Source organism: Prenolepis imparis, unplaced genomic scaffold (genome assembly GCF_030444845.1).
Source record: "Prenolepis imparis isolate NDT839.2.m4 unplaced genomic scaffold, iyPreImpa1.0 SCAF_2, whole genome shotgun sequence".
Classification (NCBI taxonomy): domain Eukaryota; kingdom Metazoa; phylum Arthropoda; class Insecta; order Hymenoptera; family Formicidae; genus Prenolepis; species Prenolepis imparis.
In genome coordinates this window covers 5,048,834-5,120,922 of record NW_028141160.1, presented here as the reverse complement: position 1 = coordinate 5,120,922, position 72,089 = coordinate 5,048,834, and the positions used below count along the sequence as shown (strand labels likewise).

Below are 72,089 nucleotides of genomic sequence, written 5' to 3'. Positions count from 1 at the left end.
TATGAAATGTTATTAGAGCAACAACGTAATTGTGCTGTATTGGAGTGTGCTACACGGGATCAGCATGAAAACCCAGAGTGGCACAACGTACGGCGAAATCTTCTCACTGCTTCAAACTTTGGAAAAGTTTGTAGCAGAAGAGAAACAACTTCGTGCCAAAATCTTGTGAAAGCAATTCTTTATCCTCCTCGATTGACGGGCGCGGCTGTTGAGTGGGGTAAAGAAAAAGAGATGATGGCACGAGAGCAATTGCAGGTGGAATTAGGGATAGAAATTAATAATTGTGGTATATTTATAGATGAAACTATCCTATATCTTGCCGCGACGCCTGACGGCATTGTCGGAGACGATACTATCGTTGAGATTAAATGTCCTTATGCGGCGCGGCATGTGTCTCCTATCACTGCAATGCTCAATAAGATTTCACATATTTATAGAATATTTGATAAAACGGATGACACTCGAATGAATCAAAGACACGCGTACTACTTCCAAGTGCAGGGACAACTCCACATAACGCAAAGAAAGTATTGCATTTTTGCTGTGTGGACACCCTTTGGATTGAAGTACACGATTGTCGAGCGTGATGATAGATTTTGGGAAACAAAAATGTCAGCACTGCTTAAACGATTCTACGAGGACTGCTTGGTTGCTGAAATAATAGATAGTAGAGTAGCAAGAAATATGCCTATTCGGGAACCGCAGTATGTCATCGAAGCACAAGCGGCTCGGAAAAATGACATAAAAGTGGAAAGTGTTATCGAAAGCACTACTACCACTGTTGCTATTCCAGAAATAGAGCAAGATGACGATTGCATTATAACTGATTACTCGAATGAAAAACGAGATGTAACTGAGGATGACATAAAAAGACTAAGAAAAATGTTAGATGATGTGATACCTTCTCTTTCATTAGTAAAGAATAATGTTTTGCCCATAGATAGTAAATTAAATGATGAATCGTTAGATTTATTTTTACGCATTGTAAGAGAGACTTCTTGCTTTGAAACACAAAGTGTGTTATATTTAGAATACCCGCACATAAGTGAAGCTAGTCGTAGCAATAAAAGCTTACAAATTATTGGCGGAAATTGCACAGATCATTGGCGATGCATTTATTTTGATGGCACCAAACTTCACGTGTACGACAGCATACCTGGTACTACGTACGATAAATTGCATGCTAAAGAAAAAGAATATATTCGCCTTCGTTATCCCAAGATAAACGAATATGATATAATTTTCGAAGAAGTGCAAACACAACCGGATTGCACCTCTTGTGGAATTTATGCTGCGGCTTTCGCTACAACTGTAGCCTTGAAAGGAAATCCTTGTAATGAAAAATATTCCAATGACGTAAAATGCATGAGACGTCATTTAATTAAAATTCTAGAAAGCAACAAATTATTGCCTTTTCCGAATTAATATTTTTCATTATTTAACCCATCTTTGTAAGCTTTTATTGCTGCCATTATGCAAAAATAAACAATGATAAAATAAGATGGTAGAAGTTATCTGCAATCGTCATTGTATAGAACATATAGTAACATAAAAATCTCGGAGAGACGATAAAAGAATATTGGTTGCGTTCTCACGGGAATGGGCGTTGGAGGGGCCCATTCTATATTTTATATATGTAATATTAAATTTATTTATGACAATTAAATTTTATGTTATACTTTTGTTTTGAAAATAGTGCATTGCAAATTAGATCGCAATTTGAACTGAGGTGATTGCGTCGCAAAGTGTTAATATCAGATAGGTTTTGTTTTGCAATGTACTATTTTCAAAAATATTTAGTAATAGGTAGATGAAAATTAAACAAATTACAAGCTACAAGTATAGAAACACATAATAAACAAAGTTGCATGTAAAATAACAAGAAATATTTTATACAGTATACTTCCCATAATATGGTTGAGGTCACTTTGCGACGCAATCATTTAACTTAGTTTAAATTGCGATCCACTCGAATTATTTATTCGTGTTGTTTATTAAATATGTACAGAAACAATAGCAATTACATTAATTTAAATTTTTATTAACTTCAAATTATAGAAAAGATATTAGATATTTAAATGTATGTTTATATGTACATTGCTTGCTATTGTTTACTGTATATTGTATACATATTATTATATATCTTTATCCCATGAGATGAGTAATCGTACTGCATTTAAAACTTTAAAATAGAAAAGATCTCAAAAATAATACAATCAAATATATAATTAATAGAAGTTTGATTGCATTGGAAAAAATTGCATATATCATACTTTTACATTTCTTATTATTTATATTATATTTTTATATTTATATTACATATTTTTTTCAATATTTTGTACTAAATATTTATATATAACGATTTTCGGGATAAGAATATGTAACAATATGTTGTAGCGCTTCTATTGTTGTGTTTCCGATAAGCGCAAAAAGTTATGATTTTATTATAAGTAATTGATATTTTAATATTATATAATTGACATTGTTTTCCTTGCAGATTTTATAATGAATAATTTATTTTATTATAATTATATTGATATTAATCTATGTATGCAGCATAGAGTTGCTTGTTGTTGCAGATAGATTTGGAGACGTCTGAAGGACGGATCACTTTCAATGAAGAGGTGTGGATACCATTGAATCAACGTCAATCATTATATTGCAGCAGGTAACGTATGCACAGTGGGGGTTTTAGTGAGTAAGAATCTCACACTACCCCGGAAAACCGGGGTGCCTTTTGAAGGTTTCCCCCACGTAAAAAAAAAAAATAAAAAAAACAACGCTACTGCCATGTTAAAAGCTCTAGCTTCAATCAATTAATAATCCAATATAATAATCAACAATTATTTTTATATTATAGTATATAGTATATTTAAATATATAAAAATATTAAAAAATATTTTTTTTAATTGAGAAAAAGAATATTTTAAATATTAAAAAAATATTTTAAATATTCTTTTTAAAATAATCTTAAACAAATTTTTTAAAATATTTTTATATATTCAAATACTTATTATTATATAAAAATAATTGTTGATTATATATATTCATTGGAATATTTTATTGATTGAAGCTTGAGCTTTATGGCACAAACTGAACATCTTGTACATTGTCTGCATATAATATTTAACTTATTTATAAAATATATAATATATAAGTTTATATATATACACACAAACACAGATATGACAAGCTTCTTGATTTTTTTTTCGATTATTGATGTTATATTGTATAATCTCTCTCTTATCTCTTTCTCTCTGCTACATAAATACTATTATAACGTGTAAGAACTTACGAGTAACGTATGATGGCTCAATGCAAGAATATTCAATCTCGTAGAAAACTTGAGTTCAAATATATCAATATCAATTTTTTTGGTAATATATTGGAATATAGAAAAATCATAGAAATATATTTTTTAAGGCGATAAACTTAAAAATTTTTATATTGAAAATATTTTAATCATTTTACAACTACACACACTATATATATTAAATGCAAAATAATTCCGTAAATAAATTAATGTCAAGTAATAAATCAAGTAATAAATCAATTGCAGCTACACACACACACACACACACACACACACACACACACACACACACAAATAGCTGGTATGTTGATTTTTATTATTAATTTTTTAAATTTATTTTCTGAATTATTTTGCATTTATATAGTGTGTGTAGTAAAATAATTAAAATATTTTCAAAAAATGTTTAAATTAATCGCCGAAATATATTTTTTTTATAATTTTTCTATATTGCAATATATTATTAAAAAATTGATATTGATTTGAACTCTAGTTTACTGGGTGATACACTGAACATCCTTGCATTGAGCCATCATACATTACTCGACATAAGTTTTTTCACGTTATAAGTATTTATGGAGCAAATTATACAATAACATCAATAATCGAAAAGAAATGAAGAATAATCAACATATTCGTCAATCTATGATTGCTACAAGCTAATGATAATTTATATTCGTTCTCTTATTCTTGTCTCTCTATCGCGCTGACTATACATAAAGTATCGATAAAAAAGTATAAGCAATAAATTGTCAAGTCTAAAGTACCCGTGTCTAACATATATTGTATACTAATTCACTCTCAATTATGCTACTGTTATTATTTATCATTAGACAATTATAAAACATACATATAATTTTTAGTGATATATATATATATATATATATATTTATATATAATATACGCACATATGTGCATAAGCATATATAAAATTTACAAAACGTGGGTGCTTATTAGCCTTGCTACGTTACTGCCTTCTGCTACGGAAGGCCAGAAAGCATTTTCAGGCCGTATCTCGCGTGTAGCATGAGCACGTGATCAGCACGGTAGAGGAACAAGGATAACGTGATTATCGATCCTTGTCTCTCTACCGTGCGTCCGCGTGAGCAATGCAATGGTGTGTGTACGTGTACATACATACACCACTACATAGAACCTGGGAGTTCGTTTCTCAGCGTTGGCAACACTGAAATCGGAGTTTCGCGTTGTCACCGCGTGAGGTCTCCAACATCAATTCGGAGTTTGCCTGGGTCGCCTGCCGACCCTTAAGCCTTGTGTCCACGATACTAGAACTCGGACCGAGTTCTAGTATCATGGACACAAGGCTTTAGACTATTGTACTTTATTTCATGTGCATTTAGATGACGGGAAAATTGACACCTGTAAAATTATATAATGACCCTAATATAATCAATATAATTAATTTAAAATCTTGATCCTTCGAATTATTCATTATATATTTTGATTTTTAATCTTTGTAATCTTGTATATAATAATTATAGACAAATATAAATAAATTACAAATTCAAAAGGAGGCTATATGGAGCCACGCGTAGGGTGTAGGTACGCAAATATTAAAAACAAACTTGTTGGAAAAACAAATTTATTGAATCTAAACGTTTCGGTCCTTTCTTTGGACCTTCTTCAGTAAATTTAATACAATAAATAATAATGGGGAATCTACATACTACCGCACGTAGCGCAAAAGCCGTGAGCCCCCCCTATCGATATCCCATTAGATAGACAAAGTGACATAATATGTCATGAGGTACGCACACAAAGTGGACTCTAATGACGAGTATAGTGAGGAATTTCCGAAAGGGGGCTCACTCTTACTCACACACTCATCCATCGCACGTTCACACGACCGTACGCGGACGCGCCCGACGCACGAGTGAAGAAGATATTCGTTCTGATGCTATTTATAAGGCGCCCTACCACGGTTCCTAGCCTGTTATCGAAGTCAATGTCAAACAATGTGTGGAATTTATTTCTCCTTCTCTCTCTCTCCCTCTCCCTCTCCACTCTCTCTCTCTCCCTTTCCCCCCCTCCGTCTCTCTCCCTCTATCACTGTCCCCCCTTCCTCTCGCTTCCCCCCCCCCTTTCTCTATCTCCCTCTCTCAAACATACGATGTATGGAGATTAATGTTACAAATGATTTATGGCTCTCTAAAGGAATTCGATAACAACTAAACGGAGACCGTCTTTCAAGAAATTTGAGGCATATTTGTCACAACAGATATATATGCTTGACTTAGACACTCTGTGTCATCTTGTCGGTTTAGGCCATTTATCTGGCGCCTGATAAACAGCATCTCTGAAACAAGTCTCTTCCTTAGAAACGGTTCCTCATCCAAGATCTCAACGTTATCCCAAATACAAATATAAATATATTATCTATATATATATAAATATATTAGTTTATAAATATATTATTTTATATTTATATTTGTTTTATAACTTACAAATATTTATATTTGTCCATAATTATTTTATTTGAAAGAAATTTTAGAAATTTAAACATAACAGATAATTCCTAAACATTAAGATTTAAAACTAACTGTTAATTTATAAAATTAATCATATTAAGATCATAATTCTGCAATAGATGGCATCAATTTTTCCGCCGCCTAAATACGTGTGAAGTAAAGCAACATTGTCTACTCGCCAAGTAATAATGGTGGGGGTATGAAGTCGCGGCGTACGTGTGAGCCTACTTGCCGTGCTGCTCGTTTCAAATCTGGCATGACTTGCGGAAACGTTTATTTGAATTTCATCGTTCATTTGGTCATTCAAGGTGTCATTGTAGACAAGTTGAACAGCATCAATTTCGTTTTGGGAGTTCTCAGCTAACAGTAACACCTGCAATATGGAAATCTATAATATATATCTAATAGTAACGTATGTAAAGTTTTGCTCTATTTTTATGAACATTCTTTATACATATACATAGAGAGGAAAGAAATATGTGACTTTTAAAAGTGACTTTTTTGAAAAGAAAACTTTTTGAAAAGTTTCTTCATAACGCCCAAGCATACTAGATGCATATATTCAAAGGGAACTTGTGAAACCATACTTATGGGTAACATTGACAATGGACTTTTGCCATCTTTGTGATGATCTTCATCTATACACCTTAGATATTCTTCGTTTGTTCGAAGAGAATGATTAATACCACTAAATGTATATCTGCCTTCACATCGTAAACCAGAAACTTTGCACTTCGAACAAGGATTTCCAGATGTATGACCTCTATGATTAAAAACAAAAGCACGAGCTGGTGCATCGGCTATAAAACATCTTAAATGTATTGGTACCTTATTGCCAGCAAAATCTATACCACCGTTGCTTATTATATTGTTAACATCAGTAGCAAATTTTTCAAAAAATAAATTAGGATCATGCGGTTTCGCAACACCACTATATATTCCAATTATTATTGGCCTTGTATATTTAACATTTGCAAGTCTACATTGGATTGGCCAGATGTGATGACTTCCTACTCTATCTAAACTACATCCATCAGTATTAAAATCGATTTCTAGTTCATGTGGTACTATTACTGAAGGAAGACGTGATAACGTTTTTAATAATTTCTGCCTCAAGAGAGAAATGAATATATTTTCCTGGATCTACTTTGGATATGACAACAGGTGTACGTGGAGTTTTTAAGAGAGTTCTAACATCTTTTGGCAACGAAGAGAAGCATGTGTGTGTTCGAAGAAGAGATAAAATGTTATTACATTGTACATGTGTAAAATTATTATTAACAAAACACGCAGCCAAACGATCTTGAAATGTTTCGTCAATACTACTGAGAAATAAGGAAGTGGAATTTTCACTGTCATTACTAATAGACAATATATAATTATCGATATTATCAGTATACGTAATATTAGAGATATTGTTAGCAACATCGTCCGTAAAAGAAACTTCGTCTGTTCGAAAGGAATCGTTAACGTGAATAGAAGAAGCAGCATTATCCGGCTGTTCAGGCGTAACAGAATCTTGTGCAAGATTTAAATGCAAAGTATCTCTAATTTCTAAGGCAATTCGTCTTCGTTGCCTTGCAGATAACCGGTCAAAAAAAACATTTACGCGAAACAGAATATTTAACTGGTTTCATACTCATCTCGAAAGTCTTCCAAAAATCTGTACAAGATTATATCCTCTGCGATAACCAGAAGAACTCGGAAGCTCGTCTCAAAAGTTTCTTTCATAAAATCTTCTTGAATTGTATCCTCTGCGATAACCTTATGGCACTCACGGTGGTTGAATTAGGAAGAAGTCGTGATAACAGTTGGAGGTTATAGGACAAAGATTCGCGCATGCCTAGTAGCGCGCATTAAATGCGTGCGCAGCCGCACGTGGCACGTGATTATGCCATGCATGGCAAGGTTTGTTCTGTTATTTGCGTAACTTTTGTGTCTCGTCGTGCCAGAGCAAACCTTGCCCTGTTTTTGCCACAAATTTGCTATCACGCCGTGCACGACAAGACTTGCTCTGTTATTTACACGAATATTGCGTCTCGTCGTACCCCAGAACAAACTTTGCTCTATTTTTTTCGTAAATTGTCTGTCACACCGTGCATAGCACGATTTACTCCATTTTTGTCGCAAAATTGTTATCATACCGTATATAGCAAAATTTGCTATTATTGACGTAAATTTGTGTTTCATCATGATAACATTATTTGCTCTCATCTGTGAGTAAAATTTACGACAAGACTTTCTCCATTATTTGTAGCATTATGTGACAAAAAGTTTTGCCGTAAACTTACTCTAAATATTTAAATAAGACGAAGCAAGACAAATGTTTGCAAGAAAATTGTTGTTAAAATTGATAAAAACTTTGTCGCAAAGCTATATATATATATATATATATATATATATATAGTTTTAAAAATTTCTTATTTTTAAAGAAATAATTGTAATAAAATAATATTTAAATTTATAAATATTGTAAAAGATTTTATTTTTTTATTTTCTATTTTGTATTATATAATGTACGACGTACATATTGTTGCTCAACGGAAACCGCGAGAAGGTGGTGGTTTCTTCCGTCAAAAAATTTAAAATATAATATATTGGGAAATGTCAACATTATTTAAAAAAAAAAAAAAAAATTAAATGATAAAATAATAAAATAATAAAAATAAATGAAAAATGAATAAAATAAATAGAAAAATAAATAAAAAATAAATTAAATAAATAAAAATATATATAAAAAATTAATAAAATAAATGAAAATAATAAATCAATTAATTAGTTAACAAAAACTCAATTGCTTCCCAATATATTTGAACATATAAATATGTTTCGCGCGCGCGCGCGTGTGTGTGTGTATATATACGGGTGTCCCATTTTAATTTATTACCCCTCGTAACTTTGCAGGAAGCGATCGTAGAGAAAAATGTTTCATACAAAAGTTTTTTGACTTGGAGGGGGACATAAGATGGTGTCATTAGTTTGACCTTGGATAGTTGTTTGAAGGTCATATGAAGGTCACCTTCAATTTCTTAAATGGAATCCCCTATTTTTCATTGCATATTATTGTAGCTTACCTCGAAAGCTTTCCAAAACCCTATATATGAGTTATTTTTTATTAAGTACTTTGAGACTTAAAGTTTACAGTATTTTAACATGAAATATAAAATATCTTGTGAAACATTCACTTTTCCGTAATCTTATTGTAATACTTTTATGTACAGAATATTAAGACCAATTAATTGGTGTAAAGAAAACACATGATCTCTACGATCGCTTCCTGCAAAGTTACGAAAGGTGATAGATTAAAATGGGACACCCGTATATGTATGTATACAATTATATGCAAATATATACATATATGCATATAATTGTACACACACATATACACACACACACACACACACGGAACATATTTATATGTTTAAATATATTGGGAAGCAATTGAGCTTTTGTTAACTAATTAATTGATTTTTTATTACTTTTTTCTATTTTATTAATTTTTTATATAAGTTTTTATTTATTTAATTTAATTTTTTATTTATTTTTCTATTTATTTTATTCATTTTTCATTTATTTTTATTATTTTATTATTTTATTATTTTATTTTTTTTTAAATAATGTTGACATTTCCCAATATATTATATTTTAAATTTTTTGACGGAAGAAACCACCACCTTCTCGCGGTTTCCGTTGAGCAACAATATGTACGTCGTACATTATATAATACAAAATAGAAAATAAAAAAATTAAATCTTTAACAATATTTATAAATTTAAATATTATTTTATTACAATTATTTCTTTAAAGATAAGAAATCTTTTTTAATAAAAAGGTGTATATATGGGCCAAGAATGGATTTAAAAAATTTTAAATATACTTATAATTATTAATTATAATCATTATTAATTAATAATTGTTTTTAATTAAAATTTTAAATTGTGAGTGAATTATTTATATTATATATATATTTAAAATATATTTTTTCTCTTATTAATATTTTATAATATTAAATATATTTCTTATATTTTATATATTTTTTTTTTCACATATTGCATCGCATTCGACTAGCCATCGCCAATATTCCAAATTCGCTCGAAATTCCTAACTCTAATAGAGAGCAAAATATATATATCTGTCCTCTTCTATGTTCGAAGCCGCCACCCGCTGAGCGTCTAATTATACGTGCGAGTGTGTTCTCATTCTTTCAGTGCGCTTTGCGCTTCCAGATTACTTCCTCTCCATCCCTCTACTGGCAGCAAAGTGGTTGTCGCGTCAGCAAATATGCAGCACTGCCTTGCGGTCGTTGACCTACTTGGGCCTAAGCACGTTCGTTCGGGTCGAACAGACGGATAGTCTGCCGTCGTTCGAAATAAATTTAGTTGCGTCCTTCCTTTCGACTCTTCCTTCCGTGAGTCTGGGGACGTAACAATATTATCATTATATTATAATTATCACATTATATTAGAATTATCATTATATTATAATCTATCTAATCACGTAGTAATCATGTTTTAATATTAGTGAAACAAATATAATTTCTAATAACAATACATGTATTAAAATAAAATGTATTATGAAATGAACTAATGTAAAAGCATTATTTTTACAATATTTCTTAATCAATATTATATCGACAAATTACTGCTATATGCTATGACTTTGCTCCATGCATAAATAATTATAGAAATAATTACGATCACAATTTATATACATATATATTGTTGCGCCCCCTCGGATCTGCATCCTCATCCTCGGGATCACCCCGTATACGTTTCCGGGAGATCGTCGTCAAGGGGGTTGTTGATAAACAACCTCGGACTTTCGTTTGTTTTCCGGCACCATCTGGAGTCTTGGTCTGTCATACCGTTTTGACGTTACGAGACCTCAGATAACTTTCCCAATATTAATTGTACTTCTTCTATTTGTATCTCAAAGGGTCGTCACTCCATTAAACACCAATCTGTTCACAACCGTGTCTTGATTTATTTCGCGCGCGAGTGAGAGTGCTTGTGTGAGTGAGATATCTCGGGAGGATTGTAAGAGGCGTCCGGAGGACGCAACATTTTGGGGGCTCGTCCGGGATAAACCGAGAAGACCAACGAGGTTAATTTCAACAACGAAATGACAACGCAGCAAAACCCGAGAACAACGCGATCTCGAGTGGCTGTTGACGAGACTTCTTCCGAGACGGATACGCTGCAAACCGCGCTACGAGAACTTCGAGAAATGCGTGCAGAGCGAGAGCAACAACAGGCTCACTTCGAAGCTCTTCTTCGAGAGAAGGATGACCAGCTGCGTCGACTCGAACAGAGAATTTCTTCGCAGCGAAACCAACAGCTAAGTCCTTCTAGTAATAGAGCTTGCGGAGACACGCAAAACGATCCTAGAGCTTGCGCGAGTACCGCGAGTGCCGTGATTATCGCGGGTGATCCGAATTACGATTTCCGCGCGAAAACGGGCTTTAAATTAAAGCCCGATGTATACGACGGAAAAGTTCCGCTGCGGGAGTTCCTCTCTCAATTTATTTTGATAGCGATCGCAAATAACTGGGACGATAAAACGAAAACGATTACTCTCACCGCGAATTTAAGGGGAAAGGCGCGAACCGTATTAGAAAATGTCGAGAATTTTGAAGAAATAACCTTCGCGGAATTAAGATCAAAATTAGAGTTGCTTTTTGGGTAAGGGAATTTGACACAAAATTATTATTCTCTCTTCACAAGTAGGAAACAAAGATTCGGGGAAGATTTCGCTTCATATGGGGCCGAACTCGAAAGATTATCGCGACTCGCCTATCCTGAATGTCCTTTCGCGGTCCGCGATAAAATTGCTTGCGCTCAATTTGTTTCTGCTTTATTAGACGGTTTTGTAAAAAGAACTCTTCAATTGGAGGGGATAACCTCCTTAAATTTGGCTATTGAAAGAGCAAAGACTATTAAAATTATTCAAGGAGAAAATTACGATCGGAAAAGAGAAAATTTCGGAAATAACGGGAGGTTTAATAAGAATTTTGAACGGCAAAATTATCAAAAGGCGGAGAGGAACGACGCGCGAACTTACGCGGAGAAAAAGAAGGACGAATTCTCGAAAAATTCGAAAGAGATAGCGAATAATTTTTCCTCTAAACAGAAGGAATGTTGGTCTTGCGGAAAGACCGGACATCTTCGTTTTCAGTGTCTTGACGAAAAGGGAAACTCGAATTAGTCGAACTTTTCGGGGAAAGTTCGACTTTCACAGATAATACCCCGACTCTTGACTTTGTAGAATGTAGTATTAAGAGAATCCAACAGAAAAATTATTTCTCGTATTATGGAAAATTAAATGGAAAAAGTTGTTTATTTAAGATAGATACGGGCTCCGACGTTTCGATATTAAATAGTGAATTGGTAGAAGAGAATCTTGAAAAAATTCGAGCTAAAAATATTAATTTGAAATATCCGACGGGAGAGAAAATTTCAATCGAATTTTTGGTAAAAGTAAAGATCGAAATTGGAAATTATTCTGTTGAAATTCCTTTATTTGTTGCAGAAATAAATGATCAATGTATACTTGGAATTGATTTTCTTAAGATAATTAATTTAGACAATGTTTTTAATGAAGCTTTTAATGAATCTACGTTTGAAAAAGATTTTCAATGTTCACGAATGGAAAATTTTTCAAAGAAAATCCCGTCTATTTTAAATGAACTTTTTGAAAGGAGCTCTATTCATTTACAAGAAATTCAAAAAGAAACTCTTATTTACTTTTTACACGAATTTCAAGATTTATTCTCTTGTGATATTGTTGCTGGGAATTGTGTTATTGAACATGTCATAAATGTCAAAGACTCTCTCCCCATTAAACAGGCACCCCGTAGGATTCCTTTACAGATGAGGGAGGAAGTTGATAAAATTATGGAGGAGATGAAAACCGAAGGAATTATCGAGGAATCACAAAGTCCTTGGGTTTCTCCAGCAGTGATGGTTAAAAAGAAAGATGGAACTCTCAGATTTTGTATCGATTATCGAAAACTCAACAATATCACGGTAAAAGATTCCTATCCCCTCCCTCGAATCGACGATATTTTGAATAAATTATCAGGTAACTCTTGGTTTTCTACGCTTGATTTGAAAAGTGGGTATTGGCAGTTGAAAATCCGTCCTTCAGACAAAGAGAAAACAGCTTTTTCAATTGGTAAAGGACTTTGGCAGTTTACTGTAATGCCTTTTGGATTATGTAACGCCCCTGCAACATTTGAGCGACTAATGGAAAAAGTCTTACACGGGATAATTTCAAAAAAATGTTTAGTTTATTTAGACGATATTATCATTTTTGGAAAAGATTTTTTCGAAATGTTTGAGAATCTTAAAGAAGTATTTTTACGATTATGAAAAGCAAATCTTAAAATTAATACAAAAAAATGTTTACTTTTACAAAGAAACGTTAAATATTTGGGATACGTAATTTCTGAACAGGGTGTTATCACTGATCCTGAGAAAATAACTGCTGTAAAAGATTGGCCAGTACCTCATACTAAAAAGCAATTGCATAGTTTCCTGGGGTTTTGCTCGTATTATAGAAAATTTGTTAAAGATTTTTCTTCAATAGCTAAACCTCTTTTTGCGTTGACAGAGAATCAAATCAAATTTGTTTGGAGTAACGAATGTGATAATGCTTTTAGAAACTTAAAATTAATGTTATCTTCATCCCCAGTGTTATCTTTCCCAAAGGGGGAAGGTCGATTTATTTTAGACACCGATGCTTCAAATATCGGAATCGGTGCAGTTTTATCGCAAATACAAAATGAGAAAGAAATGGTTATTGCATATTTTAGTCGTGTTCTTAGTAAAACTGAACGGAATTATTGTGTAACTCGCCGCGAATTATTAGCGATTATTGACGCTATTAACTTTTCTCGCCATTATCTTCTGGGCCGAAATTTTTTAATTAGAACTGATCATATTTCTTTAAAATGGTTGATGTCCTTTAAAGATTTAGAGGGGCAACTAGCTCGTTGGTTGGAGAGACTTCAAGAATATGATTTCGAAGTACAACATCGGAAAGGAGAATCTCACAAAAACGCCGATGGATTATCCAGACGACTGTGTGAGACTTATGGTTGCGAATATTGTGCCAAAGTAGAGGAAAAAAATTCAATCGAGAACGGAAAAATAGTTGCCCGAATTATACTCCAAAGAGAAAATCTTGAGGAATGGCGTAGAGACCAAGAAGAAGATCCTGGTGTTGCTATTATTATTCGAGGAAAAAGGGAAGGAACACATATATTTGTACATGTCTAATAATACTCACCGAGTGCAAAATCGTGTTTTCTATTTTCTCTTAGAGTTACGATAGTTTCGAGACAAATCATAAAATTTGGTCTATCGTTCACCGCATTCCAGCAAGTTAGCATCAAATTGTATAATTCCTCTGGACAGTGACAGGGTTTCGATAATTTGTTTCCCGCACACACATGTTCTATTATTTTATTATCATCTATGATTTTAGGATAGGGCCGTTGACCCAATTATGTAATTTCCCACATTAATACCCCGAATGCCCAAACATCGCTTTGTGATGTAAATATTCCTTCCTTCAAAGATTCCGTTGCCATCCAACGAACAGGAACCGGCTCTCTTCTATCGTAAAACACAATTTTAAGGCAATTAAGGCTTCTGCCGAAAAAAAACTTCGTTTATTTTTGCAAGAAACATGCAGATAAAATTAAAAGTTAACTCTCTTTTTCTATACACATATACAAAAAAAGTTTTATATTATATTTTTGTTCATTTATACATCTATTTTTGTATACATTCTAATCATATCTGAATGATGTATAATATCACTACAATGCAAAAATAAAAAATAATTATCTTTTTAAAATTGTATTGCATTTACCATGCAGTAATAATCGTTGATGTAAATATCTCTAGCTGGTCCGAAGTCGCTGATTTTCACAATACGGTTTTGGCGATTTCTCGCAGATATCAAGCAATTTCGACACGCGAGATCTCTATGTACAAAGTATGTACTGTTCTTCTAAATAGCGACAACCTCGAGCAACATCTTCGCACATAGCGAGCAAATCTTGCAAACGCAAGGCGTGCGGATCTTTCGGTTGCAATGTTCGACTCTCTCTCAAATATTTCAATAAACCATCCATTAATTCCAATATGAGCAATGGTAAATTCTCGTCAAAACAAATACCCAATAATTTTAGCACATGTTTGTGATTGAAGTCTCTCATTAGCTTGGCCTCCTCCAAGAATTCCTCTTGCGCTTGCGAGGAAACAGTTTTTCGTAGCATCTTAATGGCGACAGGCATTGTTTCCAAGTCAACTAAATTTTTGACAGTTCCTTGATATACCTTTGATATATTTGATAATTAACAATTATTGTATTTTATATAAAAAATAAGAAATTAGATTTATCTTTCCGAAATTGCCGCTGCCTAAAAGCTTTTCTAGAGAAATTACTTTTCTTTCGATTATGATCTGTGCAAATTCGTTCAGATCTATTGACGGTTATGGGTCGTACACAGAATTGGATTCAGAATTCACAGAAGGTGTTTCGCTTGCGGTTGTTAATCGGTCCATATCGATTATTGAAAGGAGATTCCTTTGTTCATTTTCTTCGCGTTGTTGGTATGCTGTTAAATGATGTAGACTGCGATTAGATTATTCTCACTTCTCAATTGTAGGTTGATAATACTAATTAATTATTCAATAGGAGAGCGTTTCGATATCAAGGAAATAAAGCAAGCAGGATTTAATATAATACGTTAACTTTAATACTGAATGGTCAGAAATATATGTACAGAATAAGCTCGAGCTTTTAGGTCAAGGAGAACTCGCGTAAATATATAAACAGGTGCTATTGTGTCGGCTGATCCTTCACGACTCTGCGACGCGACGGTTCGATATCGACTTGTTGTCGTCGCGAAACTAAATTGATCAATCATGCGCAAACAATCTCGCGCATCGCAGTCAGGACACACGTGGCGCATTAATATAAAATATAATTGCCTACAGTTCGGCCAGCTTGACATGGCCGTCTCGGCCATGAGTACAATAAATGCGCAAAACAACAAAAGAAAATAAAATATAAATCGGTAGTCAACTTCTCGTAAAATGAGTATATCCGCTAATCAAAGACAATAATAAATAGAGAAAATATAAACACATTTCAAAATCTAATCGTTAATATTTTTATGTGATCTGCGCTTACGGTTTCCATGTACGGTAGCTGAGTTATCTGAAAACCTTCGATATCAAAGACAATATAGCAGTCATTACCAAGACGACCTTTATCAAATACGCGATTTTCTTTCGTATCAAATTTAAAAGTCGCATTTTCCTTAACTAAATCACAAAGCGATTTTATAATAATCGAAAAATTCCCAATAAATCGGTGGAAATAATTTGCGAGACATACAAATCGATTAACTTTTCTTGTATTACGCGGTACTGAAAAATTAACAACAGATTCCACGTTTGCAACGCTGGGTCGAATACCGCTCTCACTAATCAAATAGCTAACAATAAGATAGACAATCTCGCGATATAAAAACGAGCATTTATTCAATCGGAACTGCAACTTATATTGTCGAGCCAAATTAAAAACTGCACAAAAAATTTTCAAGTGTTCGCCAACGCTCTCCGTTGTAATTAATATATCAGCAAGATATATCAATATTTTATTTGCTCGAATGAAATCACGAAAAATGTTAACGTACCGTTGAAACGTAGACGGAGCATTCGCCAATCCGAAAGGCATCTTAAAAAATTGAAATCGACTCAAAGGTATTACAAAAGACGTATACTTTGCTGACCCGTCGACAACCCCGACGTGATGGAACCCGTTCCGCAAATCAAAGTTAGAACAATAGGATTTTCCGCGCAATCTATCTAAATGGTCGTCAATTAGAGGGGTCGGAACATTATCCTTTACAAATACTTTATTTAGTTCGCGATAATCGATACATATTTGCGGTTCACCATCCATGTTACGCGCAAATACAATTGGGAAAGCGTACAGAACATCGCTCGGTTTTATTATTTGCTTCTGCAACAATTATCTACAATTTGTCTCAATTTTTCTTTATCGGCAAACAAAAGTCTTCGCGGTCTAAATCTAATGGGCCGATCGTGCGTCAAATTAATTGTCATTTCAATCTCCTTCCAAGGTCTCACAATTTCTGTCTCGGTAACATGCTCGCTTTTATATAATTCTTCAACGCGTTCTTTTGTCTTAAAATTAAGCTGTGGATTAATATTCAGTGTTTCAGCAACAGACAACGAATGGTCAATATATGAAATATGGAAAATTTGTTTCGAAAATTTGTTTCGAGTTATCCATCGCCTGTAAATCTACCTTTGAAACACTAAATTTCTCCCCTAATGTTATTTTAATTAACGGCGATGAAGTAAAATCTCTACCGAGTAGAGCTGCACAAGTTATCGCGGTATCCGGTACAACAAAAAAGTATATTTTCAATTCGATATTATTAATCTCGACAACCTTTTCAAAAATCCCGAGGATATTCAATTCAGCTCCGTTAATACCGTAAAAAGACTGTTTTTCAATCATCGGCATACAAACATGAGCAGGCACGAAATTGCTCTTAATTAAACTAATCGGAGATCTCGAATCGATCATCGCTACTAACGAATATTTACATATTCATTTATTTTACATTTATTATTGAACTCTTCGACGATCTGATACGAAAGAGGTACCATAAACGGGGCGCTCGGTGAGGTCATCTGGACCATGCTCGTCGTATTCCCCGCCCTCGGCCGTGATTTCGGACACTTCTTCACGCGATGCTCTTGACTGCCGCATCCAAAGCAGGAGCCCTTCGCACGCTTCTGTTCCTCCTTGCAGTCCTTTGAGATGTGTCCGGCCACTCCGCAATTATAACAGTGGATAACCTTTGCCGTAGACGTTCCTCCGCCACGCGGCGATTTCGGTACTGGCCGCTGCCCCTTCGCAGTTCGCTCTCCGCCGCCCTTCGCCGCGAAATCCAACGACAGCTTCCTCAATGCGTCCAACAAATCCGTCGCCGACATAAAGCGCAGCATCCGCACCTGGCTCCGCACTCGATAATCCGGTACTCCATCAATTAAACAATCAATGAGCTCCTCTTCGTCAATGGACGCTTTGTTAGCAAGGATTATCTTCTCGTGATAATATTCCGCAAACGTTTCGCCGCTTCGCCACTTGCGCTTCTCCAAATCTCGCCTCAATGTGAGCTTGCTAGGGCGATTATCAAACATGCGAGATATCTCGGATAATAATTCTGCCGCACTCAATTGTAAATGCTCTGGTCTTGAGTGGAACCAGCTCAAGGCCTTATTCTTCAGTCTCAAACTAATTAATATCTTGGTCGAATTTTCATCTAGTTGATACGCCTCACGTAAAAGTTCAACTTGCCTCTTCCATGTTTTAATATTGTCGCAGTCGCCACGGAATTCACTTAATAAATCGCTAATGACTCGTATGTTAAGTCTTGAATCGATGGTACGATCGTTGGCACTGCTCTCAACACTCGGCGTCATGCTCGCTTCCCAACGGACGAGATTCAATTCTCGTTCCAAAAGAGCTTTCTCACGTCTCAATATCTCAAGCTCCCTCGCCATCAATTCCGACGGTAACACAAAATCATCCGGAGCCGCTGCAACCTCCCTTGAGTGTGACGCCACTCCACCGTCGGAACATAATCGCTCCCTCGATGCATCCGCCTCCGAATCCGCCGATAGATTTTGTGTGCAATCATTATCAATGAGACGCTCATATGCACTCCACCACTTGTCCTCGCCGACGGACAATATTTGAGCCACAAGCTCAACCTTCGCTCCGCTCGTAGATACTCCGACCTGTCGCGCAATCTCCTTCAAATTCACGAGAGTTAAATCGTTCAATTTATCCTGAGGTGCCCGATCCTCTTAACAACAACAACTCGTTATCAAAATTCACAAATCACGAAAAGTCGCTACTCATCCGATATAACAACGGGAGACACACAATATTACCCGTCAAAAGGTCACAAGTTTATAAAAATTTCTTAAAATATTGTCTTAATGTCACAGTAGCACAAAGCCCAAACAATGTTCAAATCCTGCCATTAACAATTCGCGACAATCAAGCAATTAATAATTACAGAGCCTGGATCACAAAGCTGACACAAGACAAAAAAACCAGTCTGCGCACCGTCGTCAACAATTTTCACGGTCACATGCGTCAAGCTCCCTACAATACGAATCTCACAATCAGGCACTGTAGATTCACTTCGTGAACGTGCACTCCAAGATCCGATCGAATATCCCACGATACGGACCTCACGATCCAAATATCTCGCTTCTGAATTTGTAGGATGCGATCAGATTATTCTCACTTTTCACTTCTCAATTGTAAGTTGATGATACTGATTAATTATTCAATAGGAGAGCGTTTCGATATCGATATTAATATAATATGTTAACTTTAATACTGGATGGCCAGAAATATATGTACCGAATAAGCTCGAGATATGTAGGTCAAGGAGAACTCGCGTAAATATAAACAGGTGTTATTGTGTCGGCTGATCCTTCACGATTCTGCGACGGTTCAATATCGACTTGTCGTCGCGAAACTAAATTGATCGATCATGCGCAAACAATCTCGCGCATCGCAGTCAGGACACGCGTGGCCCGCATTAATATAAAATATAATTGCCTACAATGAAAAAGCGTATTGTATTATACATTGCGAAATTTATTTGATGTGACATTGAAGAAGTTAAATAAATTGCCATTAATTCCGGCACGGCTCCAAATCTCCTACACTTTATTTTCATATGTGATTACAAACGAGCCTTATATTTATAGAATTTATAATAACTTCTTAATTTGTTGGCAATAAATATAGTATAAGTATATGATAAATAAGTTCTGATGACAGATATTTCTAAATAAAAATAACCATAAATTACAAACTTTGAAAATTAACGTAGTATTGATTTTCAAAATAATCAAATAATATAAAATAGTGTATTTGTGTTTTTGAAAACTTGAAAACATAATTACTATTCCTGATCAAAAATAAATAATTTTTTTATAAAATATTTAAAAAAAAACAAATATTCCTAAGACTTCAGTAAGGCTCGAAACGTGAAAATATGTAATATTAGAGTTTCAACGGACTAGTAAGAACCAAACCGCAAATGGTAGAGCGTCAGTTAACACGAAAGAATGACTTATTTAATTATTTTTTAAACAAATTATCAAACTAAAGATGAACAAATAAAGGTGTACAACTTTGCTTCCGCCGTTTTTTTTTCCGAAATTCGAGGCTTTATTGTAAAAAACTGGTTATACATTTATGATTCAAAGTATTGTCCATCGCTGGCCACTACTTTCTCCCATCTTTCGGGCAGCGTACGAATCCCGCGTTGAAAAAACTGGTCATCTTTTGAAGCGATCCACGAATCGATCCAATTTCTTACTTCTTCATAAGACCGGAAGTGCTGGTCAACTAGGCCGTGTGCCATTGATCGAAACAAGTGATAGTCAGAGGGAGCAACGTCTGGAGAATACGGCGGGTGGGGTAGGACTTCCCATTTCAACGTTTCCAAGTATGTCTTGACCACTTTCGCAACATGGGGTCGAGCATTGTCATGCTGCAAAATCACTTTATCGTGTCTCTCGTTGTATTGCGGCCGTTTGTCTTTTAATGCTCGGCTCAAACGCATTAATTGCGTTCGATAACGATCGCCTATGATTGTTTCAATCGGTTTTAACAGCTCATAATACACTACGCCGAGCTGGTCCCACAAAATACAGAGCATGACCTTGGAGCCGTGAATATTCGGTTTGGCCGTCGACGTGGAACCATGGCCGGGATATCCCCATGATTTTCTGCGCTTGGGGTTATCGTAATGAACCCATTTTTCGTCCCCAGTCACAATGCGATGCAGAAATCCCTTCCGTCTTTGCCTTTCAAGCAACTGTTCACAAGCAAACAAACGCCGTTCAACATCTCTCGGTTTCAACTCGTACGGCACCCAATTTCCTTGCTTCTGAATCATTCCCATGTCTTTGAGGCGTTTTGAAATTGCTTGTTGAGTCACTCCCAATGATCGTGCCAATTCTTCTTGACTGTGACTCGAGTCTTCATTAAGTAATGCCTCCAATTCTGCATCTTCGAAAACCTTCTCTCTTCCACCGCTATGCCGGTCTTCGACGTGAAAATCACCGTTCTTGAAGCGTTGAAACCACTCACGAGACGTTCTTTCACTAATAGCGGCCTCACCATAAGTATTTGAGAGCATTCGATGAGCCTCAGCCGCAGATTTCTTCATATTGAAGCAGAAAATTAAAACCTCCCGCAAATGACGAGAATTTAGCTCGTAAACTGACATTTTCAATCGAGAATAACTTTATGATGCAGACACAAATCGACTAATGTTTCTATGGGGTTATGTTGACAGATGCCCAAGTTTATTGTATGACGTCTATGATCTATTTATTTCGACCACTACTTACCGCTAAAGCCATCTATAGGAAAACGGCGGAAGCAAAGTTGTACACCAATATATTTGAAAGTTCCATTATTCTAAGACAGTAATATTCACCCACATATTTATTTATATATTTATTTTTTATGTCTCAAAACGTCTAACAAGAGATACTCACAAAGTGACAAAAGTTTTTTGGGAAAATGTATATATTTTTGAAAAGTACTCACCGAGATAAATTCAACGTATATGTATATTCAACGATATATATCATTGCTGCTCAAAATGAGTCAAAAGTCAAAAATTGGAGAAGTCAAAATTTACTTTTTATCTGTTTACAAGTGTAAAAATTGAGCTAGAGCTAAAACAATGGTATATTTGAATTCTGCTCATGAAACTGAATCAAATGATACCTAACATGACTACTGTTTTGAATCGAATGATACTTAAATTGATCATTGTTTTTCCCAAAAGGCTTTTATCACTTCGTGTGTATCCCTTTTAAGTAGAAAAACAATTAAAACTTAAAAAAACGAGTAATATATTATTTAGAATAATAAATTATATTTTTTAAGTATGAAATTTTATTTTTACTGTGCCGCCTAAAAACTATTATATTTATCATTGATAACACAAATAAAAGAGTTGCGCACAATAAACGAAATAAAGAACAGGGAATAGAAGATAGAAAACAGGAACAGAGAGTAGGGAACAGTTAATATTATTAATATTATTTTATTATCTAATAGTAATAAATAAAAAACATATTCTTTTAGCTTAAAAATAACACATGTCCTAAATTTTTATTTTATAATACAAAAAAACTACTATGTCAAAAAAAACTTAGCATTAATACAAATAAATGAACATATATTTTTAGTGTTACATAAAATGTCAATTTTCAATAATGTGTTATACTGCCAGTACATTATCAACGCTTTCATGTTTTACGATAATAACATGTTTGTTTCTGTAGTCACAACGCTCTGATCAAGTTTTCAAAATTATTGTTGTTGTAATTGAATCTTCCGTCACATTATATTATTAGTGCACAAATAAATAATGTGTATTAGAAAAACCATCATTTTGAAAGACAATTAAACAAAAGATTTAAATATACACTGTGACGTGACGTTTTTAACGCCCGTCACAGGGCCGGCACGGCCCGGCCGAGGAAGGGTCGAGAGAGAGGACGAATTTTGGGTCGGCGAGCGACGAACTTTTCTTCGTCGACTCGCCTTTAGTTATATAAGTCCGATAGATTTACCGAGTGGAAGTGAGTGGTCAGAGAAGGCCCTGATGTATCGAAGGGAGCAGCCATCGTGGGATGGCGGGATTTGCAGCAAGAGTGGACGACCTGGGTGGAAGCGGTGCGCTCGGGGACGCCGGGTAACACGGAGAAGTAAGGTATTTATTGTCCATAACTAGAATAAATACGTAAGGGCCCGTTACTGCCGGATACGTTTTACAGCCTCGGATAGCGGACGGAGTTAAGCGGAGGAGCACATCAAAAGGTACCAACATCTCGAGACAGGGATGGCTGCTCCAGTGGGGCCGCCGGCACCGTCCCGAGGAAAGCGGAACCGTCGGAGACTGATCACCTCTCGGCGGGGTCCCCCGCAAGTCAACAGCCAGTAGAGAAGGAGAGAAGCAATTATTCGGAACGTGCAGCGAGCAGCCACATTATCCGCACCAACATTCCGAAGAATACCGAGAGCAGTTTCGAAAATACCGGGACAACGAGGCCCACAAGGATCGACTATCGTCGACAGAGGATCCAGGATCGATTATAGGCGGCGCGCGCAGCGCCACCGACGCCGGCTACCGGCGTGCCGTGAGCCCAGAGTCGTACACTGTTCGACGAGACTGCGGCGTGCGAACCACGTGCGACACCGACGGACGACAGATTATTGTAAGGCCACCACTTCAAAGTCTCGGTAAGAGCGAACTCGGCGGGGACTCGCGTCTCTAGTAACACGGTTAGGATTGTTATCAATGTCATTGTTAATTACTTTCGTTGCCGAGCACTCGGGAGTGTCCGAAACGCGAGGCCCGTACCGAGATTCGCCATTAAAGTAAGAACTGCGCAGCCTCTCTCTCTCTCCGTGGAGAGCCGTACCGAGTCGACAATCCAGAATTTTGTGTATAAATGTTAGTTTAATTATTTATCGAGTTTCGTCTCTGATTGTCTTGTGTCGAGTATTTGAGTCTTGTAATTTGGGAAATGTCTTTCTCCCCCGCCTCCTCGATTGAAATATAATCCGGGATATGTTCCCCTCGGTAGCGATAAATATCGAACCATAATTGTGTTGTAACACCTCGAGTGTCGAGGATCTACCGAGTCACGAGGCCGTAAATACGTAATGTGAAACTGCAATCAATTTTCTAATATGAAATATATTTATTTAACTTTTATTTAAATATGTCAGTGTGCCGATTTAATGACTCTCCTTTTCTCCGAAGCCCCGAGTACGATTCCCCGCATTAAGAATCCCGCCCCTCTGCCAATTAAGAAACTGAGTTACCGAGCTTAAGCCGTCACTATCGTAGAATTAATTATCGTGTTATTTTGAGTGGTGCGGCCTGACCGTACCTGGCGCCCAAGCAATCTGTCGAATTTTTGTGTGTAGAGATACCGAGGAAAGTGACGAAGTTGCGCGGCACTGGAAGGAAAGTCCGTTGCAACACTAAAAGTTTCTTTTATACAAGCTTTTATTCTCGAAAAATTTGATTTTAGAATTAAAGGTGTCAATAATTAAATTGTACAATCGTTAATTATAAAAATTACAATTATAAATATGAAATATTTGTATGTGTACGTATACACATATTATGTACATAAAATTCTGTAATTAATAATGTATTATTATTTATTATTAATAATAGATATATGTTTAAAGAATTGTGTAATTATTTTTATAATTATTATTATTAATATACATTGTATCCGCTATTACGGATTTAAGTTGAAAAAAGTAGTTAAAAGAGATAAGAAGAAATGCGTTGTGTAATAATAAAAATTTATTATACGCAGGCTTGATTTACAATACGATACGGTTTGATTGCATTTTTGAGTCACAAAGTTTTTCGTAAATTTTACTAGTAGACGTCACCGTATTCGTGATTGTTATAGAGCAATAAAATGTTGTACAAAAATATTCAATAAAATTTAAAAAATATTCAATAAAAGTTAGAAAGAGCATTCAATGATCATGTTTTATCACGTGATTAAATTTTTTGGTGGAAATAAATATTTTCAGCAAACAGCTAAACGCGGTTGAAGATGAACCTTGCGCTGGAAAAAACTTGCGTCTAAACATGTGATTAAACCAAATTACACCAAACACTAATAGTTTTAACTTTTTGTAGCAATCCATGACGTTCTCTTTCAATTTAACACTAAACTTTATAGCATATCCTTGTTAAATATTTTGTCTCCCCATAACAAAAATAGTGACGAGATACTAATACCCACTTACGAAAAAATAATATAAAATAATATATAATTATAGTGACAGATGAACACAACCAAACTAATCGAAATACATATGTGTCTGCTCTTAAAGAAAGAATTATACCCCATTACATTCCGCGTGTTTATGATTTTTCAATGTTGTCCACTCCTTATAATTGATCAATACAACCCTCTCGGTTGTTTGACATTCTCTTCGAGAGCAGTATTAAATACATTCACCTTCCCAATATATTTCGTCGGGATGCACTTACTTTTTTTCATGCAACTCGCGCTCGTCTGTCTAAAAGGACCTTCGTACTTCGTATTTTCGTCTTTCTGCTTATCACTTTTTGATTTTCTCAAAAGCATTTTGCAAAATGTATTTATGTAAGACGGTTCAATTGATTGATCGTTACCAATATTATGCAAGAAAGACGATATTGTTTGGATCTTCGACGAAGATGAATTGAATTTTCAGTTTGGATCGAAATGATTATATTACTGTGCTTTTCGGCTATCTTGTAACTTTATCGAGAATAACTATAGTCAGTTGTCCAATCAAACTTACTCTAATTTTTTAACCTAAGAAATAAGAAATAACCATATGTTTGTTATTGCATAATCTTTATTATATACTGTAAAATCTTTATTACATAGTGTAATCTACGCGCGGCGATCCATCAATTTTTATTAAATAAAAAATCTATTAAAAACCAAACATAAAATATGATTATGTTGTCCAAGACAAAACTTAATATTTTGGAGAGATTTAATTTTAATTTACTATTTACTTTTTATGTAATAAGTATTGCATGTGCATTTATATAAATAAATTCTTATGAACAATATTCTTATATTACATATAAAAATAATTTAATAAAAATATGTCTTAATTATATATTGTAAAAGCAATTATATTGTGCAAAAGCAGATTTTTTATTAACTAAGAAAAAATTGTCTTACGATACAGTGAATATAAATTATCTATTTATAATTTTATATTTGTTAAATAAAAGTAAAGTATAATTAAGCCAACAAAATATAAAACGAATCCATTATTTTTCTTTCTTCTACAATGAAATGTATTGTATATAATCATTGAATATCTCTCAATTCAATATCAATATAAATTCACTCGTTACATACACATACACAACTGGTAGATCTATTTCATAACAATTAAAACTTCTAAGATATAAGCAGAATTGTCTTTGGTTTACTTGTTTGATAATGTTTTCCTTTGATTACTAAATATTTAATTATTAAATATTTTTTAAACTCTAATTTGATGTCAATTTTCAAAATTACAAAATATTACATAGAATGTTAACATTTAACATGGTTATTTTTTCTAGATTTTTTTTGAAAGCATCTAATCAAAACTTATTTCTTTTTTTTTGTTTTAATAATAAATGTTGAATAGTCTAAAAGATATTACTATTTTGAAACTATTGGCAAAATTATATCCAATATAAATTTACGCAATTTACTTTATTCTGCAGGATTATTTTCACAATCCATATTTTATTTGTACATAAATATTGATTTCTTTCTTTGTGTTTCTCGCACACTTGATTTTTTATTTTTATCTTCTTTACTCGACAAAATTCTATTTGATTGAATATTTTCTGATTCTGTCCTTTCGAATCAGAAATTTGCACAGTATTATTAAAAGACATTCATGATATATAATATCTTAAAATAATTAAAATCCTATTAACGTTTTACATGAATCTGAACAAGGTTTAAATGTATAATCGCCATTGATTCTGCGACGAGGAGCTCAACGATTGGCAACGGTTGTACTGTGTACAACATTCTGTCGCTTGTCCGGATTTATTCATAAATAAACATTAATTATAATATATGTAAGATGTGATTTGCCAGTCGAATTTTTAACCAAGGTTTAAGATTTTATTGACCAACACTGACTAAGATTAATTCTTATATTATAAGACTTTAATTTGGGAATAATCTCAATTCGAGATTTATTTCCCGACTCCCCTCTAACCCCCCTATAAAATTATAGGCGAGAAAAATATAGATCCGAAAGTCGCTGAATCGGGAATCGAACCCGAGACCTTTCGCTTGCCGGGCGACTGCTCTCACCAACGTTGGTGAGAGCAGTCGCCCGGCAAGCGAAAGGTCTCGGGTTCGATTCCCGATTCAGCGACTTTCGGATCTATATTTTTCTCGCCTATAATTTTATAGGGGGGTTAGAGGGGAGTCGGGAAATAAATCTCGAATTGAGATTATTCCCAAATTAAAGTCTTATAATATAAGAATTAATCTTAGTCAGTGTTGGTCAATAAAATCTTAAACCTTGATTAATTATACTGTTTATGCTTATGTGTGTATATTTTTATAAGAGTTACTTCGCGGCGGCCGGACCAAATATAATAGTTCATGATTGTGTCTCTTATAATTAACTAACAATAAATATTTCTTTATCGGAACGAGATTGTAAACGGTACAACCTTGATCTAATGTCACATGTATGCTATTGTTACGTCCTGTGGACTCCACGATTCTTTTCTTTCAAAGAACGCAAGGCGATGATTGAAAAATCACAGGGAATAAGAATATGATCTGGCAGGCGAAGCAGCTGACCGGAGACGGTTAATCGTAAAAATAAAAAAAAGGGAGAGATACATACCAGATGTAACTCGCGGTGTCCGAAAGTCTCGCTTTGACTAGTCGACAACTCGCGCTTGAAAAGCAATAAAAATCTTTCTTTCAAAGGAAAATTTTACTTAAAAGTAATAAAAACTTTTTAGAAGGAAATCTCCACTTGAAAATCAATAAAAATTTAGAAGAAAACTTCCACTTGAAAAACGAATAAAATTTTACCAGATTAACAGCGATAACCGAATTCAAACAAATGCCGCCTGACAGATCACCGAGATAACCTCGAGAGGATAATAAAAATATCAACTTCACTTGACTACAACAAATTTTCCATTGGTCGAAACCTAGAGCTCTAAACAAAAGCCCTAACCAATCGTAGTAATTGTTAAAATTAAAAGAGACGCCTCCGGGACCTAAAGGGCGTCATTGAAAAATTTCCTATTCGTCAGGAAATGTTAATAAACCAATGGAGAGGAGGAGCAAGAAGGTTTATATACCCGCGATATCCCTCGAGAGAGTAGATTTTAATCCGAACTTTCGAAGCGCAGTTTTGCCGTGTACAAGCTATCCGAGCTCGTATCTAGGACTCTTCGGACCTTTTTTATACTTTCAATTTCGAAATCCGCTTTCAACTCAAATTCCAACGTTCGTTAGAGTGCAAGTGAAAAAAAAAAACATAGTGGAAGTCCGGAAGACCACACAACCAGACTAGAACCTTGCAGCAATTATTAACAACGCACTCTACTAACAGTAAGTCAAGACACACATATATGTATATAAAAAGGGAAAAACATAAAGTACAATTTTCACCCCGTATCAAAAATATTCTTGATTTAAGATAAAACCATCTTCTTTATCTCCTTTTTGCGAAGCAGTGGTATCAACGCAGAGTACTCTAAACCTTCTTCTCCCTCTCTCTTCCGCCCCGAAAATCACTCAGGATTTCCCGTGATAACGCGAGATCCGTGATTTCATCCATCTCCAAAAATCACTCAGGATTTTCCGTAATAACGGCGAGATCCGTGATTTCATCCATCCCGAAAAATCACTCAGGGATTTCCCGTGATAACGGCGAGATCCGTGATTTCACCCGTTCCAAAAATCACTCAGGATTTCCCGTGATAACGGAGAGATTCGTGATACCGTTTCCCATACCTTTCCCCCTACTTAACATTATCCTCTCTCTCTCTCTCTCTCTCTCTCTCTCTCTCTCTCTCTCTCTCTCTCTCTCTCTCTCTCTCTCTCTCTCTCTCTCTCTCTCTCTCTCTCTCTCTCTCTCTCTCTCTCTCTCTCTCTCTCTCTCTCTCTCTCTCTCTCTCTCTCTCTCTCTCTCTCTCTCTCTCTCTCTCTCTCCTCTCTCTCTCTCTCTCTCTCTCTCTCTCTCTCTCTCTCTCTCTCTCTCTCTCTCTCTCTCTCTCTCTCTCTCTCTCTCCTCTCCTCTCCCTCTCCCTCTCCCTCTCCTCTCCCTCTCCTCTCCTCTCCCTCTCCCTCTCCCTCTCCCTCTCCCTCTCCCTCTCCCTCTCCCTCTCCCTCTCCCTCTCCCTCTCCCTCTCCCTCTCCTCTCCCTCTCCCTCTCCCTCTCCCTCTCCCTCTCCCTCTCCCTCTCCCTCTCCCTCTCCCTCAGTGGTATCAACGCAGAGTACTGCCCTCGCCCTCGCCCTCGCCCTCGCCCTCGCCCTCTCCCTCTCCCTCTCCCTCTCCCTCTCCCTCTCCCTCTCCCTCTCCCTCTCCCTCGCCCTCTCCTTGCCCTCTCCCTCGCCCTCTCCCTCGCCCTCTCCCTCGCCCTCTCCCACTCCCACTCCCTCTCTCTCTCTCTCTCTCTCTCTCTCTCTCGAATCCTACAAACGCAAGGAATAAGAAATAAAATTAATAACAACAGAATGGAAAGAGAATAGTATTCCAAGAATTATTTCGAAATTGCATTCCATCGCCTCGATCGATTTTTCTTATCATTCGTCATTCTTAGTGGACGACTTAAAAAAGCGGATTTCGAGAGCTGGAGCAAAGCATGCGCGAAATCGTCGGAATCGACGCCTGAGACAAGAAGTGGCTCGGGCTACGGCCTATTCATTCCCGGACGATAGTCCAACCCAGGAATTATTAGAGCGCTTAATTACAGAACACATTCATATAATAAATAAACACAGCAGAAATAGGAACCCTGACACTCCCCTTGACCCTCTGATTTCCTCTCCAGAGCCATCGCACATTCCATCTTCTGCACCTCAGAACCACCCTCCCTCTCCTTGTCTCAATCATTCTCCCTCCCCCTCACAACTTAATATAGAGTGTGACGAAGCTTGCACTTGTCAAGAGGCAGTAGAAATCCCCTTCATTTATAACGAAGCCTACTCCTTTTTAAGGAGACACATCGGGCAAATTCCATTCCAACGCGAAGACGAATGTTATAGATGGCTCCTTTCTAATTTCCCTATACTAGAGCTCCCACTCCCAGAAGGTGTTTACACCTGCGGGCCAGACGTTCCCGATGAAGAGCAGTTCATGAGAATTGTAGCGGGAAGTCTCCCCGGCGCCCTCATCCCTATGTTTACCTCTATCCATCCCAACCCTATCGGATTCCCCGTCGATATCCTCCGCGCTTTCCATTTCCCTTCCACCGTCGAAATTACCGAACTCTCATAAACTAGCATTCTCTCTCACACGCACACACATGGACACTATTTTTATATATCTATTATCGTTTAAATTATTGTAACCACCAATCGGGACCCTAAAATTTAAACAATAACTCTTTCCCCTTTCTGCCCCGATTGAAGACCTCCGTATCTATGTATCACCCGCGATTTATACACAATCACTCACTCATACACACGAGCATCAAATCATTTTTTCTTTCCTCGACTAAGAGAAGTACACAAAATTAGAATAAATAATAATAAGAATAATAATGTATAAGTATAATATGATCCTTATGAATTTAATTCTTCTTTTCTCGTTCTTTAAGAGTAAAATAAATTAATTGTTTTAATATGAGGCCTAATATTCTTTAATTGATAACCCGTTCCCACTCATTCCCGCAAACCGAGATCGCACAAGGTCCCATCCTGCGCAAAAGAGATTAAATTCTCTTGCCGAAAAGGGACCACCGAGCGAACGGCCCTTTAAATAGAGTAAGAGCGACCCTTGCGGTCGTTGACCTATTTGGGCCCAGACGTTCGTTCGGGTCGAACAGACGGATTGTCTGCCGTCGTTCGAGATAAATTTAGTTACGTCCTTCCTTTCGACTCTTCCTTCCTTGAGTCTGGACGTAACATAAATAAAAATTGGGGGCTCGTCCGGGATTGAAATGTGCGATTCCTTGTAGCGGTAATGAGTAAAGGAACAAGAGGTCAAACTGATAAAGATCAAATAGAAGAACTTTATAAAACTGCATTAACAACACCACATAGAACACGCAAATCTAAACCTAAACCATCTGATTCCGAATTAATTCACATCCACACCTTTGGTACCTTCAACTTCGACATCTCGCCAAATAAATTTTTCGTTAAAAGATCCTTCCTCAGAATTCGATTTAACTGAAAATACTTTAGTAGCCGAATCGCCCGAGCCAGATTCCGACGATTCTGCTGATATAACTACTGAAACAATAAAAGATCAAATCGAAAAATTTGATATCGAAAGCGATCCCGAAAATTTACTTTCTTTTAACATGGCGCAAACTAACCCCTTTGCTACCTTAAAATACGCGGTAGACGCCGTCCCCTTTTTTTGACGGTAGTAACATTCCGCTAAATTATTTTATCGAGGGTTGCGAGGAAGCGAAAGCTATGCTTCCTAAGGAAGCAGAAGCTCAATTTACTAAAATTATAAGAACTAGAATAGTGGGAGAAGCGCGTCGAACAATTCGGGATGAAGATTTTGATACTGTATCGCAATTAACTACTTATTTAAAGAAAATTTATGGACCCACTAAAAATGTATATCAGTTACAAGGAGAACTAGGATGTATTTACCAAAGGAATGAAGAGGATGTTGTCACTTACGCAAATTGAGTTAAATTACTTGGAAAACAAATATTAGAAGCATATCGAAGTTCCGGTCATATTTTACCCAACCAAAATATAAAAACAACGGTAGAAAAAGTGTAAGTGTTTTATTAGAGGGCTAAAGCCCGAAATAGAGCAAAGAATCGCTAGAGACTTAGACGTACAAGAAACTGTCGCTGACGCCCTAAGGATAGAAAGAGAGCTTCGAGAGATGACAGGTTTGCGCCAGGGCCAAGGCGTTAAAACAGGCCAATCACCGTACACTAATCAAGTGCGGGAAATCTGTCAGATCTGTTTCAAAGAGGGATATGCCGCAAGTAGCTGCAGGAAGCTCGTTCAATTTTCCTTACAAGGGTACGATTTTCAAACGAATAACGGAACGGAGATTTTAATTTGCCAAATATGCAAAAAACGCGGCCACAGTGCGGATAAATGTCGCCAACGCGATCCTCGCGCTCGTCAGTCAGTGAACGTAATTCAAGAAAAAACGATTATATGTCAATTTTGTTCAAAAACTGGTCACGACGCCAAATCATGCCGACAAAATATTTCCCAACAACCAATTAATAAATCGACGGTTACTTGTCAATGGTGTGAAAGGCCTGGCCATTCGGCTAGTAATTGTTGGAAAAAACAGAACAAGGAAAGAAGTTTGGAAAGTAGACCGAAAGTTACATGCCAACTTTGCGATAAATTCGGACACTCCGCTAAGGATTGTCGTGTTCAAATAAATCAACAACTGACAACGAAGAACGATACATTCTGCAGATATTGTAAAGAACAAGGCCATCTCCTTGAAAATTGTCAGTTACGCAACGCAAGTAATAATCGTCGAAAAGAAAATAATCAGGGAAACTACACAGGTCCCTCGGGGTCGGGTGCACAACGGGGGGCCGGACAAACTTCACACCCATCGACATCTCAAGAAGCCAAGTAGGCCGTCAGACCATCGACATACGACCCGTAACAGTAAACCTCGATAAACATAGTCGCGTGCCTACTGTTCAGGTCCAAATTAACGAAATACCATCGCAAATAACCTTTCTATTAGACACGGGATCTGGACCAAATATAATCAAGGAAAATTTTATACCTAAAACTCTAAAAATTAACTATACAAATATATTAAAATTAAATGGTATAAATAATCATCCCGTATATACGCTCGGAGAAGTCGCTTTAAATCTCCTTGGAATACCGATATCTTTCCACTTAGTATCTCACGACTTTCCGATCCCACAATCCGGAATATTGGGAAATGATTTCTTTAAACAAACATCATCGAAAATAGATTACGCTCAAGGATATCTGACCGTATCCGGAGTTAACATACCATTTTTCTCACCGGAATCTATAATAGTGTCTCCGAGATCCGAATCATTATTTTATGTAAGGATAGAAAACCCCGAAATAAAGGTGGGATATATACCGAAATTAAAAATAGAACATGGAATTTACTTAGGAGACACTATTGTAGAGAACATCTCCGGAAAGGCGTATCTCAATGTTATAAGTACCTGAGACGAAGAAGTGGACGTCCGCGTACCCACTTTGCGTTTAAAGCCGTTGGATCAATTATTTGACGACCATAAATCCGACAGTCCGACGGTCAACAATTACGATGAAGTTTCATCTATAAACGAAGAACCAACGAATACCAACGAAATTTATATTGATATCGAAGACCAAGAAGAAAATTTCGAGGATGAAGAAAAATTTACGGAAATAACTCGAAAGACAAACAAAATTAATGTTGACAAGGGGAATAAAAATTCTCCCGGAAATTCTAATAATTCAAAAATCCTTGGAGAGGGAAGTTACTAAACCTCTCCTGAACATTTTAATAATTCAAAAATTCTTGGAGAGGGAAGTTACCAAACCTCTCCTGAAAATTTTAATAATTCAAAAATTCTTGGAGAGGGAAGTTACCAAACCTCACCTGAAAATTTTAATAATTCAAAAATTCTTGGAGAGGGAAGTTACCAAACCTCTCCTGAAAATTTTAATAATTCAAAAATCCTTGGAGAGGGAAGTTACCAAACCTCTCCTGAAAATTTTAATAATTCGAAAATTCTTGGAGAGGGAAGTTACCAAACCTCTCCTGAAATTTCATATAATCCAACAATTAACGGAGGGGGAAGTTACCAAACCTCTCCTGAAAAATTGAATAATTCTAGAAAAGGGAAAAATTATCAAATCTCTCTCAAAAATTTAAATGATTCAAAATCCCTTGGAGAGGGAAGTTACCAAACCTCTCCTGGAGGGGATATTTCTAGAATTTCGGAGGGAAATTTCCAAACCTCGACAGAAAATTCTAGCTCCGTCAATTGCGAGGAGGGAAGTTACCAAACCTCACTACGCGATTTGACACAATCTTGTTCTAATTTAAGAGAGAAAAATTCCTTATCATTTCTAGATTTCCGAAAGTTGGATTATTCACAGAAGACCACAATGACAAATTAAAGTCATCTCATGTCACTATAAAAGACCTTCTTGAAAAGGCACAAAAATATAATTTAAATATTGAAAAATTAAACATTAAAAACTCTAAACGCATGAAAAACAGAACCAAACCGTCTTCAAAAGTTTCGACGTCTTTATTAAATAAATCGCAAGAAATTATAGATAAATTTATACGAAAACGAAAATCTAAACATAAAAGAAAACAAGAACAAATTAACGATGCAAGCAACGATTTGCATAATTGCCTAGTGGTTTCCGAGGAAAAGGAGAAAGACCGCTTTATACAAATTACCGAATTATTACGATTGGAACATCTAAATAAAAAAGAACAAGAAAGTGTAAAGAAATTAATAACAAACAGTCAAAACCAATTTCATATACCCGGAGAAAATTTAACTGCAACTCATGTACTCCAACATCAAATACCAACCACAGATGATCGACCAATTAACACTCGCCAATACAGATTCCCGCAATTACATAAAGAAGAAATAAACAAGCAGGTGGAGGAAAGTTAGAAGGAGGCATCGTAAAACCCTCACAATCGCCATACAATACGCCCATATGGATCGTGCCGAAGAAAGAGGACTCCAAAGGAAACAAGCGCTGGAAAATGGTCCTCGACTTTCGGGCTTTAAACGACAAGACCATCGGAGACGCATATCCATTACCTAACATCGTAGATATATTAGATCAATTAGGAGGCGCGCAATATTTCTCTGTATGCGATTTAGCATCTGGATTTCATCAGATAAAAATGGATCCTGCTGACAGTCATAAAACTGCATTCACTATTCCCTTCGGTCACTACGAATTCGATCGAATGCCTTTTGGATTAAAAAACGCTCCTGCAACATTTCAGCGCCTAATGGATTTAGTATTAACAGGATTACAGGGCGAAGAATTATTTGTTTATATGGATGACATTGTTATTTATGCTACTTCCTTAGAAGAACACGAACGAAAATACAACGCATTAATAGAACGACTTCGTGAAGCTAATTTAAAACTACAACCTGATAAATGTGAATTTTTAAAAACCGAAGTAACTTATTTGGGACACGTAATTGGCAGAGATGGAGTAAAACCAGATCCGAAAAAATTAGAGGCAGTACATAAATTTCCCCGACCGAAAACCCCAAGGAACATTAAGCAATTTTTGGGACTTGCCGGATATTACCGGCGCTTTATTCCAAATTTCTCTAAACTAGCAAAACCGTTAACAAATTTATTAAAAAACGACACTCGTTTCGAATGGACATCATTTCAAGAAGAATCCTTTGAGATATTAAAACAAAAATTATGTAAAGAACCAGTACTACAATACCCTGACTTCTCTCGATCATTTATTCTAACTACGGATGCGTCAGGTTTAGCCGTAGGAGGAATATTCTCACAAGGGGAAATAAACAAGGACAGACCTATCGCATACGCTTCCAGAACACTCACGGACGACGAAACGAAATACGACACTTACGAAAAGGAAGCGCTAGCCATAACATATTGCGTTAAACACTTCAGACTATACTTATATGGAAGAAAATTCACCCTAGTTACAGATCATAAACCTTTAATGTGGTTTAAAAACGCGCAAGACGCAAATATGAGAATACTTCGCTGGAGATTAAAATTAGCAGAATACGATTACGACGTTGTTTATAAGGCAGGAAAAACTAACGTAAATGCGGACGCATTATCAAGAAACCCAGTAGACCTTGAAGAAATTGATTGCAAAATAATAAAAGAACGAAAAACTTTAAATCCAAATAATCCGGAAGATGCAGAAATAATTTCCAGAATGCTGGGAGAAACCGATGGCGAAGAAGAAGAAGACGACGATTTTCAACTATATCTGTCAGATACCGAAGAAATTGAAGAACCGATATTCGAAGAAGAACCCCCTGATAATAATGCCGATCCTATACCTTTTACCCCCGAAGAACTAAACGAACCTCCTGCATCACAAACTATCGAAAAAGCGCTAATACATGATCCTCCAAAACAAAACAGAATGCAAACAAGAAGTCAGACGACAAAACGAAATATTAAGAAAAATAATGAAAATCATAATAACAACAAAAACAATACTGAAAAGATAGAAGAAAGAAACGATCCGCCAGACAAAGATCAGGATAACAAAGAAACAGATGGAAAAGAAAAGGAAGAAAGCGATGAGGACGAAGAAGAAATTATCAATAAAAATTTAAAATCAAGAAAAATTAAAATAAAACCTACTATCATTGAGAATAAAATAATTAAAAGCAACGTTATAGATTCTCGCGAACTATTATTTCTGCGAAAAGACAATGTCGCGTATTTTGTCGACATTTACGGAAAACCTTTAGACTCAGGATCTGAAAAACTCTTCGAAAGAAACGAACTCTCGAATATAGGACCCCTGGAGTTAGGTAAAGCGAAAGCAATAAAATACAAAACCCACTACCACATAGTCTTACCCATCAGTGAGACGGAACGAGAAGGCCCCACAGCGACTCTCAACCAAATTATCGTGGTCATACACGACTTACGAAATTTGACTGAAAATCTAAATTTAGAAACACTCAGCATTGCAAAAACAGAAATTATCAACAACGTTCCATGGAATAATATCAAATCGCAACTGCAATTAAGATTCATTAATTCCACTACCAAAATAATCATTTGCAACGGATAAATTAAATATCCACCGAAAGATCTACGATCCGTTATAATTGGTGAGATGCACTGTTCGCCGATAGGAGGAGATCGCGGCGTCACTAAGACATACAATAGAATAAAACAATTACTATTAGGAAAACTTAAAACTAGATATTTAAAGATACATACAACAATGTTTGCAGTGCCAACTGAGAAAATTAGTACGCGTCAAAACAAAACAGCCTATGATAATCACAGACACACCAGGCTCTTCTTTCGACAAAGTAGTCATGGATATTGTCGGACCTTTACCCAAGACAGAAAGAAACAACGAATACATCTTGACCTTACAAGATCAGCTGACCAAATACTGTATGGGTAAACCATTACAAAACCAAACCTCCGAAACTATCGCGGAAGCTTTCGTAGATCGTTTCATCTGCATATTCGGAGCGCCAAAGGCAATATTAACGGATCAAGGAAGAAATTTTCTAAGTGATCTAATGAAAAAGGTTGCAAAAATATTTAGAATTCGTAAATTTCGTACAACGGCCTTTCATCCACAATCCAACGGCTCATTAGAAAGATCGCATCACGCATTAGGAGAATATTTAAAACAATATGCAAACGAACAAAAACAATGGGACAGGTGGATAAGCCTTGCGATGTTTAATTACAACACTAGCATACATGAAGCAACCAAACATACGCCATACGAACTAGTCTTTGGAAAAATAGCTAGAACTCCATCGAATGAAATTTTACCTTCGAACGATCAATTATCAAATTATGACGATTATCTAATAAGCCTCGTAACACAACTTCACACAATTCAAGGAAACGCTCGTGAAAACGTCATCGAAGCGAAACACAAATCCAAGAAATACTACGACAAGAAGATTAACCCTCAAAATTTCAAACCGGGAGACCATGTGTTTCTCCTAAAAGGTCCAAAACTCGGAAAATTCGGAGATCATTATACAGGACCCCACGAAGTATTAGAAATATTAAATAAAAATAATGTAAAAATTAGAATAAAGAAAAATAGCCGAATCGTACATCCAAACCGATTGCGAATTTCCCACATTAAAATAACCAAATAATTAACAAATAATAAAAATTAGCGATAACGTAATCCTACACCTAGGTAATTAAGATTTATATGTACTCATACTAACAATATGTTAATGCACCTAGTTTAAGTTTATATTCCATTACCTTTTTTTTGTGTTATCAATTACATATCTCTATATTATATTACCCCTCTATTATATCTATTTATTACTTGTTATACTTATTATCACATTATACATTATGTATTAATTCCGATCGTATTTTAGGCCTAAGATTTCTTGTGTACATTTCATAAAAATAAGCATTTTCGCTTCTCATTCACATCCGTAAATTTTATATCTTTATTTGTAATTTAATAATAAGATCATAAAACAAAACGAAGTGGAACCATTTTCTATCTTAATTACATCATTATCATCAAAACATACTGCCTGATCGTCGGTTGCAGTATAACAATGCCAGTATATCACCATCTTCAATGGACATCCGAGATGCCGGAAGAAGTACGCCAAGGCCCAATCGACGGTATTAAACCAGAAGACCACCCCGAAACATACCGAAATCTAACAGAACTCCGGTGTGTTACATTAATGGAGGGTGAAATCTATCAAGATACGATTGACTGCAGCAAAATTTGTCAAGAATGCTATGATAAAAAAACCAGCTGAGGAAAACCAAGAATATGCAACAATATCACCGCATAATTTGGTCCACAAAATATCAGCTGACGACCAAACAAATTGCACTAAATGCAATAAAGTAATAGTAACAATCAAACCGGCAATAAACTGCAGGGACTGCATAGAAGAATATCTATACGTTGACCAGACATACTTGGCCGAAGACTGGGGTCAAGCTGTGATCCCCAGAGGGGTAGAAGAGCAATAAAAGGAAGGGACCTGCTACTTGACACCAGAGAACTGACATTTACTACTGACGAAAATCAGGCAGATAAAAATGTTAAAATACTTTAATTTTAATTCTCGGATCTCTATGTAATTTTCATTTTATCATTTCATTTATTTTAACTTCTATTTCTGCGAAAGTCGTGCATCGGCTCGGCTTCACGAGCGAATGTGTTTACGTTTTTTCCGCGTCTCGAGCGTCTTGCCGCGCGTCTCGCAGCACCTCGCAACTGTAAATCAGCAGTTCGGCATTATAACGTTCGCGTCCTTGACATACTTATTTTTCGCCGAAATCCAGTTCAGTTCGCTATCGACAGCTGTCTAGCAAACATCTCGTTTACGATAACTTTCTGTGCTCTTTTTTTCTCGCGATTATTCATTGTAATCGATTCTATCACAAATAAAATATTTGTTGTCTATTACAAATAGTCGATCTCTTCATCTCACAAGTAACACTACCCAACTGATACTCACCGATTTGAATGAAACTTAACATACTTATTAAACACGAAAAATATTAAATACGTGTTTTTTTGTTTCGGCTAAACACGCTTTTTAGGGGTAGAAAGCACCCCTCAACCCCTGGAGGTGGAAACAGTTATGGCTAATTATTTCTGAAACGATACATTTTCTGAAAAAAGTGCTCAGGACCAAAGTTGTAGAGTTCAAAGTGATGCACTTGATGGCGACCTTGAAGTCGACCTTGAGGTCGATTTTCAAGGTCATTTGAAAATCATTTCATGTTTTTCAAAGGGAGTAGTTTACTTTTCATCCCGAGAATCGATAGAGCGTAAACTTTTACATTCAGAACGTTGGTGATTTGTAAATAAAACAAGCCTCTGCAATTTAAAATTGTTCATTGATCCAACCAATTAAGGTAAGATCAGTCAATAATTCGATCAATAAAGGAATTAAAAGTTAATTATTCATTCAAATAAGGCAAGATGTGATCGAGATCCAGCCAGTGAAGGCAAGATGTGAGCGAAATCCAGCCAGTAAAGGCAAGATATGGTCGAGATCCAGCCAGTGAAGGCAAGATGTGAGCGAAATCCAGCCAGTAAAGACAAGATATGGTCGAGATCCAGCCAGTGAAGGCAAGATTTCATAATTTCTTTTCATAGTCTATGAGTATAAATTCCATGATAATTGGCATTATTCTTTATATTCATGGCAATAATGAGGAATAGCTTTATCTTCTATCGCAAAAAAATGCTCCATACACAGAGAGTTAGTACACCACGCACATTTTATTACTGCAATGTTATTGCAGATTTTGCAGACTGTACCGCAATTCTTTAGACAGAAATCAACAGGCGTTTCACATCTATCTGGTTTTTCTTCAATATATCCACTTTTCCACCAGGCATATTTAATCATGTTTTGGAATCGGGGTGATGAGAATTGATTGTGGATTAATGATTGAATTTTGAGAATGTTATTCCTCAAATGTAGGTTAATATCATAGTTGTATAAGAGAATTAAGTCCGAAAATTGTTTCAGGAAGTTTTTCCACGGTCTGAATACGTAGACATCCAATGGTTGAGTGAAGCCAGTTGTTCCCGCAGGAATTGTAAGGATTTTTACTTCTTTATTACCCTTGTCTATATTTTCAAATTTCTTTTCTGTTTGTCCTGACCAAGAGTCCAAACACAAAATAGACTTCTTGCCAGCATTAGGCAAGAAGACATCTTCAAACCATTTAATAACAATGTCGGATGTCAATTTTCCAGATTTTGTGGCAAAAACGAGGATATTATCTGCTTTGTACATTGACTTCTGTATTATCGGTCCGAAACGGCCACTTGTTTCTTGCAGAACTATTAATAAGGGGGATTTCAAGATACCATCGGCAGATATTAAAGGTTGTATTGTGTAACTGTGAGTCAAGGAATTCAAAGATTGAGCAAGACACTCCACTTTCAAAGAACCCTTTGAGGCTAATGTACGACCAGCATGTGTTTCCAAATTGAACCCTGATTGATCTGAATTGTAAACGTTTGCTGTTCCTAGCAAGCCTATCTCTAGTTTAACTTGACTCACATAATTGGACAATTGTTCCAATAGTTCTGCTTTATTTAAAATATGCGCTTGTGTCACGAATTTATTTATTTTTCTTGAAACAATACCATGTTGTATTTTAAAGTTGTGTATCCATTTTGATGAAGCCGTAAATAATTGAGAAGGCAAATGAACTACCTCTCTTGCTTTCAAGGCCCATCTCTTTAGATCTAAATCGTGAATGGGTAGATTTCGATCAGATGCACTGTTAAATTGTTCTAGAACGTATTGAGAGATATATAACAATTTATCAGTCCTTGACCCACCCTCAGCAACTTGTGCTTCCCATCGGTACAATTGTGTTACATTTATAACTTTCTTAAATCGGTTTTTAACTGATTCTATATTCCTTCTTTTCTTTTGTCCAGATCGCCAAAATTCAATTACTCTTCTTATAATCAATGTCTACAATTTCTCTGAATTTTGTATCGTCTTGCATAACTTCCGAACCATCTTCTGGATTGTCTTCAACTAAAACAGCATCAGAAATCACACTAGCATCAGTACAGTTCAAAGTATCATAAGTCTCTTTAAATATATCAAAATTGATAGCGTCTTTTATCAAATCTGCAAGTTGAGAAGCGAATGATCTTTCTTCATCTGTTATTCTAGATTCTATATTGTACACTGGGTCCTCGAAAGTGAGGCATAATAACTTTAAAATATTTTTTGGGTTTAATGACATTATGAAATTTTACAGATTAACAATGCTTTAATAATATTATAACAGAGATTCAAAGTAAATTCATAGAAAGCAGAGTTTATGATTGTAAGCCTAAATGAAATTAACACAAAAAATAGTCGTGGGAACAAATGATGGAAAAGTACTTGCAGTAAATACTTTCCGAAAGAATTTTGAAAACATTCACGAGAAACAGCAGTCGTAAGAACAATTGACGTAAAACTATAAACAATGAACACTCGCCCAAGTACAGATGTGAAAATGATAATTGAAGGTATATTCGAACGAAATTCACGAGCAAGATAGCTCATAGCAAATAAGTGATCAAGAAGTAATTTTGGAAAATGCTTGCTCAACGACAGTCGGGAAAATAATAATTGATCATATGTCCGAATGAAATCCTAATACAAAATAAAGAGTAAAAGATATTGTGGATAACTCCAGAGTAGCAATAAAAATTTAAAAAAATTTGAAAATTTCTAATATAGCATGAAGGTAATGTTTAACTTATAATTAGAGTGACATTTTATGTTTTCTTATCTTTACTTCTATTCTGAAGTTACTTACAAAACTTTTTTCTCCTTATTTTTTCTATAAATTTGCGCCTATTTTCCCATTACGTCAGGTTTTTTCTTTTTTCTTTTTTTAGGAAAATAACGCAACAAATCAATTCTGAAGACAGATTTAGAGTCAACGCATAAAATTACTGATTATAGATACAGGATGTGGTCAAAGTCCGGCAACGGCTAATTATTTCCAAATTTAATTGACCTTGAAAATCGACCTCAAGGTCGACTTCAAGGTCGCCATCAAGTGCATCACTTTGAACTCTACAACTTTGGTCCTAAACACTTTTTTCAGAAAATGTATCGTTTCAGAAAAAATTAGCCATAACTGTTTCCACCTCCAGGGGTTGAGGGGTGCTTTCTACCCCTAAAAAGCGTGTTTAGCCGAAACAAAAAAACACGTATTTAATATTTTTCGGTGTTTAATAAGTATGTTAAGTTTCATTCAAATCGGTGAGTATCAGTTGGGTAGTGTTACTTGTCAGTGCATTTCATCAACGATATCACCGATAATTTCGAACATGTAATAACATTTTGGTCCTTCGAGCCGGATCTCTATTTCGATCTCTCGGACAATTCGCGGCTTTCGGCAATACTCTCGCTGGAGTCTCGCTTTCGCAAGACTCTCTCATTGCCAGTGCTCTACATCGCATTATCACAGTGAAGTGATATATCTCACAACTGCATCCGCGGTTCTCAAACGCATTCGATCTGTGTAACCGTTAAACTTTCAAGTTCAACAACAAGTGCTTGTGACCTTTCGTGAACTTCAAAATGGCAACATTCGGAGCAGTCATCGAGAAACAAAACCATTTCTACGGTCTAATCGCTCGTGCCTTTGAAAACACGAAAAAACTCGGAGCGGAGAAAATCAACCGATATTTCCTTGAAACTCGATTGCAGACTCTCGAAGGAAACTGGAAGAAATTTCAAGGTAACCACGACAAACTCATAGGCAGCCTCACCGACGAAATGCGTAAGCATACATATTTTGCTGACGACCTTTATGCGAAATGTGAGGACTCGTATTACGACTCAAAGTCCTGTTTATTACAAGCTCGTGAACCTTTTCTCGAAAAACCTAAAGACGCGAACAACTCTATTAAGTCTCACGACCCACATTCCGGATCGTGTCGTTCATTGCCAAAAATCAGCCTACCAAAATTCTCCGGTGATTACCATGATTGGCCGTCGTTTCGCGATTTATTTCACTCGATGATCGGGTCGAATCGAGATATATCGTGCGTCGAAAAGATGCATTATCTGAAGGCACAAACGACCGGAAAAGCAGCTCGATATCTCGCCAACATACCGGTGACCGCAGAGAACTTTTCGCGTGCCTGGCAAGCGCTCACTTCGCGTTACGAAAATCGTCGCATCCTCATCACTACCTATCTCGATCGTATCTTCGACTTAAAACCGCTGACTCAGAAATCAAGCTCAGATCTCAAGATCTTGCTATCAACCGTTAAAGAATCTCTTGGCGCCTTGCAAGCACTCGGTGCGCCGACGGAATATTGGGACATCCTTATCGTCTATGTCGTCACTCGGCGTCTCGATTCACACACCTTGGAAGCTTGGGAGCTCGAACACGGAACCTCCAACGAACTCGCTTCATTCGCAGAGCTCGACCTTTTCCTCGAAGGGCGTATTCGAGCATTGGAAACCGTGCAGTCTCGCTCCTCGAAATCAGCGAACGCCTCATCGAAGTCGAACACTAAGGTCAAATCTGCAGCTCGTACTCATGCCACCGTTGTCAATAATTCGAAGTGTTCGTTCTGTAGCGCTGCTCATTACATCGCGTCGTGTTCAGATTTCGCATCCAAACCTCTCAGTGATCGACAGGATTTCGTTAACCGCAAGAATCTGTGTTTTAACTGTCTCGGAGCTCATCGTCTCAGTGAATGCCGCACATTAAAACGATGTCGGCACTGCAAAGCACAACATCATACGCTGCTCCACCGCGAAGTCTTATCTTCACCCGTTGCAGCTACTTCTACGAGCACTTCATGAACATCGAGCGCAACAACAACGGTACCATCCAACGCTCCAGTGATTCAGTCGCATCACGCAGCAGTTTCGTTCGAGCGTCCGCAAGTATTACTTGCAACAGCAAGCATGACGCTAGTCGCTGCGTATGGCGAAAACGTCAAAATTCGCGCACTGTTGGATCAAGGATCCGAAGTTTCACTAATCCGAGAGTCACTGGTTCAATTACTCCGACTTCCACGCGGTCGTGCCTCGGTGCCCATTATCAGCGTCGGCGCTCAGCATGTCGGCTCCACTCGAGGTGTCGTCTCGCTACGACTTCGATCGCACATCGATTCATCCATCGAAGTCAACGTCTCCGCGTTCATCCTGCCTCGTGTCATCGGACGACACAGGCCGTGGTAACGACATCGTGGACTCATCTAGCCGACTTGCCGTTAGCCGATCCAGACTTTGCTGTACCCGGCTCAATCGACATCATCCTGGGCGCAGATGTCTATGGATCTCTGTTGTGCGGATCTATTAAGCGCGGACCTTCAACCGTCCCCGTCGCTCAAGAGACATCATTCGGATGGATCGTTTCCGGACCTGCAAACTCATCTTCCTCTTCTTCTCGCCCGGTCTCGTTCTCCATTCAATTTACCACAGACATCGATCTCCACAACGAACTTCAGAGATTCTGGCTGTAAGAAGAAGTCGCGTCAACAGCCTCCACTCATTTGAGTCCAGACGAGCTCGAATGCGAGAAACACTTTCGCGAAACGCACTCTCGAGACAGCACCGGGAGATATATCGTTCGTCTGCCATTCCGCTCAACTCACAAGATCTTGGGAGAATCTCGATACGCAGCGAGTCGTTTGCTGGAAAGGGTCCGCCATGGGATACAGCAAAATCCATCCTTTGGTAAGCTCTACGTCGACTTCATGACGGAATACGAAGACTTAAGACACATGCAGCTGACAAAAAATTCTCAAGGTCATCTTACTCCAGTTTATCTGCCTCATCATGGGGTTCTTCGCGACTCCAGTTCCACGACGAAGCTAAGAGTCGTCTTCAATGGCTCATCGCGCACTACCACCGGTGTTTCACTTAATGATTGCCTTCACGCAGGACCGAAGCTGCAACAAGACCTCGATGCCGTTCTTTTTCGCTGGAGAACTTACGCTTTCGTCTTCGCTGCCGATATTCAGAAGATGTATCGGCAGATTGTAATTCACCACGAGGATCGGGATCATCAACGAATACTCTGGAGTGAAGTCGGAGCTCCTCGAGATTATCAATTGTGTGCCGTGACCTACGGCCTCACCTGTGCTCCGTACCTCGCGCTTCGAGTAATTCATCAGCTTGCCTCCGATGAAGAACACGATTTTCCGCAAGCGGCCAAGATCTTATGCAGGGAAACTTATGTGGATGACATCCTTTCCGGTGCTGATTCTCCGCAAGAAGCTCAAGCCAAAGCCGCTCAACTAATCCGACTTCTCATGGCGGGCGGCTTCAGCTTGCAAAAATGGGCATCAAACGACGACGCCATTCTCTCGGACATCTCACCGTTCTCTGAGCTACCTTCCACTCGGGAACTCCCGACCGAAGCTCGCACTCTCGGGCTCGCTTGGCATTCTACGAACGAAACCTTTAAATTTCACGTGAGTCAATCTGATCTTCCAGTTACACTCACAAAACGATCCGCATTGTCTCGAGTCGCGCAACTCTTCGACCCTCTTGGATGGATTGCTCCAATCACCATTGTAGGCAAGATATTTATTCAACGGCTCTGGAAATCGCAAGTCGGATGGGATGACCCATTGCCTGCCTCTCTAGCTCAAGAATGGTTCAACTTTGACGAGGGCTTGAAAGGCCTGGCAGAGCTTTTAATTCCTCGCTGGATCGGCACTTCTTCGTCTGTACGAGGCATCCAACTCCATGGATTCTCCGACGCTTCCCAGGACGCACTCGGCGCTGCTCTATACAGCCGAACGTTCCACGATTACGCAGACGCCAAGGTCGAACTCCTCGCAGCCAAGAGCAAAGTCGCTCCAGTCAAGCGACAAACTATTCCTCGATTGGAACTCTCAGCTGCTGTTTTTTTAGCTCGCCTACTTGCTCGAGTTCGAGATCTCCTCGAATATCAGCGTCTGTCCATCTCTGGACCGACTCCAGTGTCAGTTTCGCATGGATCAAAGGTCATCCGTCAAGGTGGAAGGAATTCGTTTCCAATCGAGTGGCCGCTATTCAGGAGCTAGCTCCCGATGCTCACTGGCATCATGTCGCTGGAGTGGACAATCCCGCCGACTGCTTATCGCGAGGTCTCTCTCCGCATCAACTTCAGCATCATCACCTTTGGTGGCACGGCCCATCGTGGCTTCAAGGTCCCTCGGTTGGATGGCCGGCCGGAACTCCTTCTATCGAGTCATCCATCGACCTTGAAGAGCGCCCGACAAATTCGATCCACGTCTCGATGGTAAGAGCAACACCTGACTATTGAGACTTACTTGATCGATATTCGCAGCTCAACCGTTTACTTCGCATTACGGCATGGATCATGCGCGCGACGTCTCGCTTCAAGGGCCTCAAGCTCCCGTCCACCTTGGGATTGACAGCGGACGAGCTCCTCAACGCCCGATCATTCTGGTTAAAGGAAACGCAGAGGATGTATTTTGGCCAGGAATTGGACCTCTGCTCTCGGAAATCTGTTCTTTGTCGCTCCCATCCACTTCTCAAGCTAACGCCATTCGTCGACTCGGAAGGCATTCTTCGCGTCGGCAGACGCCTCAAAAACTCATTATTGGATTCAGACAGCAAGCATCCAGCCATATTGCCTCGCGACTCTTCCTTCTCACGTCTTATAATTTCAGACATCCATCAGCAGACACTTCATGGCGGAGTGCAAGTCGTGCTGGCAACGTTGAGGCAACAATACTGGATCATCGGCGGTCGCATCCCCGTCAGCGCTTTCATTCGTCGATGCATCCGATGCACTCGACATCGCGCCGCCACCGCCAGAAAGATGATGGGATCGCTGCCAAAGTCTCGCGTGACACCAACGCGCCCATTTTTTCATTCCGGCGTGGATTATGCCGGTCCTTTCACTCTTCGCACCTGGCGTGGACGCGCCTCTCGGAATTACAAGGGCTATCTGATCGTGTTCGTCTGCTTCGCCACATCATCAGTCCACCTCGAACTTGCTTCAGACTACTCAACTCAAGGATTCATCGCTGCGTACCAACGATTCATCAGCAGACGCGGCCGATGTAGTACAATCACGAGCGATTGCGGAACGAATCTTGTCGGCGCCGATGCGGAACTCCGACGGTTATTCCATTCCGCGTCTAAGGAGACTGCCGAACTATCTCATCTTCTAGCGGTCAACGGCACTACGTGGAAGTTCAATCCTCCCTCAGCTCCACACTTCGGTGGTAAATGGGAAGTAGCGGTGAAATCTACCAAGTTTCACCTTCGACGCGTCATTGGCGACTCCGTCCTCACGTACGAGGAATTCAGTACACTTCTTGTACAGATCGAGGCAGTTTTGAATTCGCGACCACTTTCCGCGCTTTCTGACGATCCTGCCGATGTCTCCGCGTTAACTTCCGCTCACTTTCTCGTGGGCGAATCTCTCATTGTCATTCCGGAACCATTACTAACCGAAACGCCGATCTCACGCTTGTCACGATGGCAACTACTCCGTCAGATGCTCGAACGATTTTGGACTCGCTGGTCGACCGAGTATCTTCAGCGTCTACAGACTCGAAATAAGTGGCAGCAGTCCTCTAATTCAATCGCGATCGGTTCTCTCGTCTTAATTCTCGATGAGCGATATCCACCGTCGAAGTGGCCGTTAGCGCGAATAACAGCTGTACATCCTGGTTCAGATGGTCGAATTCGCGTCGTCACGGTTCGTACTGCAACTTCGGAGTTTAAACGACCCGTAGTTAAATTGTGTCCGCTTCCAATCGACTCGCCAGCCGTATAAATGTAAATCTGTGTTTTTTTGTATGCAATCTCTATCCGTAATTACATTCGGTTACTCGCGTTGAGTTATTTTCGTAGGTTGCATCTACCGGTTTTGTATGCCTAGTATTAATTGCGCTAACCGTCATCAAGTTCTTTGAACTATTTCTTTCAGCCTTTATTTATTATATCGTATCCTTCTTTATTATTTGCTTCAGCGGCGTTTATCACGCCCCTGAGGCGGGCGGTAATGTTAAAATACTTTAATCTTAATTCTCGGATCTCTATGTAATTTTCATTTTATCATTTCATTTATTTTAATTCTATTTCTGCGAAAGTCGTGCATCGGCTCGGCTTCACGAGCGAATGTGTTTACGTTTTTTCCGCGTCTCGAGCGTCTTGCCGCGCGTCTCGCAGCACCTCGCAACTGTAAATCAGCAGTTCGGCATTATAACGTTCGCGTCCTTGACATACTTATTTTTCGCCGAAATCCAGTTCAGTTCGCTATCGACAGCTGTCTAGCAAACATCTCGTTTACGATAACTTTCTGTGCTCTTTTTTTCTCGCGATTATTTATTGTAATCGATTCTATCACAAATAAAATATTTGTTGTCTATTACAAATAGTCGATCTCTTCATCTCAGTGCATGTCATCAACGATATCACCGATAATTTCGAACACGTAATAACAAAAAACGTGCCTAGTTCTTTTCTTTTTCTTTATATATAACATATATATATTTTCTTATATATATACGAGGGCGGTCCGATAAGTACTTAGCCTCACCGCCCGATGGTGCCAGTATCACAAGAGAGATTTACTATCGTGTAGTACATTCTCGTAGACGGCTACTGTCAAAATTTCAACCGAATCGGACTCGTAGTTTTGTTTTGACCGCGTGTGGGAGCGAGCGTGTCCACGGATTTTAGAAAAATGGAAAAAGAGCAATATCGGTCGGTGATTCGATTCTTGTTTTTGGAAGGGAAATCGCGCAGCGAAATCAAAGAGCGCTTATCCAAGCGCTCTTTGATTTCGCTGCGCGATTTCCCTTCCAAAAACAAGAATCGAATCACCGACCGATATTGCTCTTTTTCCATTTTTCTAAAATCCGTGGACACGCTCGCTCCCACACGCGGTCAAAACAAAACTACGAGTCCGATTCGGTTGAAATTTTGACAGTAGCCGTCTACGAGAATGTACTACACGATAGTAAATCTCTCTTGTGATACTGGCACCATCGGGCGGTGAGGCTAAGTACTTATCGGACCACCCTCGTATATATATACATATATATCCCTCTATTTTCATTAGAATTTTCATACGATAGAAAAAGGGCTCCACACCTGCGTTACATGTATTAGCGGTAGTAAATTTAAATAAATAAGTACAATTAGAAATAAGCTATGAGTAAAAAATAAAACGACACAAGAAGGACGAAAGAACAAAGGAAGGGGTTTTGGAGGTCGCCTTGTCTTTCCTCCTTCTCTACACAATTTAAGAAGATAATTAATAATTCAAGGTAACACATTTAATAAAATAAAAATTAAATGTGAGCCCTTCCAATCAACAAGTCGTGATTCCTCCGAAAGAAAAGAATCGGATTATCCCATATAATTCTCTTTGCAAATGTCGTGTTTTACACCCCAACATTTGTCTAAGGCGGGGGGTGTTACGTCCTGTGGACTCCACGATTCTTTTCTTTCAAAGAACGCAAGGCGATGATTGAAAAATCACAGGCGTGGGAATAAGACTATGATCTGGCAGGCGAAGCAGCTGACCGGAGACGGTTAATCGTAAAAATTAAAAAAAAGAGATATATACATACCAGATGTAACTCGCGGTGCCCGAAATTTTGCTTTGACTAGTTGACAACTCGCGCTTGAAAAGCAATAAAAATTTTTCTTCTTAAGGAAAATTTTACTTAAAAAGTAATAAAAACTTTTTAGAAGGAAATCTCCACTTGAAAATCAATAAAAATTTAGAAGAAAACTTCCACTTGAAAACGAATAAAATTTTACCAGACTAACAGCGATAACCGAATCCAAACAAATGCCGCCTGACAGATCACCGAGATAATCTCGAGAGGATAATAAAAATATAAACCTCAACAAATTCTCCATTGGTCAAAACCTAGGGCCCTAAACAAAAGCCCTGACCAATCCCGGTAAACTTTTAAAGTCAAGAGACGCCTCCGGGACTGAAAGGGCGTTATTGAAAAATTCCCTATTCGTCAGGAAATATTAACAAACTAACGGGAAGGAGGAGCAAGAAGGTATATATACCCGCGGCATCTCTCAGAGAATCTCAATCTTTTCTCAAACCTACGCACGCGGATCATTCGTGAAAAGTTATATCACCATCCTTCGAGTAAATTGTTCGAATCTCGAACTCGTGAGCATTCGCAGTGACACTTGTGAGATCATCGTGTGCCCAGTGCTCACCGAGTACGACGATTTTCGCGAGTGAACAACTGTGAGTGGAACACCATCCTCACGGAGGAGTCCTTAGCCAGATTCACACCTGGGATAATCGGAATAGTTAACACCTACCTGCGCACTCCATAAGTAGTAAGTTTATCAAGCGTGCCACATCTCCACCCTTATACTAAAAAATAATTCTGGGACTTCAATTAAATTATAATTGTTTTCCTTTTTGATTTATTAATTTATTTTCCTTGTTTAATTCTAACTTTGAAAAACTGTCCTTTCTTCCCCCATCCTTATCCCTCTCTCGCTCTCGAAATCACTCTGGATTTCCCGCAATAGCGGAGCAATTCATGATTTCTATCATCCCCTTATCTTTGAAATCACTTCGGATTTCCCGCGATAGCGGAGCAATCCGTGATTTCTTCTATTTTCTCTCTCTCTCTCTCTCTCTCTCTCGAAATCACTCTGAATTTCCCGCAATAGCGGAGCAATTCGTGATTTCTATCATCCCCTTATCTTTGAAATCACTTCGGATTTCCCGCGATAGCGGAGCAATCCGTGATTTCTTCTATTTTCTCTCTCTCTCTCTCTCTCTCGAAATCACTCTGGATTTCCCGCGATAGCGGAGCAATCCGTGATTTCTTCCATCTTCTCTCTCTCTCTCGAAATCACTCTGGATTTCCCGCGATAGCGGAGCAATCCGTGATTTCTTCCATTTTCTCTCTCTCTCTCGAAATCACTCTGGATTTCCCGCAATAGCGGAGCAATCCGTGATTTCTTCCATTTTCTCTCTCTCTCTCGAAATCACTCTGGATTTCCCGCGATAGCGGAGCAATTCGTGATTTCTTCCATTTTCTCTCTCTCTCTCGAAATCACTCTGGATTTCCCGCAATAGCGGAGCAATCCGTGATTTCTATCATCCCCTTATCTTTGAAATCACTTCGGATTTCCCGCGATAGCGGAGCAATCCGTGATTTCTTCTATTTTCTCTCTCTCTCTCTCTCTCTCTCTCTCTCTCTCGAAATCACTCTGGATTTCCCGCGATAGCGGAGCAATCCGTGATTTCTTTCATCTTCTCTCTCTCTCTCTCGAAATCACTCCGGATTTCCCGCGATAGCAGAGCAATCCGTGATTTCTTCCATTCTCTCTCTCTCTCTCTCTCTCTCTCTCTCTCTCTCTCGAACGAACGAACGAACGAACGAACGAACGAACGAACGAACGAACGAACGAACGAACGAACGAACAAATAAGTAATAAAATAACTAACTAAATTATTAAATAATTAAAATATCAAAATTATATAAAAATAAATATATATACGAGGGTTGTCTGAAAAGTTTCCGACCTCAACATGAAGATGGCAGCACTCGTAAACAAAAGTTGGGGAATGTGTTTGCGCATGCTTTGAAAGGTACTCACCAAAATTTCAGCCATTTTGGACGCGCAGTTGTTGTTTGACAATCATTTGAGTGAGTCGATGTGAGTGTTTTTGTGAAAATGGAAAAAATCGAGTATCGAGCTGTCATTAAATATTTGTTTTTGAAAGGCAATATGCCTACGCAAATCAAAGACGAGTTGGACGCTGTGTACGGGGACTCTGCACTATCATTTACCACCGTGAAATTTTGGGCTGCTGAATTTAAACGTGGCCGTACCAGCTTGGGTGACGATGAACGTTCGGGACGTCCAAAAACTGCAACCACTGACGATAATATCGCTCAAGTTCACCAAATGGTGCTAGACAACCGTCGAATTAAAGTTAGAGAGATAGCAGAGGCTATGAACATGTCCAAAGAACGTTGTTTGTCATATATTGAATCAAGATTTAGGCATGAGAAAGCTGTCCGCGCGTTGGGTGCCGCGTTTGCTCACTTTGGACCAAAAACGTGTTCGAATGAACATTTCCAACGCTCTGTTGGCGCAGTTTAGGCGCAATAAATCAGAGTTTTGGCGCCGATTAATTACTGTAGATGAAACTTGGATACACCATTATACTCCAGAAACAAAAACACAGTCAAAACAGTGGACTGCGAAGGGGGAATCGGCTCCAAAAAAAGCAAAGGTTGTTCCTTCGGCTGGGAAAGTGATGGCAACTGTTTTCTGGGATAGTCATGGAATTATTTTAATCGATTATCTTCAAAAAGGAAAAACCATTACAGGAGCATACTACGCATCAGTACTTGACAAGCTGAAGGCAGAAATTGCGGAAAAACGGCCACATTTGCAGAAAAAAAAATTTTATTTCACCAAGACAATGCGCCGTCTCACACCTCAGCGGTTGCCATGGCGAAAATCCACGAATTACGGTTTGAACTGCTTGACCACCCTCCTTACTCACCAGATCTAGCCCCAAGCGACTTTTTTTTTCCCTAAGCTAAAAGTTGCGCTCGGAGGACAGAGATTTTCGTCGAATGAGGAGGCCATCACCTTCGTAAACAACTATTTTGCAGAGAAAGACGCCGAGTACTATTTGGACGGGTTGAAGAGATGGGAGCATCGCTGGGAGAAGTGTATAGACTTACAAGGAGACTATGTAGAAAAATAAAAATTTATTTGAAGAAAAAATGTCTTGTATCTTTGTTAGGTCGGAAACTTTTCAGACAACCCTCGTATATATCCCCTTTTCTTTCTCTTACAAGAACTCCCAGAGTTATTTTTTTCAGTAAGAACTCTTCTTGTCCGGTTATTTTATTGTTCGCTCTCGTAGTGGAAAATCCAAGGAGACGACCCTCGCGAACCGCTGCTAAATTGGCGCGAAACCGGCGTAATAGGCGGTTAAGGAAAGCGTTGGCACGGAGTCTGGCTGCGGGCGAAACCTTCGGCTCCTAAAAAAAAATTAACACGCCGATTCACACAGAGACAACTAACACATATCACCCTACGGTCTCTCCTATTTCCTCACCCGAACGTACAGAAACCCCGCTGACACCGTCTCCCGCTACCTCTGCTTCTGCAGAACTCTTCGATTCCCCGCGAACTCCTCTTTCTCCCGAACCCGCTATACCTCAGCGGGCCCCTTCCCCTCACTCCTCTGTTTCTTCTGAGGACGCCGATTCTCCGCGGAGCCCTTCTCCCTTTCTTCCCCCTGCTTCTCCCGAACGCCCTGATCCACCTAGATCTCCGTCTCCGGCTCCCTCAACAATCATCCTCGAGGATTCTCCTCCCTCATCCCCAACGTCCTCTGCGAATAGGGAACATCCGGAAGAGTTCGAAGTAATAGATATCGGCGACGACGATTCCGAAGAATCAGAATCGCCTGCCAAGCTCTCATACGAGCAATTTAGAGCTTGGTTGATAAATCAACTCCCAGGGATACGAGAAGTCCCTGAGGGAGCTTTCACAATTGGTCCAGGCCCCGTAGACCACGAGGCCTTACGAGAATTTTTAGAGACCACTGATAGGAATAACATCATCCCCTGGTATGTTCCCGGGCGCAGATATCCTTTAGTCGTCCCTGCACACCTTCTCCTACGAACCTATCCCCCCTCCACCGCCATAATTACCGAACTCTCATAACCTAGCATTCTCTCTCACACGCACAAATCTCCCATGACACAAATTTATATATCTATTATCGTTTAAATTATTGTAACCACCAATCGGGACCCTAAAATTTAAACAATAACACTTTCCCTCGTTGTCTCGATTGACGCCCTCCGTACTAATGTATCACCCGCGACCCATACACATACACTCACACTTTCATTAGCAACTAAGTCCGTCGATTATATTATTATGTATATAACCTCTTTCGTCTCTATATTAGGAATAAATTTATCAATTTCAACACAAATGATTTTTATTTATTAACAACCCCGTTCCCACTCATTCCCGTAAACCGAGATCGCACAAGGTCCCATCCTGCGCAAAAGAGATTAAATTCTCTTGCCGAAAAGGGACCACCGAGCGAACGGTCCTTTAAATAGAGTAAGAGCGACCCTTGCGGTCGTTGACCTATTTGGGCCCAGACGTTCGTTCGGATCGAACAGACGGATAGTCTGCCGTCGTTCGAAAATAAATTTAGTTACGTCCTTCCCTTCGACTCTTCCTTCCTTGAGTCTGGACGTAACAATAGGTATATGTCTGTATGTAAATTGGTCATTGTCAATTTATAAGCTTTGATTTATAATAAATATTTCCACTTGTAACATCTGGCTTCTTTTTTAATATCGATGTAAAATTTGCAATATAGCTCATTATTTGGAACTTTAAAAAGATAACATAATTTTTTTTCTAACAATCTCTCTATTTTAGTTTTCTTTTATATTAGTTTCTTTTCTTCAAAATATGTCTCGCACTGCTCTCTATTTGCCATATAATCATATAATTATATGTTGAAATGAGAAAAATAATTAAATTTTCTTGATTTTCACGATTAGATACTTCAAATTACAAAATATCGTCTATTATGCTCAGATATCTATTTGTGTTTGTTGAAAGATCAGTAAAATACCTATCAAGGACTTTGAAAGTTGTTGACATTTCGTATCTCTATATTTGCGTATCCGAGTATTGTTAATCTTCGACGCCACAATAATACACAGAAATTTTAGCCGAAAACGCCAAAATTCTATAACTTCAATTAAAATTAATAAAAAATTATAAAAATATCTACACATATTTCAAGCATTGTAATCAATATTATTATATTATTAATTATACTTAATTTATCTTTCTTACACATAAAAAAATACGGAAAGTAAGATTTTTCACATTTTTTCTTATATACAGTATATTGTAATTTTTTCCATTAAAATTGTTAAATTGTAAATTGTTACATTAATATATAAATAAAAGAGCTTAATGTAATTTTTTTAAAATGAAGTATTGAGTGCAATATAATTTAAAAAAAAAAAGAATATTTATAAATATAAAAATGGTAAAATTCAATTTTTGCAATAATCCCTCTTTAAAAAAGACATGTTATTGATTCTCGAAAGTCTCGAAGTCCTCAAATGTATCGAAGTCATCTCGAAAGTTTCGAAATGTATTATTGCTTCTTTTCCGCGTTGCCGATTGGTTCTGTCGTTGCGCTTATTTCGTGAGCGGCTGTCATTGCATATTTTGACAGGTGTGTGCATCGAGGAGTTAACAGTGTATAGAAAATTATGTGTATCAAGGGATATTGCAATTAGCGAGTAAATTGTTAAAATCTGAAGAATACGTGTTTATTAATTTTGCGATTGAGTAGTTTTGAGTACGGTTTTTGATTACAGTCGACTACAATTATTCTTTATGAAAAAATCGTATTTTTGATTAAAAAGATGAGATCAGGCTAAATTTCAAAAGTTATGTTATCTCTAAAACAGTTCTCGTACAGTGGCAATCATGTACAATGCTCTTCCATAAAGTTTATGTGATAAAAATAAATAGAAAACTTTCTTAACAATTATTCTTTACAAAAAAATCGTATTTTTGATTAAAAAGATGAGATCAGGCTAAATTTCAAAAGTTCTGTTATCTCTAAAACAGTTTTCGCACAGTCATATATAATGCTCTTCCATAAAGTATATTTGATAAAAATAAATAGAAAATTTTTTAACAATTATTTTTTACGTAAAAATCGTATTTTTTATTAAATGGATGAGATCAGGCAAAATTTCAAGAGTTCTGCTATTTTTAAAACAGTTCTCGTACAGTAACAATCATGTACAATACTCTTCCATAAAGTATATGTAATAAAAATTAATGGAAAATTTTTTTAACAACTACTTTTTACGAAAAACTTGTATTTTCGCATAAAAAGATAAGATGCTGGCTAAATTGCAACGGTTTTGCTATCTCTAAAAGAGTTCTCGTACAGTAACAATAATGTACAATGCTCTTCCATAATGTTTACGTAATAAATATAAATGGAAATTTTTTTTTTAAATTAATTTTTACGAAAAACATATTTTCGAATAAAAAGATGAGATCGGGCTAAATTTTAAAAATTCTGTTATCTCTAAAAAAAGTTTTCGTATAGTTGCACACATGTATAATGCCCTTCCATATAGTTTATTTGATATAAATAAATAGAAAGTTTTTTAACAATAATTTTTAACGGAAAAACACGTATTTTCGAATAAAAAGATGAGATAAAACTAAATTTCAAGAGTTCTGTTATCTCTTAAACAGTTCTCGTACAGTTGCACACATGTACAATGCCCTTCCATAAAGTTTATTTGTATCAAATAGTTTGTAGGCTGGTATGCTATTAGTACCATCATAATGTGCAGGCAATGTACTGTTGAAATATATAAACGAATAATTTTTGGCTCGTTTTATAACATTGAAAATCGAAATTCTATCGCCGGAGACTCCATATGGCGCGGATTCATTTTAAGTATATTAAACCAAAAAGTTTGTACGCTGGTATGCTGATGGTACTATCATAATGTGCAGACAATGTACTGTTGAAATATATAAACGAATAATTTTTGGCTCGTTTTATAATATTAAAAATCGAAATTTTATCGCCGGGGACCCCATACGGCGCGGATTTATTTTACGTATATTAGATCAAAAAACTAGAACACCGGTATACTTATGGTATAAAAATAATCTGCAAACAAACACTATTGAGAATTGAAATATATATACAATTAATTTTTGGATTGTTTTAAAATATTGAAAATTAAAATTTATAAGCCGCTGACCCCATACGGCGAACAATTATATTTCGTATTTTATACCCAAAAGTTTGTAGGCTGGTATGCTGATGGTACCATCATAATGTGCAGGCAATGTACTGTTGAAATATATAAACGAATAATTTTTGGCTCGTTTTAAATTAATGAAAATTTTTCAGCTGCAGACCCCATACGGCGCGGAATCATTTTACGTATATTAGACCAAAAAGTTTGTACGCTGGTATGCTGATGGTACCATCATAATGTGCAGGCAATGTACTGTTGAAATATATAAACAAATCATTTTTGGCGCGTTTTACAGTAATAAAAATTAAAATTATTAAACCGCGGACCCCATACGGCGCGGATTTATTTTACGTATATTAGATCAAAAAGTTTGTAGGCTGGTATGCTGATGGTACCATCATAATGTGCAGACAATGTACTGTTGAAATATATAAACGAATAATTTTTGGCTCGTTATAAAATATTGAAAATTAAAATATGTAAACCGCGAACCCCATATGGCGCGGATTCATTTTACGTATATTAAACCAAAAAGTTTGTACGCTGGTATGCTGATGGTACTATCATAATGTGCAGACAATGTACTGTTGAAATATATAAACGAATAATTTTTGGCTCGTTTTATAATATTAAAAATCGAAATTTTATCGCCGGGGACCCCATATGGCGCGGATTTATTTTACGTATATTAGATCAAAAAACTAGAACACCGATATGCTTATGGTACCAAAATAATCTGCAAACAAAACTATTGAACATTGAAATATATATACAATTAATTTTTGGTTTGTTTTAAAATATTGAAAATTAAAATTTATAAGCCGCTGACCCCATACGGCGAACAATTATATTTCGTATTTTATACCAAAAAGTTTGTAGGCTGGTATGTTGATGGTACCATCATAATGTGCAGGCAATGTACTGCTGAAATATATAAAAGATTAATTTTTGGCTCGTTTTAAAATATTGAAAATTACAATTTTTAAGCCGCTGGCCCCATACGGCGCGGAATCATTTTACGTATATTAGACCAAAAAAGTAGAACGCTGGTATGCTTATGGTACCAAAATAATCTGCAAACAATACACTATTGAAATATATATACAATTAATTTTTGGCTCGTTTTAAAATATTGAAAATCGAAATTTTATCGCCGGGGACCCCATACGGCGCGGATTTAAATTACGTATATTACATCAAAAAGTCTGTAGGCTCGTTTGCTCTTGGTACCAACATAATCTGCAGGTAATGTACTGTTGAAATATATAAACGAATAATTTTTGGCGCGTTTTAAAATATTAAAAATCGATACTTTATAGCCGCGAACCTATTAAAACTCAGATTCATATTATGTGTATTAAATGAAAAAATTTGTAAGCTCGAATCTATTTGGTACAGAAATAATCTGCATACAATGTACTGTTAAAAAAAAAATCAATTAATTTTTGACTCTTTTAAAATATTAAAAATCTATACTTTATTACCGCGGACCTATAAAACTCAGACTTATATTATGTGTATTATATAAAAAAAACTTGTACGCTCGAATCTGTTTGGTATAAAAGTAATCTGCATACAATGTACTATTAACAAAAAACAAGCGATTAATTTTTTTCTTTTTTTAGTATATTTAAAAATGAAACTTTATAGCCGCGAACCCTATACTGCGCAGACTTATATTATGTATATTATATAGTTTAAAATAATTTGTATGCTCGTATTTATTTAATATAAAGAGCCAATATAATTTATCGCTTGTTTTTTTCAATAGTACGTTGTTTGCAGATTATTTTTATACCAAATAAATACGAGTATGAAAATTCTTTTATTTGATATACATAATAAAAGTTTGCGCCATATAGAATTCGCTGCTACAAAGTATCGATTTTTGATATTCAAAGAATAGCCAAAAATTTATTGCTTGTATATTTCGATAGTACATTGTATTATATATATATAAGTTATCTGTGCAAACAATGAAATATATTATTCGAATTTTAAGTAGTAAACATATTATATGTAATATTATTTATAACATTTTTAATTTTTATAATATATTTTTATTTTTAAGTTTAATTAGCAAATTAACGCTTTAATTATATGATTTCTGTCAAAAAATGTTAATCAAATTTAAATAAACTTTATATAAAAATATCATTTTTATAATATCATTCTTTTTAATATAAAATTGAAGAATGGCGCGCGCATAGCGCGCGCTTGTGTTCTAGTCCCTTTATAAAAAAAGACATGTTAAGTAGATTCTCGAAAGTCTGGAAGTATTGTTGCTTCTTTTCCGCAATGCTGGCTGTCTCAATTCGCGTTGTGCGTTATATTCGTAGCATCGAGATTATCAGCTGATAACTGTCAAAGATATTAACAGAGTTTTAAATACTGTAACATTATTTAAAACATATTTTATTATTATTTTATTTTATTTTATTTTGAACAAACTGTTAAACTATTAATCCTCGCGATGACAACCTTTCGATGCTATGGATATAACGTACAACGCAAATCGAGGCAGTTAATCAACATCGCAAAAAAGAGGCAACAATACTTGCGAGAATCGACTTAACATGCCATTTTTAGAACGGGACTAGAACGACACAAGCGCGATTCCTTAATTTTATGTTAAAGAGAATGATACAGGAATCAGCTGATCACTGTCAAAAAATATTAATCGAGTTCAAAGTACTATAACATTATATTTAAAACATACTATTATTTAAATTTTTACAACATAATATTATTTTAAAATTTAATTAGCAAAGTAACTTTAATCAGCTGATGTATGTCAAAAATATTAATAAAGCGTTAATTTGCTAATTAAATTTTAAAACAATAATATGTTAAAAAGATTAAAATAATAATATATTGTAAATAATACGTTATAATACTTTATCTTCGATTAATATTTTTTGACAGAAAACAGCTGATAATTGTCAAAAATATTAAAGTTTAAAGTAGCTGATTTCTATGAAAAAATATAAATAAATCCTTTCGTCAATAAAATCATAATTAATCTCGACGTTGTGATTATCTCGATTATCAATGGATTCTTGTAGAAAATCCTATTTCTTTGTTCGCACTTTTTGTTTCAGATTTAAATACTGAATTTCTATGCATTGCATAATTATTTAATAAATATTTTTTATGCGTTGATTGCAATACGTGTACGAAAATATGTGAACTGATTATGTAATGCATAAAAATTTATTATTTATATCTTTAACAGAGAACAAAAATAAATAGAATTTTCTACAAGACTTTTTCGATCAAAATATCTGCGCTTCTATTATATTCGCGCGTCTGTACCGCGCGAGACTGACCGCAAGACTCTTAGCAGCGGTATGATTAAACACAACCCATACGATGACGATCAGTCTCGCAATCGTAATGTCTCGAGATCGAAAATCAGTCTCGCGCGAGACCCGCAGCGTGACGGACGTATAGCTGCGCTTGGCGATACCGCTGCTCTGAGTCTTGCGGTTTGCGGCCAGTCTCGCGCGAGATGTGCAGCGAGATGGATGTGTACAGACGCGCGAATTTAATGGGAACACAGATATTTTGATCGAAAGTTTCTTGTAGAAAATTCTATTTTTTTGTTCTCTGTTAATGATTTAAATAATAAATTTGTATGCATTGCATAATTAAGTCACATATTTTTATGCATGTATTGCAATCTATGCTTAAAAAAATATATTAATTAATTATTAATTAATTATGCTGTGCAATAAAAATTTAGTATTTATATCATGAACAGAAAGTGTTAACAAAAAAATAGAATTTTCTACAAGAATTTTTTGATAATCGAGACTAATTACGATTTTATTGACGAAAAGATTTATTAATATTTTTTAATAGAAATAAGCTACTTTAAACTCGGTTATTATTTTTGACAGTTATTTGCTGATTTCTGTCAAAAAATATTAATCGAGGATAAAGTATTATCAACATTACTACTTTAATTTTTATAACATTATTACTTTGAAATTTAATTATCTAATTAACGGTTTAGTAATATATTTTGACAGAAATCAGCTGATTAAAGCGTCAATTTGTTAATTAAATTTTTAAATAATAATATGTTTTAAAAATTAAAATAATAATTTGTGTTAAATAATATATTATGGTACTTTAAACTCGATTAATATTTTTTAACAGTTATCAGTTGATTCTGTCAAAGAATATTATTATTTTAATAATTATTCTTTTTAATATAAAATCGAAGAATGTCGCGCTTGTGTTGTTCTAGTTTATAAAAAATTATATGTATCTATAATATAATATAATTGAGAATATATGCATTCGCGAGTGTATGTATGCTTGTTTATATATATGTTAATTTTTATTTGCGAATTCTAAAAATTGTTCGACTTCCTTTGGAAATACGCAGTGCTTTTTAACTTTTTTCTAATAACGCAATATATGGATCTAAGCTTAAAAGCTCTCTTTTAAAAAGATCTTCATTACTGTCCCGTTTACTGGATTTCTTCGTGTGATGCTCACGATAATATCTGATATCTTTATTGTAAGCAGCCTCAAGAGCCTCCTTTGAAAGTTGGTCAACGAATAATATATAATAAAATTTTTATTTTAGTCCCTGAACTAAGTTGTCAACATTTTTGGATTTATTGAGCAGTTTTTTTAAGTAAATAAAACTATAGTCCATTGCTAAATTGTTAAATATGAATTTTTTTTATGTAATTGCTCGTCTACACAGTTTCAGTTTCCCGAAACAAAATTCTGAATATGCCACTGCTCCTAAGATAATTCCTTGTGATACAAAACTTCGTATTGCAAAATATATGTATAATTTCAGACAAAAATTATCTCATAAAAAAGTCGTTTTTAAATCAAGGTGGTAATCATCGATATTTTCTCGTCAATATAAAAACCGATTTTCTAAATGCTTAATTATACAAACAAACATTAAATTAATATTTTAAAAATATAACGTTTCATTTTTAAATTGAAATCGTTGAATCTGTAGAAATTATCATTCATGCAATATTGCTCGATTGCTATCAAATTATGAAAGTAACATTCGCTGTTTATTTTGTTTTTTTTCTACTTGTATCTTATCTTATGTCATCTAATTATTTATTCTGTGTTATATAAATTCCATCTTGCGACTTGTCTGATTTCAAATTTCTGTGAATTTCAAATTATTTTGATATACGTTATAATATACAAAGATGTTGAAAGCGTTTAAATCAGCTGATTAAAGGCGTTAATTTGCTAATTTTAAAATAATAACCTGTTATAAAAACTAAAATAAAAATGTTGTTATTAATAATATGTTATAATACTTTTAACTCGATTAATATTTTTTTGACAGTTATCAACTGATTTCTGTTAATTATTAATTTCAATTTAATTAGCAAATTAATGCTTGAATCAGCTGCTTTCTGCCAAAAGATACTTGGCCAAAAAAAAAAACGGTACACTTAAAAAGTAGTAAAAAATGGTAAAAGTTCAAGAATTTATAACTCAGCTAATAATTATGATATTTAGGTGTTTAAAATACGAAAATAAAGCTTGAAGTCTGTAGTTTGAAAAAATTTTAGTGCCGATTACGTGAAATGATCAGTTTTGCAATGACAAATGACAGAGTGAGAACCTGCAAAACTAATAAATAGAAGGTTCAGTTTTCTGAATTGCACGGCGTAAATCAGTTGACGTTTATTTATCACAATAAAAAATAATAATATTTATTACAATAAAATATAAAATATTTTTGATTAATTTTACTAAAAGTATAGTAAAATTAATCAAACATATTTTTTAAATTTTTTTATACCATATTGTCTCACGATTACTAAATGATTTTCTGGGGTAAATTCTAAAGTAGGTAAATTCTAAAAGAAAATTCTCTCTGTGTTAGAAAAAGTAACTGTTGGAAATAACATTGATTGTGAGTATCATCGATCATGCAGAGCGAAATGAATCATACAGAGCGCAGCAAATAAGGCACGATCAGTCTAATCTGCGATGTCAGTTACGATTGTGATGCCACGAGAAAAGACAACGTTCCGCATCATTTATTGATTCAAATACTGTTATATAAACGTCACACAACAATATGCACATATAGTGGATCCTAAAAACATGCGTAGTATACAATATGCATAAAAGAAGTAATCATAATTTTTTATATTTTAGTGAAACAAAAAATGACAAATATCTCAATGTGGATAATATTTTATGGTTGAATAGCGGTGAAAGTGACAGAAAATTTATAATTCTATGATTTTCGGATTGCTTATTAATTGTTCGATTATATTTTTATTAATTATCTATTTACGAAATATCAAAAGAAATTACAACAAAGATAAATTATTATCTTGGATACAATCAAGTAAATACGCGTTGCTTCGTATTCATTTTTGTTATTGGTTCCCATAGAAAAATTATAAAAATTACTATTTACTAGAATATTGTGATTGATCATAAAAGATATATTAAAGTGTAATATTGGAAGACAATAACGCGATTCGCAAACTAGATTCTAAAGAATTCATCGAGCACATAATAAAGTATCGATTCGATTAGATGAAATCTGAATCATTTATAGAATAAAAAAGAAACAATACTGGTGATTAAAAATTGAGCGCCAACATTCACCGAAGGAAGAGGTTATTATGTTTAAGATAAGATTATGCGTTTTATTGAAATGTTTAATGCTGATGAAGGCAGCTATCGCGATTTCGACAAAGAATTATACCGTTCTGGACAACCTTTTCACGCAGGTAAGAGATTTTTTTCGCTTCATTAAAAAACAATTAAATGTTATTACAAGTAATAGTGCAGTTTATTTGAGTAACTAAAACGTGTTATATAATAATATTACATACTGTATAATAAAATAAAACTATATATAAAACTAAAAAGTATAATGCAATGAGAAAGGATGTATAAAGTTTGAAAATTTTATTTTGTTTATAAATAGATGTATAATATAGTACAAAATTAAACTTAATCAAGATGAAATATTAAAATTTGACTGTATTATGTTTGTGTTTCTATTGTTATTTCTAAGAATAATAATTATTAATATTAATGAGATTTTCTGTTAATTTTTCATTATTTTGATACATACATACATACATACATACATACATACATACATACATACATACATACATACATACATACATATATATATATATATATATATATATATATATATATATATATATATATGACACTTGAATTGAGTTTTATGTGATATTTCATCAATTTGCAAAAAGATCTTATTTACTTTATTAAATATATATAATTATTTAATAATATAATAAGACTTGTAATTATAATAAGACTTGTAAATAAATTTTTATTAAACTAAATTAATTCAAAGAGTCAGCGTCATTTTGATGTGTCAAGGATAGTTGCATTTGTGCTATATATTATGTGTCAAGGATAGTTGCATTTGTGCTATATATTATACATATAAAGGAATGTCGACTATATTGGTATAATAAAATTCAAATTGTATCAATTAACTTTATAGGGCCAATAGTTAAATGAACAATAATACGTAACAGCAATCTATTCCAATTTAACTAGTAAAAATTTATAGATGTATATACTCGTATATATATATATATATATATATAATATTTATAGTATATCCATTTATATATATAGCCATATGAATATAGATATCCATTTAAATAGTTATATGTAGAATATGCACATATTCTTATATATCGTGGTAATGTCAACCGAAAGTTTATGGTATCCTGTTTTCAAGAATTTTTTTGCGTTAAAAGATATAACCATAATCAAAAAAAATTTCGACAAGATTTTAAGTATAAAAATTTATATAATTTCTATAATCACACACATACACATAAAAGAGAATATTTTAAACATGTTTATTCTTGAAATACAAACGTTATTATTGAAATTTTAATCATAACTGACGGATTATTAAAAAGTAAACTCGCTTATTTTAAAAAGTTAACTAACAATCGCAAGAAAACTAAATTATTAGCTATTACTATCAACAAAATCGCTTCGGAATCGAAGAGAGTAACATTTTCATATATTATTTATTAAAAAAAAACGATTATGAATTCTTATTAAATAATCCTTATTCTGCCTATTCTGCGTGACTTTCTTTTTAATATAAGAATCATGTTTGATATTTCGCAAGAAAATATGATGAAAAATAATAGGAATAAATATTTTAGAAATGATGTTACGTAATATTTAACACATTATAAATGAGGAATGGAATTATAAATAAAAATATCAAGCTAATATTATTAAAAACAAACAATTTTACGCTCATTTTAGTTATTTCGACATATATATGTTATTTTTATGATAATATTATTTATATATATTTCTATATATACGACTATTTTATTTATCATTAAAGATACCGTGGAATTTCTGGCCTAGTTGCCTTACTTATTTTTTCTATATGTTATATTTTATTCAGAATATTCCAGTGCCCGAAAACAACAATCATCTCATTTTACGAAATCTCCAGCCGGATCAGAATTATTCTGATAGCGTTACTATAAGAAATGAAGTCGATGGAGTCGATGAAGTTACATTTGCAAATATGTTCATGAACCCAAAATCTATTGGTAAGATGCAATGAATATATAGAACGTTAATAAAAAATTAACAAAATATTTACAAGTTGTAAGTATAATATAAATTCAAGAGAGTGAAAATTAAATTTTAAAAAATATCAAACCATTTTCTGATAACAAGGATAATATAAAATTCATTCTGTCGAAAAGAGAGAAAAAATAATGTATACACTGTATGTAAATTAAAGCAAAATTTAGATAACACCATCAATTTCATTATTTTTCTTGTTTGTTTTAAATCAGTCGCAAATAATATACTTCTGATTTGTGAATCAATAAGAAATTTTAAAAAAGTGTTTAGCACCTTATTGGAAGTTTTTTTATTATAACTTAGCAATTACTTTTCTAACTTAAGTCTTAAAACACATACACAAGGGTTTTATGTTAATTCATTGTTTTAAAAACTTGCTATGTTAATTTTGTAATATATGTTTATTTTTTATTTTTTTTTATTTTTACGTTAAATTATTTCTTTTCTATTTACCGAGATAATCAACTTATTGTTAGACATTTTAATATGTAACATTTTAAAATCTCTAGGAAAAATTCCGAGTGAGCCGAGAGCATTCGTAGAGTTCAATGAATTTTTAAATGAAAAGATCAACATTTCTGTTACATTCAGGTAAAGAATCTAAGTTTTTAGTCTATATCCTTTTTTTTCTCAAATTTAACATATACATATAAAAATATTAATTCTGTTAAAAATTCATTAAATATGAAAAAGCTAAAATTTATCTTACAGATGGAACCAACCTGAATTTGCAAACGAAGTGATACAAGGATATACAGTGCAATGTTGGTTCATCGAGAATCTAGAAAAGATTTAAATCTGTGACGACAAATCTATTTTAACTACAATGGAGTGCACAGAGCATAATCTAAAACCTAACACGACGTACTATTTCCGAGTACGAGCGTATACTGAAACTGGTGTTGGGCCTTATACGGATTTAATGAACGTATCAATCACGCATGAAAATCCGATACCTCAATTATTAATAAAAGCAGGGAGCAGTATCAAAATATGGGACCTGGATTCAAGAACCTACGTTAATCTCTTTAATATGTTTGGTTTCTTATATGATGCAAGAGATATCGCTTATTCTGTAGCAGAACATAAAATTTATTAGATTCAGATTATTGTGAACAAAAATATACGTCAGCTAATGATATTTGAGATATAAATAAAAATAATATTACAAACATAACTAACCTTAAAAGACATGCACAGAATCTCTGCATCGATTGGATAGGAAGAAATATATATAGGTTAGAATATGACGTGTCAATCGATTACATTATAAAGCTGGACTTAACAATGTGGCAAAATGGCATAGTCAAATATAAGATCTTGAACAGAGAAAATCTTTTTTATTTCACTCTACAGCCGTCTGAGGGGTACGTTAACTTCAATATTCACTAAAAAAATGAACTTTTGTGTCTTTCAGTTAAGAATTTATAGTATTTTCTAATTTTGCAGTAATATACTATGATTTAATAAAAATATAAAGAATCTTAAAATCATAAATTATCATAAAATTGTAAGAACTTAAGTTTATTATTTTTTTAACTTCACGTTTAAAATTATGTTTTATAATACACATATGTAATAATATATATATTTTCCAGTTTTTTTTTATACTGGATAGAAATGTTACATACAAAGCCATATTTACAGTATGTAATAATGAAATCGGATCTTGACGGAAAATATGTGCAATCTTTTTTAAAAACCGATATGACCTTCTGTTCATCCAAAATATCATATTTACTATTTGATTATAATGCAAAGCTTGACATCACAAATACAGAGAAGCCGCTAATATACTGGCTAGATAAACACGAATTATTTGTGGCGAATATTAAAATAAATAATGTTGTGTGCCTCGAGCAAGGCACTGGGGTTGCGTCGAATAAAGGATGAGAATCCTCGGGTCGTGCAGGACTTCGTAGGAAGTTAGGAGTGTTGTACTCTTTTCTTTCTCTTAAAATACACTTTTATTTCTGATTAAATTTGGTTTCACTTTATTTCTCGTTTTTTCTTTAATTAAATATTCGCGTGACATTCGAGGTTTGGCTAGCGAGCGTTTATTAGTAATTCTTCTTAATGATTCAGATTTTTATTAGTGAGTCTCGTCCTGATGTTCCGGATTTTTATTAGCGACTCCGTCTTGATGTTTAGGAGTTTTATTCGAGACTGCCTTCGCGGGCGGGCTCTCCGTCTTATATCCTCTTTTGTTCTTTGATTTTCAACGGGCGAGGCCCTTGGAAACAAATCCCCGATTGGTTAATAATATTCACGCGTTTTGGGTCTAAAAACGCGTGAATATTATTAACCAATCGGGGATTTGTTTCCAAGGGCCTCGCCCGTGCAAGCGAAGCAGGTCGAAGTCCCTGGCCTTCGCTTGCATCTCGCGATTTCCGTGCTTCGTGCGTGTTTCGCTGCGTTAGCGTTTTCGTTCGACGAGCGTTTGGCGAGAGCGCTCGTTTATAAGTAAAAATGTTTTACAATATTATTATTCCTAATAACTACTGGTTATAGTTCGGGCTATAACATCCCTCCCCCATAAAAAAAAGAAAAACGGAGGTACGAAGTTTTTCGATTCCTTTCTTATTTTACGTTAAAATTATTTCTAATGCTACGTACAATTATAATTCCCGTTTACAATGTAGTTTTATAATCGTTTCTTATTTCTAAAATCTAGTACTTTGGCTTCTTTTTAATATTGATCTTGGTATGTCAAAGTCATCGACTATCCTAACTGATGGTCGTCTTTTGTTTTTATTTCTTTGTCGTATTATTATCCAAAATACTATAATGGTTATTATAATTAATATTATTATTATTCCGCTAGATGTCATCGGATAAATTGTTTCTTGCATAGAAGTTTTGTTCGTTGTTTTGTAAGTCGTTATTTATATCTGTCAATTTGGCTTTGAGGTTTGTTAATTCTAAGCGATGTTGTGAGATATTTTCTAGCGTGTCTTCGTTATGTCTTGTTATATTTCCGTCTCTTGGGATTGTTATATTGATACTAGGTAGAAAGGTTTCTAGAACGGTTTCATATGTTTTTTCTTCTGTTTCTATTGTTGTGTCCGTTGTCAGTTTACAATTTCCGTTTAGCGTAATTTCGCCGGTATTTCTTATTATTTTATTTTCGAGCTGACCGTCACATTGTATGGTTATCGTTTGTTCGGTGTCCGCCGAGTATAACCAAGTGTGCTCTTGGTGTAATACTATCCATAACATGTGGGTTGAGACATAGTGTCTTACATTACATTTGCTCTGATAATGTTGTCGCTGCGTATACATTTGAATTTCGCATGGTGCGTCTAAATCTACGCGGTGTACAGGTGAATTGCGTTTACATACATATTGTGTATTAATTTTATTACAATTTCGCAATTCGCTTTCCGTCATTGTCGCGTACGTTAATTTTTCTTTATCTATAACAATTATTTGATTATCTATTTTGATATAATTGTATACATTATTACAGGATGGTGTGGGGAATTCTATTACTTTTACAATATCATAGTCAATTTCATTACAATATCATCGGTTGCGCAATTAAAGGGAAACGCAAAATAGTATATATTGTTGTCGGATCACAGTACGCTGTTATCGCGGTGTTTTCTTCTATCGCTGACCAGTCGTCTGTGCGGACTTTAAAAGGAAAATATAATCCTTCAGGCAGTTGCGCTGCCGCTTCTTTTAAATGAATTACAATGTCATTAATTGGCATTAATTTAGGGTGCATTTCGCCTTTTCGTATATATGTTAAATATTCCATTATACTTTCTGCGTCCTTTACTAATTCGCTTATAATTGTATCTATGGCCCTGAAATGGTCACGTATTTCCTCTAAAGAAATAGATTCGGTTATGATTTTTCGCAATATTTTTTCGTTATGTTCAATTATATTTTCTAATTTATCTAAATGCGCTACAGTAGCATTTACTAATTTTAATTGGTTTCTAATCGCGTGTTCTGTTACTTGTCGATTGTTTTCTAATAATTCTAGCTGTTCGTTTATGCGTTTTTCGTCATTTGCGTCCATGGTCCCGAATAATGTTTTCGCTATTGAGCCTATTCCGTCTATTAGTCCTCGACGTTTGTTTATAGGTCTTTTGTATATAGTGTTGATTTGATTCATTATGTTATTCAAATATTTTAATTTTCGTTTCGCGATATTATTCGAATTGATACATATGTTCTTATAATAAGGGAGTCGTAAAATAGTTGAATCGCACATTGTTTCTGTTTGTTTTAGATAACTTTTTATTTGTTTCTGTCTGTAGTTTAGGGGTGCTAGGTCTAATTTTACTACTAATTTCCATGTTTTCTTGGAATAGTGTAGTTGACCAATTTTCTCAAAGTATATCTCTGGGCTATGCTTGAATTCCGTTATTTCATACGGTCGATTCTTCTCGCGTTGATTCGCGGATGCTGCAGCGTTGCAGATTAAGAGTGTGAGTGTCCTGTAATAATATATTATATTAAGTGTTTATTTTATCTTTAATGGTATTGCTTTGGTTCACAACTTTTTATCAGGTGAGAAAGTTAGTTTCATATGTGACTCTTGAGTCCTGGGGTGCTTCTGCATCTCATCGTTTAGTTTTATGACAACTTTTGTGCCGCAAAGATTAATAAAAAAAAAATTATAATGAGATCTGATTTGTGGTTTAACTGCGTGGCTTGTGCCGACTTTACTCCGTGGTGGGAGCCTTTATACTCCGGGTGTAGGCGTGCGGTGCGTCGTGCGCCGGTGATGGGGCCGGAGCTACCCGCCACCCGTTTAGGACGGGCCCGTGCGGCTATCCGCCGGACCGCGGGCACCCCGTTTTCTCTTCGGGTGTCCGTTGACGTTGCAACGGGAGTGCGTACCGTGCAGGAGGTGGTGCCTGTGCCTCCCGAGGAGGCGTTCATGATTCCGGCCATCCGGGACCCTTGAGGCCCTTCAGCTGGGGCGGCCCCTTCCTTACGGTTTCGCTGGCCGTGACACCGACGAGGAAGATGATTAAGTAAGTATTAATTTTCTATAATGTCACGTCCGGCTACTTAAATTTTTCACTCTTATGCAAAATAATTCTAAGTTCTTATAACACCGTTCGAAATGCGCGCCAATGCCGGCCATGACATCTAACTCCGCCTAGTGCCTGAGCGCGGCGCTCCGCAGCACCTGGGAACTTCCCTACCACGGCAACTCCCTACTCTAGAGAGTTCCCCCACTCTCGGCCGCCGCAACCGAGCTGCCGAAAACCGAAGGACCTCAGAGCGAGCCCAGAGGAGCTCAGTTCTAATCGCGCCGTCAAGCAGAGCAGTCACCTTTAAGACTCTCTCCGAATTCTAAAATTCAAATTCTAACTCTAAGATTCTAATTCTAATTCTAAGACTCTAATTCTAACTTTAACTCTAAGATTCTAACTCTAAAATTTAACTTAGATACTTTGTATTACTCGTAGTGTTATACTAGAATAAAAGTGTTATATATATATATATTCTAAATTCATTCTAAATTAGTTCCAACCTCGTGTAGCTCCAAGCCTATATTATTTCTACAACGCATCTCGAATTCTCTCGCCTGCACACGCCAAATAATCCATTCCTAACAAATTATTATTCTATAACATAGAAATATTTTCTGAACCTCGTAGTGATTATTCAGAGAGGACGAACCGCTCATAATCTCTCGCCGAAAGCAACAACAAACAGTGAGGACCGCCGCACGTTAATTATTGCAGAAGCGAAACGACGTTCAGAACGTTTAAATTTTACAATGGCTAAAACACGCGTCAAATAATCCATTCCTAACAAATTACTATTCTATAACATAGAAATATTTCCTGAACCTCGTAGTGATTATTCAGAGAGGACGAACCGCTCATAATCTCTCGCCGAAAGCAACAACGAACAGTGAGGACCGCCGCACGTTAGTTATTGCAGAAGCGAAACGACGTTCAGAATGTTTAAATTTTATAATGCCTAAAACACGCCGTGCAGGAAGAAAGAATCAACTACGGCGTATAACAGCACGACTACATCGCACTGAATCAACACGTGGTCTCTCTAATTTCATTGGAATCGACTATCATAACGACACGGAATACGATAGATTGTTCGGCGACTCCGTGCCTTTTAGCATTAATAATAATAATAATAATCACGCGGACGTTAAATTACGGGAGTGGCCTACGCAATTGCACGCGATCGAAATCAAGAATTCCAAGGTGCCATTGAACGACATCCCGGACAACGATCCACGCCGTACAAGGTATCTGCAGAAAGGTCTGGCATCCTGTACACCCTCTACAACGCGGGTACCCCGGATCATCGCCATCCAGTCGTTGTCCATTCCTTGGAAATTAAATAAGGTAGGTGCTCAAGATATTTCTTTACAACACGAGCCTCCCTTCTGCCCGGGAACCCGCGAAATACAAGAATCTATTTCGGAAACTACGTCTACGCATTTTTGAATCACTTAACAATAATAACTAATAAATTCTCTTGCAATTTTAGAAATATTAGCTTACCACGTGGTTTCCAGAATATTCTCTGCGCGTCTTAAATTTTCTCATCTCCCAAAAAGAGAAATCGTGCGAAACCTTTTTTTTTTTATCAAGGGTCAGTTTATGGCCCTCATAAAACTGCAGTAGGTATCCTACAGTCAACCCTTTGAAAAATTCTAAATCTTTCCAGAATATCTAGAAACTTCGTGAACGT

General features: G+C 36.0%; 2 protein-coding genes across 2 annotated transcripts; both read left to right on the top strand.

The window, feature by feature from the left end:
• Positions 1-42,525: 42,525 nt before the first annotated feature.
• LOC145932871 (uncharacterized) lies at positions 42,526-43,764 on the top strand. The gene has a single exon (XM_083032095.1). The coding sequence runs from the start codon at positions 42,526-42,528 to the stop codon at positions 43,762-43,764; it is 1,239 nt and encodes a 412-aa protein (XP_082888221.1).
• Positions 43,765-44,663: 899 nt separating this feature from the next.
• On the top strand, positions 44,664-47,710 carry LOC145932870 (uncharacterized). The gene is made up of 3 exons (XM_083032093.1): positions 44,664-45,781; positions 45,829-46,198; positions 46,247-47,710. Exons 1-3 carry the CDS (start codon positions 44,664-44,666, stop codon positions 47,708-47,710), a joined length of 2,952 nt encoding a protein of 983 aa, XP_082888219.1.
• Positions 47,711-72,089: the final 24,379 nt, after the last annotated feature.

What these genes read in the sequence shown, in the direction of transcription:
- LOC145932871 (XM_083032095.1), top strand. Translation starts at nt 42,526, where the DNA reads ATGGCAACATTCGGAGCAGTCATCGAGAAACAAAACCATTTCTACGGT.
- LOC145932870 (XM_083032093.1), top strand. Translation starts at nt 44,664, where the DNA reads ATGACGGAATACGAAGACTTAAGACACATGCAGCTGACAAAAAATTCT. An exon ending in AGCAAAGTCGCTCCAGTCAA is followed by an intron (nt 45,782 to 45,828) that starts GCGACAAACTAT and finishes CTGTTTTTTTAG; the next exon opens with CTCGCCTACTTGCTCGAGTT. An exon ending in ATTCGATCCACGTCTCGATG is followed by an intron (nt 46,199 to 46,246) that starts GTAAGAGCAACA and finishes CGATATTCGCAG; the next exon opens with CTCAACCGTTTACTTCGCAT.